The following is a 72,089-nucleotide window of genomic DNA, read 5'->3' on the forward strand; positions in this document are numbered from 1 at the left end:
AAACATTTTAAAATGTTAATGTATTATTGACTGTAATCTCAAAGTAACTGAATTACAAAGGGATGGAAGTGATGTTTTAGCTGTATAAAGTACCGATTTGGAGTGTTTGGGGATAGGCGATAGCCTAGTGCTATTATCATTAGACTATTAATCTTAAGATCCAGGTAATATTCTTGGGACCTGGGTTACAGCCCCACCAGGGCAGACAGTGGAATTTGACTTCACTAATAATCTGGAAATAAGAGTCTAATGATGATCAAGAGACCATTTTCGATTGTTAGGAAAACCCATTTGGTTCACTATCGTCCTTTAGAGAAGAAATCTGCCATCCTTACCTGGTCCAGCCTAATCATGACTCTAACACGACAGCAATGTGGGTTGACTCTGAACCGAGGTCTAAGCAATAAACGCTGATCCAGCCATTGATGCCCATGTCCAATCAATGAATAAAATAAAATGTATTATATTTGGTTACATTTTCTTTAGAGAGGATGCAGTGTAGATTTTCTGAAAAGACATGAACTGAAACAGTTAAATTATAAAGGACACTTTATAATTAAGGACAAGTTGTACAGACTAGACTTTACTCCTATGAAATAAAAAAAATCATGAGTGATGAAGCTTTAGTTGTTTTGGGGGTGATATCAAGAACAACAGGAGCATTGTCTCAAAATTAGGGTCATGCCCATGATGAAAACTGTGGGATTTAGACACTTATTTAATATCGTTAATAGTAAGTTTTGATTTTTGGGTTTTGAGTAAATAACATGTTTTTTATCTGAGAAAGATAAAAGAAAAGGCTTTTGTATAAACAGATGGAATTTATCAGTGCAAAGTCATGACATTGGAACAAAAAATACATGTAAGCAACATTCCAATGTTTAAGAAATAAAGTAATTAATGGACTGTACATTTGTACTATTTGTCAATAATTTTGTTGGTTTTAATCAAACATGGGAAGGAGATTTATATCTTTTGACCAAGTATTTAATCGGACACAGAAAGCCAATTTTGGCTACAAATTTGGCCAAGAATGAATTTATCCAAGATGGCTTCTTTGGAAATTATTGTGGGACCAGGCCAAATAACATCTAGAGAAGGAAAAGTGCAGGTTATTTTGGATTTTCCCATTCCTAAGTTGAAACATTAAATTTTATGTTATGTTGGCACAAATAGATGCATCGTGAATTTTGTTCTGAGCTTCAACACTGTCAGGGCAAATTGAACCAACTTTTGAAAAATAGACTGAAAATTTAAATGGACACAAGACTGTCAAATTGTTCTTGAAAATGAGAAGGCTGTTCTTATAACTTCACTAGCAATGGCCTAGTTGTATTATCACTAGGCTAATAATTCAGAGACCAAGATAATGTTCTGGGTACACAGGTTTGAATCCTGCCATGGCAGATGGTGGAATTTGAATTCAATAAAATAACTGGAATTAAGACTCAAATGATGACGATGACTTCATTGTTGATTGTCAGGAAAACCCAACGAACTCATTCATCTCCTTTAGGGAAGGAAACTGCCCTTGCCAACATGTGAACCCAGACGCACTGCAATGTGGTTGACTCTTAACTGCTCTCTGATCAATTACGGAGGGCAATAAAATGCTACCTAGCCAGTGACACCCTCATCCTGTGAATGAATAAAGGAAACATTTTAGTTATGCAAAAAATGCAAAACCATTCGAACTGACTGTTGATGCTAGTCGCTGTGTGGGCTGTTTCACTGTAAGAGGATGAGGTGGGAATTGAACAGCCTGTCACTTATTTATTGAAGGAACTGATAAATATTGACAAAAATATCCTATCATTTAAAAAGAGACATTGAGTCTTGTACTGGTTTTGCATCATTTTGAAATATACATTAGGAAAAAACATGGAATAAATTGTTATTTATACAGACTACAATCCTTTAAATTTTTTAGAACTGGTTTGTGACAAGAGCTTATGATTATACTGATAGAGCTTAATTTGACAAACATACAGCTTGAGAATAATTTTTGTGCCCGGAAAATAAGATGCTTTATTGGAGTGCACATGTCTGAGGCAGTGTGATATGTAAGAAAGTTTATTATTGAGTAACTTAATGTATAATTAACATTAATATATATTTGTTAGTAGTGACATGTAGAATTATTGGTAAGATAATATTTGATTATGAATGAAAATGCCTTTTCCAGAAACATTTTCATTCCTTTTTAATATAATTTATTGAAAATCTGAGTTTTTAGTTTTTGAGTTGGTAACATGTGGGTTTCTGTGTGCTTGAGTTTAATAATTATCAGGTAAGTATTTCTACAGCCATGGTAATTTGCTTAAAACCACTTATAAGACCTAGCTTTAGATCTAACGTGTTTTTGTGCACTATTAATGGATGTTTGTTTACCTCAGATTGTTTTACAACCTCAAATAAGGAGACCTCAAGGTTGTTAGAGATTTGTAGAATGTGTTTCTTTTGACACTGAAGGGAAATAACCATTTTTCAGAGAGGAATTTTTTTCAGTTTTACTTTGAGTTTTGAGCAGCCTGGCAAAGTCCTTGGATGAAGATGGCTGTGAAAACTAGTGTTCTTAAGAAGGGAAGAATATAGTGAACTAAGTTACCTGAGATTGAAGAGTTAGTGTTAACCCCAGAGAAGAAGTGTTAGGATAAAACCCCTTAAAACTGAACAGATTTAAACATAAGTGTGTGATAGCTCCAGGAAGAAGCTATCTGCAGTTCTAGCCTACATAGCAAAGTCAATAAGAGACAATTCTGTTAAATCCAAAACCAATCAAAATATGATTGATCAATTCAAATTTCAACCTTCTAAATAACATCAGCTGGGAGATCAATGTCATTTGTGAATAATGTCAGAAACCATTTATTTACACAAACAAAGTAGAAATCAGGAACACTGTTTAGATTAGGACAATTGAAAATTTTAGAGTGGAGATTAGTATTTTTTTAGGCAGGGTGATCTAGGATTGTGTAACTGAGCTTGGTAGATAGTGATAAAATATAGATGGCTATGATTTACTTGAATACCAAACAAAGGACTGAGTGCCCATGCCTATTTCTGTGTTCCTGTGAAATGTCCGCATGTATTACATTTAACTGGAGTATTAGAGTTTGGTTCAACAGATGCGAAAAAGTACTGTGAGTTCAACAGACTGAATGTTGAGAATGTTGACTAATAGAATGAGATGCACCAGATTTAACCCTGCTCTCTAACCAGCGTGCGATTGAATACTGATCATCGGGATTGCTTTCTTCTCCAAGTAGTTACTCTGATAGTGTAACTGATTATGATCACATTTACCTTTTTGATAAAATGTTCCTATTGCTTCCATGGAGTTGGTATTTGATGTGTTCATCTGTGTTACACAAAAGCACTGAGCAAACACTTTTAACTACTTCCACTAGCTTTCACAGAAACTAGTTTACATATAATACAGGGAAATGTGTTGCTCTTTCCAAGGTCTTAAAATAATTGCTCCATGCACGATTTTATTGATATCCAAAGAGGTAAAGCACTCACAACATTCAAAAAAAAATTGCAAGTCGATGAAACCCACTCACATACTTTGGTTTCAACCTTACAGTGTTTTACCAATAAAAAAGCACAAAAGGTTAAATTCCTAACTAATCACTTTTAAAAAAATCTCCTAATGGATACACTATGCAACTATCAGTACTGAGATCACGTGTGCAACAATGGTGTCTATTATTATTTTTTGTTTACTAACCAAGAAGCAAGATGAAGCGTCTAGGCCCGAAACGTCAGCTTTTGTGCTCCTGAGATGCTGCTTGGCCTGCTGTGTTCATCCAGCCTCACATTTTATTATCTTGGAATTCTCCAGCATCTGCAGTTCCCATTATCTCTGATGCAATTAGCTTGATCTGAATTCCCAATTCGCTACTAGTATTTAATTTCGAATGTGTTGGACAATACCGCTCTTAGCCTGCTGCAGGTGTGAGATGTACAGACTGTAATAATCTTTATTTGTTCAATTCTAGGAGAAACAAAATGCTTCAATTATCACTGGTTTAGTGGAAGGCTGTTTTATTTTTGGATTTATTAGTTGGAACCCATCTATCAACAACACTGCATACAACAATGCCACATACTTCCACAATTAGAATAACATTATACAGGTGTATACTTATCAACACTGCTGTGCTTCTGTTACTGGTGTTAACTGCCAAGGCATATCTCACCAAATATCTATGCTTGGCAGCTTCTAGCACTTAAGTAAAATTAGTCAGAGCTCATCAACTGAGATGATCAGCATTGTGATTCATCGAACACAGTATTTTCGAAACATATTTTGTGAGTAAATTACTCCTGTTCTAAATTATGTGTTGACCTCTCTAAATTATTTAAATCAAATAGCATTTATTATTCTCAATTTAATATTTCTTCAAAAAGATCTAAGAATTTTACCCTGCCCACAAATCAGATTTGCTCCTGAGTTGATTTCCTGACAAGCCAACACAGCAGGGCATTTTGACTATCATAACTGCCAAGGGATTGTTTAAGTATTGTTGGGTTACATTCCAGCTCAGATTCACTTGAAGAAACAGCCTCCAGCAAGCAACTATTTAGACGGCATTCATTATCCTGATTATAACTTACCGTTTTAAATCAACCTGTTCAGATTTGCTACGACACATCTCCACAGCACATGGGACTTGAACTTTGCCCTGATATAGAGACATTACCACTAAACCACATGAATCATCAGGTTAAATATATTTAATAGACCTAATTGAGAGTGTTATGACACACCTCTGGGGCAGGCGGGTGTGACTTGAACCTGTACTTTCTAATGCAACGATAGATTCTTGTTATCATATCGGTGGATAATTTGGAGGGTCTAATGAGGAGAAAGTGGTGATAAGTAGGAGGGTGAGACAGGGAACTAAGGCCTGGAAAAGCTATGGCTTTTCTTGTAGAACCCAGAAAAGTAATTTTCCTCCTCCTAACCTGTACAATGAAAAGTCTTAGCTTTACTCAATGATCACCTTTTGACCAGCGTAGCCACACTTCTGCCAAATGGGAAAGAGAAAGAGGTTTTTTTCTCCCCTCTAGGCCCTGTTTAAAACTGTAAATTATATCACAAGTACTCTGACCTACATTCAGCTATGAAATTCCTATCTGTTTTGGTAATCATCTGCCTTTAGGACGCTACATGCTAATACTGGCACTGCATGTAATCTGAATGAGGAAGTGATCTAACTCATTTTTTGTTGGTCAGTTGAAGATTAAAATTAACAACAAAATGTGGATTCAGTTAGCAGTTTTGTCTCAAGCTAACTAAACACTTACTTTCATAAAGTAATTTTACTACCTTGCCTCATACTAGTCAAGGTGACATTTAATATATGAGCACTATGATTCAATTGGCAGTGCATCTTAATGAAAGCAAAAAATAATGGACTGGCAATGAAGGATTAGCAATGATGTTCAAAGACCTATAGCTTATGACAATGGAATAAATTCCTCTCGGCAAGTTTTGGACTGAATTTAATGACTGATGTCCTCGTTTATTGGGCCTGGCCAGTGATCATCATCATCGGGATGTTCATATTTGGCTTATGACAATGGTCTCTTTCCCTGCGATTAAGGGTTGGTCCATCGCCATATTAATAGACTTACTGTACACTTATTACCTGGGGGCTACCCTGTAGTCAAGATTCTCGTACCTCCCAGGTCTCCCCACGGTTGGGCAATTTACAGTGTCAATACCAGAGATACGTCTATTCTAACTGAAGAGGGTGGTAAAATAACGCATACACTCCAATAATAGACACATCATAGTGGACTCAGACGGAGCACCCTGCTCGCAGCACCAATCTGTAGGGCGTCTTTTCGAACTCTAAAAGACACACCACGAGGGCGAGAGTTTTGTTTCGGCGGTAGCACTTCTTCATTCAAGCTTGCTATCGATTACAGCAGGGGGAGCTCCAGGACACAGTCTCACAGGACGGTCAGGGAGGCTCTGATTAAACAAGTTAAAACAAACTGCAATTGTACCGCATTTTAGCAAGGCAAGGTCATTACTTAGGTAACCAGTCATACATTAATTGAAGCGGAATGTGGTGAAGATAAGAGTGTACAGATGCTGTGAGCCCTAGCTTTTTGCTATCTGATCTACGTGACTTCTCAGGTTAGGGAAAGGCAGTTTGCAGTTACAGCAATATGTACAGTTTCATAAAGCTGAAGTTTCCTGACTTCATGCTCCTTGTCATGTATTATTTTAACTCATTTCTGCACAGCCTAAATTAGACAGTATCAACATAGAAGTATTCCACAATTTCCTATCCTGTGGTTACTAACCTTCAAGTCCTGGGTCCTGAGTCAGAACGGAGCAGTCTTTAAGTTTTAATCTTCATCTTCCATCCTTCCCCTAGGATAACCTGACCACGTATTTGTGTATAGTGTCATTGGGGTTTGTGGCTGGGTGGTGACAAGGGGGTCCCACACAGCAGATCCTGTCCAACCAGCATGGGCGAGGTGATCTCTGAGTGTAATTGAGTTCATAAAGCTTGATGGGGTCTGTCATGAAGCAGGGGTGTCAATCAGCAGAGTTCGCTGTTGCTGTTGATGTCGCCAATGGATCTGTATGCCATCTGACCAAAGGGACTATCACCCACTCCCACAAGCCCCAAGGTTGGGAGGCCACCTGCTTTTGTTGGGTTGTTCCCACATAACATATAGAGGCCCCAATAATGGCTGGCTTTCTCCCATTGGCAGTGGGATGAGGCACTCATGAGGCACTTTGGGGCAGCACGGTGGCTCAGTGTTTAGCGCTGCTGCCTCACAGCGCTTAGTACCTGGGTTCAATTCTAGCCTCAGGCGACTGTCTGTGTGGAGTTTGCACATTCTCCGGGCGTGAATATGGGTTTCCTCCAGGTGCTCCAGCTTCGTTCCACAGTCCAAAGATGTGCAGGTTAAGTAGATTGGCTGTGCTAAATTGCCCATAGTGTTCAGGGATGTGTAGATTAGGTAGGTAATAGGGGGAATGGGTCTCGGTGGGATGCTCTGAGGTTCGGTGTGGACTTGTTAGGCCAAAGGGCCGGTTTCCATATTGTATGAATTCTATTATCACACGACCATGAATTGACCATTAAAGGGTCTCAATTGGCCTCCAGGAGTGAATGTACATCACATACCATCTCTTTGACTCCTGATTCTATAGTCTTCCTCCCAACTGTACCTCCCTGCCCTCTCCTGAAGGGGAATTAAATTCTCTCCATTGTATCTCAATGTTGAAGCCAAATTTAAGCGACAGGAATATGAATAACATGTAACACAATGATAGGCCATATTGCAACTTTCCCTCGTGTTCTGATAATCTAGTATGTAACACTAACTCGTTATGTGCACCTTAATATCAAGTCTAAAATTTGAACTAACTTTCTCCTCTTAATTTGATGAGTTTTATCAAACCACCTCAGCATAGGCATATGTTAGTCTTCTCTTGCATTCAGTCACAACGTTACTTACTAACAGCATCTCTCATTTTGTTTGCTTGACAAGAATTATGTTTCAGGACACCTATTTCAAAAACTTATGACTCTAGTGCATTTATAACTCTCTGCTATCTCAACATCTATCCAGGCTCCCAACACTTTAAATAGAAAATAAACATTCATCTTGCACAGATTTAAGCACAACTGGTTGAGAAAGTATCCATTATGTGAATTCTTATGCGACTTTGTGAATGATAACATTTGGGGTGGCACGGTGGCTCAGTGGTTAGCACTGCAGCCTCACAGCACCAAGAACCCAGGTTTGATTCCAGCCTTGGGTGACTGTCTGTGTGGAGTTTGCACATTCTCCCTGTGTCTGTGTGGGCTTCCTCCAGGTACTCTGGTTTCCTCCCACAGTCCAAAGATGTGCAGGCTAGGTGGATCGGCCATGCTAAATTGCCCATAGTGTTCAGGGGATGTGTAGGTTATAGGGGAATGGGTCTGGGTGGGGTGCTTCAAGGGGCGGTGTGAACTTGTTGGGCCAAAGGGCTTGTTTCCACACTGTAGGGAATCTAATCGTCTGCTAGCAAAAGCAATTCATTCACCTCCAACTCACAAAGCTGATTCAAAGTTGCTTTGAATTTACCTTTTACATTCTTTTTACCAACAATATCAATCCGGCCTATTCATATCAATCCATAAGCATGCTGAAGGGCGGGGAATAAATTAATCCATGCTTTGGCGGTTTTTATTTTCCCATTTTCATTAAGGTTACTGAACTAGGAGATGTAATTATAATTTTAATGAGATGAAAAGTGTATCAGAACTGGCTGCTGGGAGAACAGCGTAATAAAAAGAAATGTCTTAATTAATCACTCACAATCAGTGTTGAATTCAGGAGTGCAATATGTTATCCTGTACCATTCTTGACTTGTAATATTCTGATAATCATTGTAATTGCAATTCAATACATTAACAAATTTAGATAAGTGGAACAGTATTTGAGAAGTAAAATGATCTGTCTGGGTGTAGATATTACGAAATAACTTACACTGATTACAATTAACCTTACAAATAATTTTGTGAACCTTCTTGCAACGCTTCTAAAATGTGGTGGAGAAACAGAGAACTAGATCATTGCCTCGGGGGTTTCCACTGTTCATGGCACCTCGAACTTGCTCCCTGAACTCAGGCCCTTTTCAGAAGGCTGCCACTAACATGTTTAATTCCAGAGATTGGCTGTCGCTGAACAATAGTTCGGATATCATTATGGTGACTAGAAAATGAAGATGATGGAGTAGAGCTGCAGCTCTAGAAATCCAGATAGGCGGTACAGCCTTTGATTCATAACTGTATCCATGTCTGTTATTATTCTGTAGTGAAGATTTTAGTTCAATTTATTGTTATTCTCACCAAATTAATCCTCAAGAAATTCTGAAATCAGCAGGCATTACAACAGTATCCTTTTCCATGTATCCAAAGTGGATGATGAAAGGCTATTATGATAGATAATTGGCTGGATTATGGGTCCACTGATTGTTTTTGCAATTAGTATTGGCAGGGGGAAGACAGTTAAGCCGGAAGATTGTGTAAAGTGCTGGGCTTTATTTCTGGGAGCTGGTTTCAGTCCTCTCATGGGCTTGTTTAGTAGTTTAGCTAGCAGGCTAAATTTGACAAGTACACTTTGCAGCATGGGGAAAGTATTGATACTTTTATCAATGTACTGTACGGATGTGCAGGTAACTGTGAACAAGGCAGCTAAAAAAAAGAACAAATGAGGGACAGAATTGTCATCCGAATTTCAGTTGAAACTTTATCTGACCGCTTGGATTCAACAAATGATTAAACATTAATAAAGGCAATTCAAATGGGCAGGTGATCTGAGGTCAGGAAGCAAAATCATTTGGTGTTTGGGAGTGACGTGGAAAACAATATCCCAAAAATGCCCAAGTCATTGGAATATGTCAAACGTAAAATTAGAAAGGTCATTGTACCAAAGCAGGAGGCAGACAGAGCAGTCGTCAGCCCAGCTAACTGTCATTTGTGTGGTGGGAAAGGAAAATGGTTGAGAAATGGCTCCACCTGAGAGAGATTTATTTAAGAATGAGTATCACTTCATGGCTGTGCGTAACGTGAAGATGTTGGTTCATAAGAAGCAAAAAGAAGTACCTTCAAAAGGTGACAAGATCCAGAAAATTGAAGATATCAATGATATTGAGATGTGTTTCTTTAGGGCAATCCAGAAGCCAAGCAGAAAGCTATTGACTCCCTGATATCCTGTGAGAAGTAAACAAGAATCTGTATAGGGAGAGAAACTCACTAAAACATTGCATGTGATCCAAAACAAGGAGTTGCTCACGCTTAAGCAGGAAAACCTGTACCAATTTACATTTGAGTTACAGGATGGAGGAACGGGAAAGCAAAGAAGATTCGCAGAAAAGCTTCAGAGCTGAATTTCCCTTGCTGTTCATGGTTCTAGTAAAGCCGAAGACAGCATACCAAATCACTCTATGTTCAGAAATGAAGCCAGAAGACTGAATCTTACCAAAAATCAGCTAGGTGTAATTTCTGACATGTTTGATAGGCGGCTCCTTTCCATGAACCCTAATAGTTTTCTTGTGTTAATCATCCAAACTCACCTCATTCCACTTATTACCTGCTCACCATCAGTGGAAATACTCAGCACTGCCAGGATATCCCAACATCCTTGGCGTCATCTTTAAAGCCCAACTGTGTATACAGTCAAGCATCTACAGACTGAAGTTGCCCTTTATCAAGAACTGAATGTTATAAAGTTTTAGATCAATAGCAACCAAAGCTCTTCCAGCAACTACTCAGCAACGCAGAGGCGTGGAGAGATTTGATGAAAAATGTGCTCTTGTAACAGATTATGAGTCTAACAATGGCGGGCATACATGCCATGCAGTACATTCTCAGTATTATAGAGATAGACGGCACTACAGTGCAGTTCATAACTGATTCATGTATGATGAGAGGTTGACTGTTCTGACACTCCAGTAACCTCAATAGACCCCAACAATTTCTCCAGGGGCATCTGGCTATCACAACATGTTGAGCTAGAGCAAGATATTTAGTTTAGCCGCCCTGTCTTTCAAAATTATTGGAAGAAGCAATATCAATGAATTACTCATGATTCATTAGACAAAAAAAAAGTGTTGGTGTCATTTTCCTTTCCTTACAAATATAGCAATGGCCTAGGATGGATCTGTTTCAATAAGAAGTACTTAATTGTAGTGGAGATTACTCCTGATGGATGGATGTCAAGAAACTGCAGAATCAAATGTTTGAAGCAGCGATTATATTTGTTGAGGGGGATCTTAGCTACATATAGAATCCTTGTAATCTCAGACAATGAGCCATAATTTGCCACTGAGTATTTCAAAGAGTTCACAGCACCATTTGGATTCATGAAGACACCCTCAGGCCAGCAGTGAAATGGCAATGGGTCCAGTGAAATTATTACCAAAGACATGAACTGATATTTATCTTATACTTACTGTTGAACTCCACTCCCAAGAGATTTATTTCCATGTAAACTCCGAATGGAAAGAAGAGAGAAAACTTAACCTTCCTGCTCTCCCACGTATGATCAAGTGCACAAGATGATGACTTAAAAGGAATGAGGGAGAAAGAGGATGAGGATCATCCTAGTCAAAGCTAAATGATACAAAGCATAGTGGAACAGACACTTCATCCATAGATCCATCACATTCAAGCCAAAAATGGTATGGTGTGACAGAGCAGACACTTTACACAGATGAAATATTCTACACAATCAACGTACTCATCCACACAGTCACAAAGACCAGAGATATTCTGTTCATTAAGAGATCAAAGTGACAGTCTAATTGATGAACTGGTATCATCTATCACTTCTTTTCCTGTCCAACAGAGTCTGGGAGAACATGCAGAGGATTCAAGTTCTTAACTTCCTCCAAAACAGTTGAGAACACATTCAAGTGTGTTTGTGGATCTACCACATGGCTGCCTTTGTAAAATCAAACTAAAGTCAACAACTTGGGAGAGATGTAGGGCTGGTTCTTAGTTTTTTGGGTGAAAACAGATTGCCACATAAAGATGTGCAGAGTGATACTTGCAGTGAGATCCACAAGTTTTCTTGCTGTGTCTTACCAAACTTGCTTTATCAAATACCTACCATGCCCCTATGTCATGCCTCCAGTTCAACCCTGACCCCTTTTACTATGTGCCATCCCTGAATAGCTGAGCAGGTAACCCGGAATGCACTGGCATTCTTAGTTCTTTGTCTGATTCTGTCACACATCTTGCCATAGACTAAATCACTCCTACCCTGATGTAATTCCACCTATGAAATCAGGGAGTTATTTTGAGGAATATATGGCATTCAAACTGACAGTTTGATATGGTATTGAACAGCATATAACGTCACAAGAGATGATGCAATGTCACGTGATCTCGCTCACTCTTGCAGTATCATGACAAGATGAAGCCAGAGTAAAAGTTACTTAAATGAAGGTAATCTCAGCAATCTCTATAAATATTTTTTAGCAGCAGAACAAAAACCAAAATATTCTATTTATAGTTAATATGCATGCACAAATGGCACAAATACCACTAAATCAAATTAAAACATGGCAACTGTGTAGGATGAAAATGCTGCTTTGTTGCAGCAAAGAATCTTGATTCCCATATTTCATTATGCTATTCTGCCTAGAAATGTTAGGTAGTGTACTCTGTGCCTTAAAGAGAAAGCAAGCCATTCTACATTTTTTTTCCCTCGATGACAGGTTGTCCTATGATGCCTAAATCATACAGATATGGAGCATTCATATTTACTGATATCATTCATTGTCATGAGTGCCAAAATAAAGAAAAATGCTTTTTTAAAAAAAAATTTGCATGTATCATATATATAAATATCATCTCAGAGTGTTCAAATGTGCTTTATTGCTATTAGGACATCTAAAATCTCATTATTGTTACTGTATGAATTCTGGCAGAGAGTTGCAAACCGCAACCAGCTTGAAAGAGCTTTGAGATCAATGGCCAGATGGTCTATGTGTTTAATGATGATCATTGAAGGATAAACATTGGACTGGACACATGAACTCTCCATCTTTTTTTTGAATAGTGCCTTGGGATTATTTTGCTCCCCCTGAGAAGTCAGGCATTGCTTCAGTTTAATGCTTGCTTCCTCTGAAGGCATTTCTGATATTATGCACTCCATCTGGCCTTCTCTAAAGTGTCAGCCAAAAGAAACTAGAAAATGAATTAAAAGGAGAAGAACTTCACCTTAAGTCAAGGATACAGAGTCTTTAGCATTTCAATGCTGAGAAACAACTGAACTTTCTTCTTCTGAATTTTCAGTCAGTGAAGTCAGAGGGCACAAAGACTCATGTCCTCACTTTAGCCAGGATGCGAACCCATTTAAAGTTAGTCAGTGACCATCTCCAATAAAACAACAAAGAAACAAGTCTCAGAAAAATGTGTATTGATCATTTGTAAAATATGAGTTATAGAATGCCAACTGTGTGGAAGCAGGCCATTTGGCCCAATAATTCCACACTGACTCTTTGAAGAGCATCCAGACCCAACCCCTACCCTATCCCTATAATCCTGCAATCCCATGGCTAATCCACCTAACATGTACATGTTTGAACAATAGGAGGAAACCAGAGCACCTAGAAGAAACCAACACTGACATGGGGAGAACATGCAAACTCCACACAATCAGTGGAATCAAACCTGGATCACAAGCACTCTGAAACAGCAGTGCCAACTACTGAGCTATCGTGCCATGCTGAGATAGTGATAAAATGTCAAGAGGAATTATAATTTTGATTTTAAAGATGAGGTGCTAAAGCTGTCGTAGTGTTCCTGAACCACTAATTCAGAGAGCCAGGCTAACCTTCTGTTGTGGAAGCAAAGAACTGCAGGTGCTAGAGACCTGAAATTCAGAAACACAGCAATTTCTGGAGGAACTCTGTAGGTTTTGCAGCATCATCTGTGGAGTGAAAACAGAGTTAACATTTCAAGTTTGAGAAGAGAAGTTCTGAGGAAGTGTCATTGGACTTGAAATGTTAACTCTTTTTCTCTCCACAGAGGCTGCCAGATCAGTTGAGTTTTTCCAGCAATTTCTGTTTGTACTTGTGTAAGTATCTTTTGAGATGCATTCAAATCCCACCATAACAGTTGGAGGAATTAATATCCAGTTCAGAAAAAATCTGGAATTTGAAGTTAGTCTCAATATTAATGACTATGAAACAATTATCAATTGTTGTAAAAACCGTTTTGTTTCACCAATGTCCTTAGAGAAAGAAAATCTGATTTAACTTATATTTATCTCCAGATCCACATGATAGTTGGTGCTTTGCTCCTGTCAGTAATGACCTACTAAGCTGTTCATTTCTAGAACAATAACAGTAGGCAAGAAATGTTGCCCTAATCAATGATACCCACATCCCATAACAGAATAAAATAAATTCAAGGACCATAGTTTATGATGATGTCGTCCCAAGCTCTGAATGAATCTCCTGCCTTGTAATAATTCTAGATACTCAATACCCATTAAATTACAATACTCTGACAATGATTAAAACTCAGATTTAACCTTGGAGGAGGAAAATTCTCACACAAACCAAATGAAGCATCTTGGCTGGCATTAATGTCAGCCATCCACAGAAAATCATTCCCCTTATGGCAGTAGGCATTTAATGGTGAGGAATAACAGTGATGTACATTACTTTAGGATGAGAACATTTGAAATTTTTGCTGTTCAATTGACAATAAGACTGACAAGATTCGCTTTAACGTAATCACAAATATCTGTTTACTGTAGAACTTCAGATTGATGCATAGCATTGTTGCTGTTCTTAAGTTAAATGAATATGAATCTGAAAATGAGGCTGACTTTTCATTTGCCACTACATTAGGAAAGGTTGGCAATGTTTTTCCTTTGTACAAATTGTAAATTCAGAATTAATGCACAAGACACAGGTCTATAGGTTTTCTTTTCCTTTGTTATGGCAGTAATTTTTAACTTTTTAGGACTGCTGACGTTATTTGGTGTAAGCTAATGTAGCTGCTACTTTGTGCCAAAAGAAATATTTCATACTCTTTCCACAATACACTGTTGATTGATGCTCTCCAGAGCACAATGTTTGGCATGGGAACTTTGAAATAATACTGTTTTGCCAAAGCAGGTCCAGCAATGACTGACAGGCATTACAAATTAGTTATGAGATTCCTGCAGGCAGAAAACCTAAATGTCAGCATTGAGTCTTTATTCACAGGCCTCCAAACGCATTAACTGTGAAGTCAAATAAATGACAAATAATCCCAAATGGGAAATGGAGCTCAGGTGTTCAACAGACTGTTGAATCGAGCACTAAGAACCTGAAATAGAATGGGGTAAACAGCAATCTAAACTGCCCATTCAAACATAGCAATCCTGAATGAAATAGAATTCTGCCCTAAATACTTTCTGTTAACAAGTCGTGTATCATCTTGGAAGAAGAAAGAGAGGCAGCTCATCGTGGTAAGTAGTTTGTCTTTCAGCAGTACATTGCATTAACATTGTTTTCGATCTCGTCAAGCCCTGAAGGCTGAAATCATTTTTCATCCAAATCCTTCAAGGTTTGGGTAGACATTTTCATGTCTCATCGAAGGAATAGGGTCAGAGAGAAAAGAGAAAACCTAAGTCTAAAACAAGGAGTTAAGGTGGCAAAACTGTTCACATATTTGAAGATGAATGACATTTGATCCAAATTATTGATGTTTAGAAATTCTGAGTTGCTCCTCTAAAACACTTGTGTTGAATATAGACATACATGATTTAAGACCAGCAACACTACAGCACACTGACATTGATGAAATTTACCCAGATTGGTTTATGATATTAATATATGTGCATGTGTATATAATTTATGCAGGTATCATATTTGCATAATGTCAACTGAATGTTAGATTACTCTAATGGGTCATTTTAGCAATTCCACTCCAAGGTTAATTTTGGTATTGCTTCAGTTACTTGTTGAAGAGAATAAACCAACAGATTTGGAAATTAAAGGAGGTAGTCATTCATTTTCAGTGTAGTTCAGGTGACATGAACTCAACACAGCTGCTACTCAGACTGCAAGAATCTGAAAGATGGAGTATGATATAAACAGGTGTATAAAGCTAACAATTGTTCTTGGCAAATTTTACATAATGATTCAACCTTTTAAAATAACATTTTTTAAAACCATCAAATTCATTCTTTAACTCAATTTTGGCTACATAGGAAAACCAAGAGAAAATACTTAGCAGGTTACACGGATTCTAAAAGCTGTTCGATTTTTTTAAGCCCAAGAAACAGTAAATGGAAGAGCCCATTGAATCTCAATAATTTGTCAGTCAGGTACATGACTAGTAAAAATATTAAATTCAAAGGTTGATGGCTCCATATTCATTGAGGTTAAAGGAATTTTGTGTGACTCTGTTAAGCTCATGCATTGATCGTGATAGATCTTCATGACCTATGTTCCGGCCAATGTCCCACTTTCCATCTTCCACAAACTTCATCTCCTCTAAAATGTTACCTCACTTATCCTGTTCTACGCTAACCTATGCTCACTCATCACCCTTGTTAATCAACATGTGCTCCCAATGCTTCAACACCTTCATATTTGCAATTCGCACCCTCCCACTTGCATTCCTAGATGTTCTCACCCTTATAATGGGACATCTGTCAAATTGCTGGAAGGGCTTGTTGAAAACAAATGAGAGCATTGAAATGTTATTGGCTAGATCTTGCTGGAACAGTATCTGCCAGGCCCTTCAAGTGGAATCTTTCGAACATAGGACAGACAGAACCTTGTCAAGATGGTGGCAGAGGAGGGCTCCTGCACCAAGACTCAACAGCTGTGACCACTTTTTTGTTTATTTTTTTCCTTTTCCTGTTTTTTGTTTCTTTACTTACTTTACTTTCTGGTTTTCCTTTACTTATCTTTTGTCCTGAGCTCTGATGGCATTGGTAGCGATGAGGAATCCTGGCATGGTCTCGAGTGGGTCCAGCGCATACCTAGTGGTAGTGGCATGTGAGCCCCAACTTAGTTTTCTGGGGTGAGCATGGGGCTGGGTAATACAATTGACGGAGGCGACTTCAGCGAGATAGTCTCGGTGATGAAAGGTGGTGCCTGAGGACCAGTGACTGGGTTGTTGGCTGGGTCCAACACTGGCAGCAGCAGAGCAGTGGCAGGAGTGCATCAAAATGACATCGATGAGGTGTGCCCAGCAGCGAGAGATGCTACTCTGATGTTGGTGAGTCTGGCACAGTCAGAGGTGAGACGGTGAATGAGCAGAATCGGCCTGCTGGAGAAGGATGGTGCCTGAAGTTGGTGACTTCAATATTGGTTGGGTCTGGTGTAGACATCGGTGAGGAGTTGAAGGAGGGATGGTTACACTTGTGTTATTGATGCTGAGCTGGATCAGGGCTGATGGCCTGTCTTTAAGCTAGACCTTTCTATTTTTTCTTATTCATAAAACTATTCAAAATGGCACTGGATTGAGACAACAGTGGAAAAAATTTTCATTGTATTTTACTGTTTTTCACACTCTAAAATAAAATTGATAATAAAATCATTCATTCATTTTTGCTCACTACCTTTCCGGGGAGGGAAGGCTGGTTACAATCCCATCAGGCTGACGGACCATTCTGGGCCTGCGTGAATGATGGAACGACAATCTGTCTCCTGAAACAGAGAATAAATAACCAAGAAGAACAATACAGCACAGGAACAGGACCTTTGGCCCACCAAGACTGCATTGACACATGATGATTTTCTAAACCGAAAGCCTTTTGCCTCTGTGCAATCTGTATCCTCTAATCTCTGCCTTTCCATATATCTGCCAAGATGTCTCTGAAATATTGCTTATTGTATCTGCCCCCACCATCTCCTCTGACAGCACATGAGACATGCATGGAAAGTTCTTTAAGCAGAGGGTGGTGGGTACCTGGAACGAGTCGCCAGTGGAGGTGGTAGAGGCGGGCACGATTGTGTCTTTAAGATGTATCGAGACAGAATGGGCAGGGAGCTGAGGGATACAGACAGGCAACAGGCTTAGATAGAGGATCTGGATCAGCGCGGGCTTGGAGGGCTGAAGGGCCTGTTCCTGTGCTGTAATTTTCTTTGCTCTTTGTTCTTTATTCCAGGCACTTACCTCTGTGTGTAAAAAAAACCCTGTTTCTCACATCTCCGTTAAACCCACCCCATTTTACTTTAAACATATGCCCACTTGCAATTGATATTTCTACCCTCTGAAAAGGACTCTGACTTTCATTCTATCCATGCCTCTCATAATTGTGTGATTTTCTATCAGGTTGTCCCTCATCCTATGACGTTAAAGTGAAAACAAACCAAGTTTGCCGACCTCTCCTCCTGGCTAATACACTTTAAACCAGGCAACACCCTGGCGAACTGTTTCAGTACCCTGTCCAAAACTTCCACATCCTTCTTGCTGTGTGTGGTGACCAGAACCATGCACAATATTCCAAATGTGGCTTAACTAAAGTTCTATAGAGCTGCAACATGACTTGCCAATTTTTATACCCCGAGTGATGAATGCAAATGTGCCATATCCTTATTTACCAGCTTATCCTCTTGTGCTGCCACTTTCCGAGTACTATGGACCTGTACACCTAGATATCTCAGTGTGTTGATGTTACTAAGGGTTCTACCATTGACTATATACTTCTCTCCTGCATTAGAGCTCTCAAAATGGACCTCACATTTGCCAGGTTTAAACTCCATCCTCCATTTCTCTGCCCAAACCACCAGCCTATCTATGTCTTGCTGCATTCTCTGGCAATCCTCCTTACTATCTAGAGCTCCCCCACTTCTGTGTCTTCCGCAAACGTATTAATCAGAACAGCGACATTCTCTACCAAATCATTTACATATATTACAAACAACAGGGTTGACAGCTCTGATCCCTGTGGAACACCACTAGTCCAATCTGAAAAACACCCTTGCACTGCTACTGTCTGTCTTCTATGACTAAGCCAGCTCTGCATCCATTTTACCAGCTCACGTTTTGTATCAGCCTGCCATGTGGAACCTTGTAAAAGCCCAAGTAGGCAACATCTACCACCCTGCCCTCATCAATCACTTTTGTCACTTCCACAAAAAATTCAATCAAGTTTGTGAGACATGACCTTCTCTGCACAAAGCCATTTCACCTATTACTGATAAGTCTATACTTTCCCAAGTATGAATAAATCCTATCACTAAATTCTTCTCCTATAATTCCCCTACTGCTGATCTAAGGCTCACCAGCTTGCAGTTTCCCAGATTGTACTCATTGCCCCCTTAAGCAAAGTAACAATGTAGGTTATTCTCCAGTCTTCTAGGATGTCTTCTATAACTGAAGAGAGTACAAATAATTCATACAAGGCCCCAACAATTTCCTCACCTGCCTTCCTCAGTATTCTGGCATAGATCCCATAGGTGCAGGGGACTTGTCTACCTTAATGCTTCTCAAAACACTCAACACCACCTTCCTTTTTATGTTGACATACCCCAGCATATCAACATACCTTTCCTGGAACTCACTGCCCACCAACTTTGTGAATATTGATGCAAAGCATTTGTTACAGACCTCACCCATTTCCTCTGGCTCCACATATACATTTCTCCTTTGTCTTTGAATAAGCTACCCTTTTGCTCCTTACAAATGGATAAAAAGCTTTGGGATTTTCCCTAATCCTGTTTACCAAAGAATTTCATGACTCCTTTTAACTTTCCTAATTCCTTCTTTGAGTTCTTTCCTGCTAACTTTGTATTCTTCAAGAGCTGACTTCAGTTTCCCAAACCTGATATTCCTTTTACTTTTTGCGTATGCTCATTTTTTTTTGTCATGCATGGTTTCTGAATCTTGCCATCCTTATTCTTCACTTTCATAATAACATGCAGGTCCTGAACTGTACTGAAATAGCATTTGGAAGGTTCCAACATACTAGATGTGAATTTACCTTTAAACAGTATCCCCCCATTCCCCAATTCCTGCCTAAAATTGTGATAGTGAGCCATCCCTCAATTTATTACTTTCACCCAAGGACTACTCTTATCCTGACCATAAGTGACTTAAAACTTACAGAATTATGGCTGCTGTTCCCAAAATGCTCCCTACTGAAAATTTGATCACCTGGCCAGGCTCATTTCCCAATACCAGTTCTACAATAGCCCCTTCCCTAATCAAGCTACTTATATATTTTTTCAGCAAAACATCCTGGACACACCTAATAAATTCCTCACATGTAAGCCCCTGGTGCTAAGTGAGTCCTGGTTAATAGAGAGGTAGATTTAAATCACTCAAAACAACAACCCTGGTGTTTTTACATTATTCCATAATCTGTCCACATATCCACTCTGCTATCCCATCAAAGTGATTGCCCCCTTACTATTCCTGAGCTCTACCTGTAAGGGCTTGCTGGATGAGCCCTCCAAGGTGGTCTTCCTCAGAACAGCAGTCATATTCTCCCTTATAGGTAACACAGCTTCCCTATCTCTTTTTATAACCCTCATTAGCTTGACTGAAACATCTAAATCCTGGAATTTAAGCTGCCAGTCTTGCCCCTCACTCAAACAAGACTCTGTGATAGCTACAACATCATAGTTTGACTGAAACATCTAAATCCTGGAATTTAAGCTGCCAGTCTTGCCCCTCACTCAAACAAGACTCTGTGATAGCCACAACATCATAGTTTTATATATATTAGTCCAAGATCTAATTTCATCCGGTTTACCTCTCATACTCCTTTCATAAAAAAACCTCTCAGACTGCCAGTTCTGCTGTGTTCTGTAACCACTCCTTGTCTGTTCTTTCTCTGAGCCTTACAGGCCTTAATCTATGACTCCTCCCCGTGTATTTCACTTGCTGAGCTACGGCTGTGGTTCCTGACCCCCTGCTATTAGTTCAACACTTTTGAGTTACAAGCAAATCTCGCTGACAGGAGATGCCCCTGCAGTTTAGGTACAACATGTCCTTCTTGAACAGGTATCCCACAGTCAACATTCTGGGGTTTATCATTGACCAAAAACTCAACTGGACTCACCACATAAACACAGTGGCTACAGGAGCAGGCCAGAAGTTAGGAATACCGAGACGAGTAACTCACCTCCTGACTCCTCAAAGCCTGTTCATCATTTACAAGGCACAAGTCAGGAGTGTGCATTGGAATACTCCCCACTTGCCTGGATGACTGCAGCCCCAACAAGACTCAAGAAGCTTGGCACCATCCAGGACAAAGCAGCCCGCTTGATTGGCACTACATCCACAAACATCCACTCCCTCCACCACCGACGCTCAGTAGCAGCAGTGTGCACTATCTACAAAATGCACTGCAGAAATTCACCAAACATCCTCAGACAGCACCTTCCAAACCCACAATCATCTCCATCTAGAAGGACTAGGGCAGCAGATAAATAGTAACACCACCACTTTCAAGATACCCTCCTTCCCTGCCACCCCAATCACTCACCAACCTGACATGGAAATATATTGCCTTTCCTTCGCTATCACTGGGTAAAAATCCCAGAATTCCCTCCCTAATGGCAATGTGGGTCAACCTACAGCAGGTGGACTGCAACAGTTCAGGAAGGCAGCTCACCACCACCTTCTTGAGGACAACTCGGGATGGGAAATAAATGCTGGCCAGACAGCAACGTTCACATCCCACAAATGAATAAATGAAAGAAGACCTGCTTTGAAAGACATCCTAATGATCCATACACCTGAAGCCTTCACTTCTATACCAACTCTTTAGCTACATATTTAATTGTATTATCTTCCTATTCCTAGCCTCCCTGGCACATGGCATAGGACATAATCACAACATTACAAGCCAGAGATCCTGTTTTTCAACTTCTTTCCTAACCCCCTGAGCTCCCTTTGCGGGGCGTCAGAGAGTCATAGAGCACAGGAACAGACTCTTTGATCAAACTTGTCTGCATGCACCAGTCAACCAAATCCCACCTAATGCCATCTGCCAACATTTGACCCACATCGCTCTAAGCCCTTCACATTCATACACCCATCCAGATACCTTTTAAATGTTGTAATTCTACCCGCCTCAACCACTTCCTCTGGCAGCTCAATCCATTCACGCACCACACTCTGTGTGAAAAAGTTACAAGTCAGTTCCTTTTAAATCTTTCCCTTCTCACCTTAAACCTATGCCCTTTAGTTTTGGACTCGCTTACCCTGAGAAACAAAAACCTTGGCTATTTATCCTATCCATACTCCTTATGATTTTATGAACCTCTATAATGTCACCCCTCAGCCTCTGATGCTCCAGGGAAACATGCCCTGGAATACTCATCATGTCTCTGTAAGTCAAACCATCCAACCCCAGCAACAACTTTGTAAATCTTTTCTGTACCCTCTCAAGTTTAACAACATCCATCCCATAGAAGGGCAACCAAAATTGTACACAATATTCTAAAAGTGGCCCCACCAATATCCTGTACAATCATATCATGATGTCCCAATTCTGGTACTCAATATTCTAACCAATGAAGGCAACCATGCAAAACACCTTCTTCACCATCCTGTCTATCTACAACTCCATTGTCAAGAAACTTTGCACCTGCACTCCTAGGTCTCGGTGTTCGGCAACACTCTCTAGGACCTTAACATTAAGTGTATATAAGTCTTGCCCTGGGTTTACCTTTACAAAATGCAACATCTCACATTTATGTAAATTGAACTCCATCTGTTTCTAACTGGCCCATCTGATCAAGATCCTGTCATCTCTCTTTCTGCCTATGCCATTAGTACCAATGTGGACCACAACTCTACCTGCTCATTCTCCCCCTTCAGAATATCCTGTACATGCTCAGTGATATTCTTGACTCTGGCACCAGTGAAGTGACACACCATTCTGGAGTCTCCCTTATGACCACAGAAACATCTAACTGAGCCCCTAACTATAAGTCTTCCACTACTACTGCTTGGCTACACTTGACCCTCCCTGCTGTACAACAGAGCCAATCACCATATTACTGATCTGGCTGTTGCTACTTTCCCTGAGAGGCCATTCACCCCAGTATCAAAAATGGTGTACCTATTAGAGAGGAATGGCTATAAGGCACTCCTGCACAGGCTGCCTATGCTTATTTTTTTTTCCTGGTTGTCATTGAATCCCTACAGTGTACAAACAGGCCCTTTGGCCCAAAAAGTTCACACCAAGCCTCAGAGCATCCCACCCCGCTATAACCAAACTCATCTATTCATCTCTTGACACTAGGGGCAATTTAGCATGGCCAGTCCACCTACCCTGTACATCTTTGGACTGTGGAAAGAAACAGGGCCACCCGTAGGAAACCCACACAGACATAGGGAGAATATACAAACTCCACACAGACAGTCACCTGAGGGTGGAATCAAATCCAGATTTCTGGCGCTGTGAGGCAGCAGTGCTAACCCCTGATCCACTGTGCCACCTTTGTCACTCAGCTCTTCTGTGTTGGCTTTACTGGTGATGTGGCCCAGTCACTAAATGCGCTATTCACAACATTCTCAACCTCACGGAAGCTCCATAGTGTATCATCCCACAGCTCCTACCACTCCATGTGGAAAAACAGGAGCTGGGATGTAGCGGAACACACTTCCTGCACATGTAGATGGCAGGGACACTGGAAGAGTGGAAGAAGAGCTTATGGATCGAGAAAGAAACAGAGCAAAAGATGGAAGGAAAAGATAAAGAAATTAAAAATGACAGCAGAAAATGTTCCTTCTTAAATTTTTAATTTCTGATACTTCCAACCACAATTTGTTTCATTTAGGAATGAGAATCACCAGTTTAAACTATTCCTGTGAAATATTTTATTTATTCACCTCTCTTCCCCTTCACACCATCAGACTTTCCCTTTTGTTCCTCCCACCCCTCCCTCATCTTCATATCTTAAAAGCTTTTAGATCTTCATCTTTCTTCAGTTCTGAGGAAGGGTCATTGACTTAAACAGTTAACAGTTTCTCTCCACAGATGCTGCTGACCTACTCAGTTTTTCCAGCATGACTTTTTAAATTTGAAATTACTCCTGCTCTGGGCTGGAGAGATTGATTGGCCTAGTTTGCATTAACAATTAACACATCGTTAAACAGGCACGTGCATTATTAATTATGAGTCCAAATTTTCTGCAGTGTGTTTAATGGGAAATTAATGGGAAAATCCAGCAGATTCCTAAAAATAGCTGTGGGCTTTGTGGGGTGTGTCTTCTAAGGGGTAAGAACATATTTGAAGCAACGAACAAAGCAGCATGAATAAACCAGAACATTTTGGAGATCTGCAAATTATTCTGTTCCCTTAATCCTTCTGAACTGGTTGCACATTAATAAGAGTAAGCTTTATCTAACACATCATAATTTTTAGATTTAGACCGTTTAATCCAACCCAATATCCTTCATTGGATTCCTGCAGGCTAATACTTAGACAACCACTGCCCAAGTGAAATGTGTTCAAGATCTTAGGACTGGTCCCCTCATTAGGACATCTGTAGCATTCATTAGAATTGGGTGTGTTCTAGAATGAATTGAGTTGGCCACAATTACAGCCAGAAAAGTTGAATTCAAAGTTTGTTGACATTTTGCTCAGATTTCTTGCGAAATGAGGCAGGGAACACAGTACCTGAAAAGTAAAAGACTCCCTCAATTTAATGGTATTGAATTCAGACTCTCATACAGTCACAGAGTCATACAGTATGGGAACAGACCTTTCGGTCCAACCAGTTACACTGACCATGTTCCCAAGCTAAACTAGTCCTACCTATCTGCGTTTGGTCCCTATCCCTCCAAACCCTTCCTATTCATATCCAAATGTCTATTAAATATTGTAACTGTACCTGCAAACATCACATCTTCTGGTAGTTCATTCCATACAAGAGCCACTCTCTGTGTTTAAAAAAAAAGCACCTCATGTCCTTTTTAAATCTTTCTCCTCTCACCTTAAAAATATGCCCCTAGTTTTGAACTCCCCCACCCTAGGGAATTGACCCACGTCAATCACCTTATCTGAGCCCTTCATGATTTTATAAACCTCAATTAGGGTTACTCTGCAAACCCTAGTGAGTAAAATATTGTTTGTTTAAGTAATGAATATATAGGTCATTAAACATTCAAACATGAAATCTAAAGTTAAAAAAGTCTCTGTACTCTATGCATCATTGCTTTTAATTCACTGTGCAATCTGTTTGTATGTCATAATAAGAGCTGCTGATATGGGTTGAAACCTTTTTGAAAGATTTGGGTAGCATCAAACAAATTGCTATTGAATAAAAACACTTGATCATAGAAAGCTATGTTAATACCGCTGAAAATATAACATTTTGTTGATTGTTGCTATAAATATTCTGCCTTAAAATTGTACAAAAATAGCAAGATTACTCTTATATTCAATGAAAAATCTGTGCTGCAATAAAAAAGTGCACATTATTAATGGACAAGGAATTTTCTTTGCTCTTTCATGTGATGCAGGCATTTGTTGTTCATACCAAACTGTCTTTGAAGAAGCAGAAGCAAGCAGCTGTCTTGAGCTGATGCAGGCCATGTAGTGTGCATACATTCATCATACTACTAGGCAAGATGTTCTAAGATTCTGATTCAGCAACAGTGAAAGAATCTGGGATTATGTGGGGCTTGGAGGGGAACTTGTCAGTGCCCCTGTCCACATGCATCTGTTGTCCTTATACTTGCCCTTCCAAGTGACAAAAGTCATTGGTTTGGAAGGTGCTGTCAAACAACCCTTGAATGAATTGTTGCAGTGAATTTTATGACTGGTACACACTGTGCATCAGTAGTAGAGGCAGGGAATTTTCAGGTTTATGAATGTGGCGCCGAACAATTGGGTTGCTTTGTCTGGATATGGTCAACATGCTTGAGTGTTGTTGGTGCTACATTCATCCAGGCATGTGGGAGCATTTGTCACACTTCTGACTGAAGGTTTGTGAGGAGACAGGAGATCTGTTGCTCAGTACAGAGTTCCCACTAACTTTGTTTATATTTATAGGGCTGGCCTAGACCAATATCTTTTCAATGGTAACCCCTGCTCTGTTGTTGGTGATGATTAAACACTGCTATTGCCGTTGAGTGTCGAGAGGAATTATTTTCTCTGTTATTGAACAGAGTATTGTCAGGCACTCATATGGGTGAGAATGTCACTTGCCACTTACCAGCCTAAGCTTGGCTGTTGTCCAGGCTTTGTTGTACATGAACTCGACTACTCGAGTACCTGAGGTGGGAGTTCTGAAACTTGAGTTCATGACATTTATTGAGATCAAAGGATGGCTATTGGAGCTGTGAGCTCTGAGGCAGCAGTGTTGTCTGTGGAGTGGAAATTCAGATTGGGTAGCCCTGGGATCAGCAATGAAGCCCCTTTGAAGGTGCTTTTTTTTGCCTGTGGCCATGGCTTAATCCTTGTAGTCCTGACAACAGATTGCTGATAACAACACAGCCTGCAAAAAAGGTCAGCGTCTTTCACTTCTGCATGCAAGTTGTTCTGTGCAGAAATGGACCTTTTTTTCTGAGGATTTCCAACTGATTGGATTTATGGGCCATTTCTGAGGGTATCATAAAGATTCCCAGGTCAAGATGGCAGCAGAGGAGAGATCCTGAGCCAGAGCTTGTCTGCTCTGAACACTTTTCTTGTCCTCTTTTTTCTTCCCCCCCTTTATTTTCCTTCTTTCGTTTACTTACCCGAGCTTAGATGTTATCAACAGTGGCAACAGCGTGGGCACAGTGCGGACCATGAGCAGGCCCATCGTGAAAGAAAGAGGGCTTGTTCTGGGTCTTAAGCGAGCCCAGCATGGAGGAGAGTGGGCCCAGTGTGGACTTGAGTCAGCCCTTACTTACTATGTGTGACAAGCTCAGGGCTGGGCTTCGGAATCTGTGCCAGATTGCGGTGACATTGCAAAAGCTTCTTATTGTATTTTACTGTTTTGCTCACTGTAAAATACATGTGACAATAAAATCATTCATTAATTCATTTGGGTCTGGAGTCGCATCTAAGAAAGCCAGATAATGACAGCAGCTTCCTTTCCTGAAGAAGAAAGTTAACCTGACGTGCTTTCAGCAAAATTGATAGTTTCCAGGCACCATTTACTGAGGCCAGCTTTCAATTTGAGATATTTTATGAATTAATTGATTTTAGTTATTGGCTACATTTACGTTCCACCAGCTGTGATGGTAGGATGTCAACCTATATCCTGGGGACATTAGCCGAGATCCTGCATTTACAAACATTGTCACTATGCCCCTGTGTTACAATACAGTATTAGTTAACAAACCTGCTTATACAGCTTGCCCTTAATTTTGCCAATAAAATGAAGATGCTGGAGTTTTCTTCATTGAAAATGTAAGATTAAACGTGAAGTCACTTCACCTGATGAAGGTGATTTGTAATTTCAAATAAACCTGTAGGACTATAACCTGATGTCATGTGACTTCTGACTTTGGGAATCTTTAAAGCTTTATGATACACCTTAACATGAGTTATCATGTCCATATTCCCCTGTACAATTCAGGCAGCGTACCAACATGTAAACCATATGCTGACAACACTAAGTGTTAGAGAGAATGAAAATTATTACACCCTGGAAGGATGGTCCAGTCAATAGATACAAATAAAAGTCCTCAGCTTAATACATACATATAGTCTAACATTCACCATCCTTTCCATCCTTTGATAAGTTTTTTTTTATAAAAATACAAGCCCTTCATTCAGGAATATCTATTCTGTGAGCAACTGCAAAACTGTCTTCACAACACGTTAAGATTTTTCCAGCTTGCCCACTTTCATTGGCAGTGAGGCAGCAGCTGGTGTCTGGAAGGAATATATTTAGAAACCCGTGTAGTGCAACACAAAAGAATCAGATTTAAATAACAAACTGAAAGCTGTATATTTTCAAGTTTCATTCTTACTGTTCACTATCCTACCAACTCTATCATGAAAAACACACCTTACTTCACCTTTAATGTTTAATCCCCATTAGTAGAGCATAAAAGGGCACAATAGAGCAGTGATTGCAGTGTAGCAATTCAAAATCTCTTATACTATACAATGTTATAAACAGCTAAAATATACTGTCAGAGACAAGAACACCAAATAAAAGAGTAAGAAACAAAAATGTCAAAAATACAGAACTAGTTCAGCAACATCTCATAATTAAAATCTTGGTTGACAGTTTGGTTAGAAAACTTTCATTGAAATAGTTCTATCAAGGACTCTAACAAACATACTGAAAATGTTTAGGGCGGCACGGTGGCTCAGTGGTCAGCACTGCAGCCTCACAGCGCCAGGGACCTGGGTGCAATTCCAGCCTCGCGTAACTGTCTGTGTGGAATTTGCACATTCTCCCCGTGTCTGTGTGGGTTTCCTCCAGGTGCTCTGGTTTCCTCCCACAGCTCAAAGATGTGCAGGCTGGGTGGATCAGCCATGCTAAATTGCCCATAGTGTTCAGGGGTGCGTGGGTTATAGGGGAATGGGCCTGGGTGGGATGCTTCAAGAGGGGGGGGGGGTGTGGATTTGTTGGGCCAAAGGGCCTGTTTCCACACTGTAGGGAATATAATCATTACCACAGTCTTTTCAGATGCTGGTAAATTTTAAATTTATAAAAAGGCAGATTACTACCTGAGTGACTGTAAATTGGGAGTGTGCAGTGGGTCCTGGCTATCCTTGTGCACCCATTGCTGAAGGTAAGTATGCAAATGTAACAGGTGATAAAGAAGGCAAATGGTATGTTGGCCTTCATTGTGAGAGGTTTTGAATACAAGAGTAGGGATATGTTGCTGCAGTAATGCAGGGCCTCGGTGAGGTCACACCTAGATATTGTATGCAGTTTTGGTCTTCTTTTCTGAGAAAGGATGCGTTTGCTCTTGAGGGCATGCAGTAAAGATTTACCAGGCTCATTCCGGGGTGGTGGGTCTGACATATGAGGAGAGAGTAACTGGGTTTGGATTGTTTTTGCTAGAGTTCAGAGGAATGGGGAGGGTCTCATAGAGACTTATAAAATTCTAACAGGACTGGACAGGGTAGGTGTAGGGAGGATGTTCCTGATGGTGGGTCTGTCTAGGACCCGGGGTCACAGTCTAAGGACAGAGATGAGAAGACATTTTTTCACCCAATGAGTGGTGAACCTGTGGAATTCATTAGTGGAGGAAGTAGTTGCTGTCAAAACATTGGATGTTTTCAAGAGATGTCTAGGTAAAGCAATTGAGGCAAATGGGATCAAAGGTTATGAGGAGAAAGCAGGATTAGGCTATTGAGTTGGACAATCAGCCATGATCATGATGAATGGCAGAACAGGCTCAAAGGGTCGAATGGCCTCCTCCTGCTCCTATCTGTTATGCTTCCATGTTTCTATGTCGATATGTTCAAATCATTTCAGAGTTTCATCATCTGCATTTTTATTTTATTTTTACCTCCATCAAATTATGGGCTTCAGAGACTTTTGTGAATAATGTATGATATGCCAGCACATTCCTTAATTCAACTGCTGTCTTGCATGCAACATTATTACCTACTAATTACCCTGTTTGTAATAGATTGGCCCATATTTTGTAGTAAGTGATGAATAAATGGTACCAGTCAATCATTATATGTTAAACTGGCTCACATATTTTTAATGGAATTCTGAATTGGAGCTTGTGCTGATAAGAAAGTTGCTTTGCTAGAGCAACATGTACAGATAGTCTGTGATCTGTGCAAGCAGGGAAAACATCTGTATGTTTCCTCAATTAAACAGATTGAAGAATTCTTATTGAGGTGCACAGTTTGAACCAGGAAGTGCAAATTGGAATATTTAAATCAATGCTAAAGCACATAGACAAAACAAATGAAAAATCTGAAAAGAAACTCTGGATGCCAAGAAGGAGGTAATATTGTTTTTTTTTTTCATTAGTTTACAATTTCAGACAGTAATGAAAATTTTGAATGAATGTTTTCCACATTTGTAAATTTTCATTTCCAGAAATGATGTATGACAGTAAATAAGCCTATCATGTCGTTAAAAATGTAATTAGAATTAAATCTAATCATTCAGGAATGTACACGCCTAAATTTTGTGGTGAATTTAGTGGAAATCCAGCAGATAATTATTACAAAAATCACGCCATGCCATGCATTAGTGTAGTAAGTTGGTTGGTAAACTGTTGTTATACTGATACCTTCTGTCCAACATAATATGTCCATTGATGAGTTTTCAGTACCGTTCACAACTCCCTGCTTCCTGATATGATCTGTATCCATATGAAACAAGACCTGGACAATGTTCAGGTTTGGACTGATGAGTGATAAGTAACATTTGTATCACTCAAGGCCCAGGTAATGAAGAGAGAATCTAACCATCTCCTGTTGACATTGAAAACTTGCCTATCATCCACCAGTTAGGAGATGATGGAAAGCACTGCGGTGTTTGGATGAGTACAGTTCCAATATGACTTGAACTTGCTGATCAACAACCCATCCATCACTTTAAACATTCATTACCTTCATGTCTGAGGTACAATGTCAGCAGTCGACATTATCTGAAAGATGTTTTTGTTTGCATGGCTGGAGAAGCAATTCCAGTTTGATGTCAACGTTAACAATCCAGTCAATGGCTTCAGCTAATTTTGTGTGATGTTTATGATGCCACTAGGGATAGTTCATTCAGGGTGAAGGTTCAGCACAGGGGTGATGGTGTGACATGGTTGGCCACTGTTAAATTACTGCTACTCCTCAAAGGTCCACTTATGAAGCAAGCAGATATATTTTTCCCTTTCCAATCTTCAAATGTTTGAGGGTTGTTCAGATTTTCTGTGCAAGATTGAAAGCTGAGACTTCATCATTCAAAACAGTTCTCAGAATGTAGCTGGTGATGTTCACAATCATCCAGAAGATGTGCTGTCAAGTGGTATTGTCTGTTTGTAGCATGTGGAGTGTGTTTCAGTGAGGACCACAGGATTTCAAGCGATTTCAGATGTGAGACTCTCGTTATTGAGCAATGGGAGCATTTATTTCACTGCCAGCTGGTAGTTTCTTTAAATGGGTTGTTTTCTCTGCAGTCTTCGGAAGGTTTCATGTGTGCCGACATAGGAACCACTTCAAACGTGTTGGTCGCAATATCCCAGAAATATATTCCATAAAATCCCGAGGCAGCCAGCTGTCACATTTGTCTGGAGGGAGACAACAACCTTCATGCAGTCTTCTAAGTTCTGCAAGCTGAAAACCTGTGAATTAATGCTCGCTTCTAGGCAATGAAATCCCAGCCACTGTGAGTCTGTTTCAAGTAGTAAAAACACTTGGAATAGCTACAAAGAGCACTGCAGCAACTCATCAAGGCATCTGTACCAGCACTTAAAAACAATGCTGCCAATGCCCATCAGAAATGACATGGAGGGCTGTATCACTTTACCCACACACTTTCCCAAAGTTCTGTTATTCTACTTGTCAGACTCATGACCAGCTGAATGATGTGTCTGCCTCTCATGATTCAAGATGTTATTTTGGAAGGCAATTTCTATATCTACTAAGCATGTCGCAGTGGCAAAAATATGGGTACAGAAGACAGTTTGTGTACAACTGCATCATGGCAACGGCAGGATTCTCTGTTTGGATATGTAGAAATTTTGTTTTTGCCTGTAATTACATTCCAGCTACACATTTACGGAATGATATCCCCTTCTGTTGATGTAACTTAGCTTTTACTGGTATTCTTATAGCATTATTAAAATGGCACACAAACCATTGTCCCTTGGGTAGCTGGCTGCCTTTAAAAAAAATCCTTTAACTTTCAGATAATGCATGCGTCTGCAATGTGAAGCACTACAAGCTCATGTGAACACTCCTTCAGTCACCTGTTTGAAGCAACAGTGCCCTGTCAACAGTGAAATATTGCTGTGCTCCATGCAGAAGACTGCAAGAAACAAACAATAGCATTCCTTAATGATTAGATTGAATTTATGACATTGCATAGATCATGGAGCACATCTTTGAACGAGAAATACTTCCTCATGCACTATGCTACAGACAACTCAAGGCAAGGGGTTCACATTCAGTATAGTCTGGTGCCTTATTTTCTTCAGAGTCTACTGCATTAGCTGCCTATTCTCTCCTCCTATCATCTCTCCAGCTTGTCCTCAACAATAAGTGAAGTCAGAAGAGCTATAAAACTATTGTCCTGAGGAAATTTCCTTGATATGTACTGTGAACCCTTTGGATAAAAGTTACCCCCTTGTAAACCTAGCTACTGGCTCTGGACAGGATTCTTCAGATTGACAAGTTTGACAAGCCCCTGCTTCCACATGATTGAGAATGACACAATCTTTAGAATGCTGAAAGTTTGTTTGAAGAGGCCTGACAGTGCTCTGCAAGGTGCTGCAGCTTATGTGTTGAATACAATCATGGCTTCATTTTGTTTCTGTAAATTATAGTAAATAAATTAAACTTTGGTTCATTTTGGGAAGGACCTTTTGAAGTTGTCGGAAATTGCTTGTGGAAAAGATCACATTCATGCGTGTTACATAGATCTGACTTTATATCTACCATCCAGATTCTCCAATCTTACTAATCACATTGACCCCAAACCAACATCCACAAAACGTCCCAACATACACCATCAGGGCAACTGACCAGAAAGTCTACTCTTAACTCATTTTTATCACGTAAATACTGTCATAAAACTATTACCTTGCATCCATAATTAAATGCTGAAGTGTCAATTTGTAAAATAGAACCATTATAAATCCATCAGCAGAATAAAATATTGAATACATTTCTTCTCTCCTCACCAGCACACTATGTCATGAAGCAATCTATTTGGTATGAGAGCATCTAAAATTGGAAGATAAGTTAAAGCAGGTAAATTCAATGTCTATTTCTAGCTTAGAAAGCTTCAGTTACATTTAAGAAGCTGTATAATTTATTATGCTTCCTGTATTTTGATGAGTTGACATTGGCTTTACTCTGTCTTTTAGCGTTATCATAAAATGTACTTTTGTTTTTCTGCAATGCAATATAATTCACAGGGCCTTCAAACCCATTTCTCCACTTCAAGATAAAATATTCATTGTTCTATCATTGTTGGTCAACTAAGTAACTGTAAGTGAATGACATTTTATTATGGATGCACTCCAAACATTGCAGAATGACCACTGAATCAGCACTTCTTCACAGGCTTACTGTGTCTCAGCTGATAGTCTTCAAAATAAGGGATCTGTGCTCTAAAAGGTGTAAAACTAGCTGTTCAAGCAATATTTAAGTGAGCAGTTTACATCATACATTCATCTTTATCATGCTGAAGGCATTTATTTTCTTATTTGTGTTTTATTCTTAACATAGAATGGTAATAATTGCCGTATAACACTCTTTATTCATGATACCATTAATTGTGTTATGCTGTATTGTATCTAATTCTGTGGGACTGGTATTTGAATGCACCATTTTATGTTTAACTGGGCTCAGAAGTATTATTTTGGTGGTTAATTGCTTTAATTTTATGTTTATCTTTTCTCAAAATGTGCGTTTGTGAAGGTTACAGGTACTACCAGTTTGCTTACGGAGATCAATGCTGTTCGAATGGCAATTAAATGTATCCAGTGACCCCCAATTACCAAAAAACACTACTCAATGTTTGCCTGTTTATTGACTGTCAGTCACAATGAAAATAAACTACGTTGTCAGAAACAGAATTAAAAGCCACAGAAACAGAAATATGGTGTGAAACTCTGTTTTAGAATCTCAGCACACAACGAATGAGTTTGCTTACTTGGCACTGTGGAGAAACAAGAACTGGAACAGCAGAAAAATGAAGAAGGCCGTCTGTGATTTGTTCTCACATGTGCAGTGCACTTCAGAAGATGGTTTAGAGGTAGTTTCGGCAGACAGCAAGACACTGGTCCCAGAGGTCAAGATTAAGAAGGGGCTCTGTTGCAGAGGAGCTAGGTGAGAACTTCAAAATACAACCTGTAGAAAAAGGCTAACAACACAGTGTGGAGCTGGAGGAACACAGCAGGCCAGGCAGCATAGAGGAGCAGGAAAGTTGACGTCTTGGGATGGGACCCTTCTTCAGAAATGGGGAAGGAGAAGGGAGCTGGGAAAAAATTAGAGAGAGGAGGAGTAAGGCTGGGGAAGGTAGGTGGGATGGTGATAGGTGACTGCAGGTAGGGGATTGGTCAGTGAGATGGGTGGGGTGGAAAGGTGGGAGAGAAGTTGGACAGGTTGTGTCAGGCTAAGGAGACGGGGATGAAGGGGAGGGTGGGACATGGGATGAGGCCAGCGGTGGTGAGATTTAAAACTGGGGAATTCCATGTTTAGGCCATTAGGCTGTAGGCTCCTGAGGCAGAATACGAGGTGTTGTTCGTCCAGTTTGTGGGTGGTATCATTGTGACACTGAAGAAGGCCCAGGATGGAGCAGGTGAAAGTGAGTGAAGAATGGAAATTAGAATCCAAACAGACAAAATTTTCCAACTCTGGATGACAGCAAGGAGCAGCTCCAAAGATTATCATCGATATTTCAGCAAAGAGAGTGCAAGTGGAAATGGAGTAAAGAATATTTTATATGCTCTGCAAAGAAACAGGCATTACAGGTACCCATGCGGCTATCATGGCCACATTTTGACTTGGACAAAATGAGGTGAATTAAAGGGGTAATTGTTCAAAGTAAGAACAAGCTTAGCTGGGCAAAGGAGGGTAAAGGCAGATGAAGACTGCTCAGGCTTCTTTACAAGGAAGAAGCGGAGAGCCTTCAAACCATCCTGATGTGGAATGAACAAGTAGAGGCTTTGCTCATCCGTGTTGAAGAGGGGGCAGTAAACATCAGAAAAGTGGAAATCGTAGAACCAATGTAAAGCATCAGAATGATCACAAATATAAGTGGGAGCAGTGGATGCCAATAGTCCCATTGCAACAGAAGACTGTGGGCCAATGTTACCATACCCTTCCCACTTGTTATCCCAGCTCTGCAGTGGTAAGTGTGGTTCCATTGTGACTGCTGAGCACCAGTCTACAGTCCACCTCCACAGTTTACGAATTCCCTTCAGCCATGGTACCAGTATGAAGGATCGAACAATATAGGAAATTTGGTTACTTTCACAGTAACATCAGAATTTCTTCCATACTGGTAGATGTAGTGTTCCCTTGGCAATGAAAACTGCTTTATACAAATACTTCTGGGCTCTCCTCTTTTAGGGTTCATATTGCTACATTGCACATTTACTGATGAAGATTGCAAGGCTATAAAAATTGTTACTTGATATTTGCTTTTTTTTTGACAATTTAAACTCTTGTCCTTCCTTTATACATCTAGTTGGCGTGACTGAGACTGGCTGGAATCGAATGAGAAGTTGTTGAGGGTGACGACTCGCTTCCAACACAAGTCCTCCTCCTGGAACCATCCCCGCAGACCTCCCATTGACTGAGAACGAACGGTCAGTCCTAAGCAAGGGGCTCACCTTTGTCCTCCTCCACCCACACAGCAACGAATACCAGTCACGTTTGGACATTGAGCAGTTTTTCCGCCGCCTTCGCCTCCACGCTTACTTCTTTAAGCGGGAGCCTAACCCTCCCTCCACTGACCCCTTCACTCACCTCCAACACAAGTCCTCCTCCTGGACACCTCCCCCAGGCCTCCTACCCTCCCTTGACCTCTTCATCTCCAACTGCCATCGAGACATTAACCGCCTCAACCTCTCCACCCCTCTCACCCACTCCAACCTCTCCCCTGCAGAACAGGCAGCTCTCCGCTCCCTCCGCTCCAACCCCAACCTCACCATCAAACCCACAGACAAGTGTGGCGCAGTGGTAGTATGGCGCACTGACCTCTACATCGCCGAGGCCAAACGCCAACTCTCCGACACCACCTCCTACCGCCCCCTTGATCATGACCCCAAAGCACCAAACCATCATCTCCAACACCATCCATGACCCCATCACCTCAGGGGACCTCCCACCCACAGCCTCCAACCTTATTATTCCCCAACCCCGCACGGCCCGTTTCTATCTCCTTCCCAAAATCCACAAACCTGCCTGCCCTGGTCGACCCATTGTCTCAGCCTGTTCCTGCCCCACCGAACTCATCTCCACCTATCTGGACTCCATTTTCTCCCCTTTGGTCCAGGAACTCCCCACCTACGTCCGTGACACCACCCACACCCTCCACCTCCTCCAGGACTTTCAATTCCCCAGCCCCCAACACCTCATTTTCACCATGGACGTCCAGTCCCTATACACCTGTATTCCTCATGCAGATGGCCTCAAGGCCTTCCGCTTCTTCCTGTCCCGTAGGCCCGCTCAATCCCCCTCCACCGACACCCTCATCCGCCTAGCCGAATTCGTCCTCACCCTCAACAACTTCTCTTTCGATTCCTCCCACTTACAGAGGACAAAGGGTGTGGCCATGGGTACCCGCATGGGCCCAAGCTATGCCTGTCTCTTTGTAGGTTACGTGGAACAGTCCCTCTTCCGCACCTACACAGGCCCCAAACCCCACCTCTTCCTCCGTTACATTGATGACTGTATCGGTGCCGCCACTTGCTCCCCAGAGGAGCTCCAACAATTCATCCACTTTACCAACACCTTCCACCCCAACCTTCAGTTCACCTAGGCTATCTCCAACACATCCCTCACCTTCCTGGACCTCTCAGTCTCCATCTCAGGTAACCAGCTAGAAACTGATGTCCATTTCAATCCCACCGACTCCCACAGTTACCTATAATACACCTCCTCCCACCCACCCTCCTGCAAACATTCCATCCCCTAATCCCAATTCCTCCGCCTCTGCCACATCTGCTCCCAGGATGAAGCATTCCACTGCCACACATCCCAGATATCCACGTTCTTCCAGGACCGCAACTTTCCCCCGCAGTGGTCGAGAAAGCCCTTGACCGCGTCTCCCGCATTTCCCGCAACACATCCCTCACACCCCACCCCCGCCACAACCGCCCCCAGAGGATCCCCCTCGTCCTCAGATACCACCCCACCAAACTCCGGATACAACGTCATCCTCTGACACTTCCACCATCTACAATCCGACCACACCACCCAAGACATTTTTCCATCCCCACCCTTGTCTGCCTTCCGGAGAGACTACTCTCTCCGCGACTCCCTTGTCCGCTCCACATTCCCCTCCAACCCCACCACACCCGGCACCTTCCCCTGCAACTGCAGGAAGTGCTACACTTGCCCCCACACCTCCTCCGTCACCCCCATCCCAGGCCCCAGGATGACCTTCCATATCAAGCAGATGTTCACCTGCACATCTGCCAATGTGGTATATTGTATCCATTGCACCCGGTGTGGCTTCTTCTACATTGGGGAAACCAAGCGGAGGCTTGGGGACCACTTTGCAGAACACCTCCGCTTGATTCGCAACAAACAACTGCACCTTCCCGTCGCGAACCATTTCAATTCCCCCTCCCATTCCTCAGACGACATGTCCATCATGGGCCTCCTGCAGTGCCACAATGATGCCACCCGAATGTTGCAGGAACAGCAACTCATATTCCACTTGGGAACCCTGCAGCCCAATGGTATCAATGTGGACTTCACAAGCTTCAAAATCTCCACTTCCCCTACTGCATCCCAAAACCGGCCCAACTCTTCCCCTCCTCCCACTGCATCACAAAACCAGCCCAGCCTGTCTCTGCTTCCCTAACCTGTTCTTCCTCTCACCCAACCCTTCCTCCCACCTCAAGCTGCACCTCCATTTCCTACCTACCACCTCATCCCGCCTCCTTGACCTGTCCATCTTCCCTGGGCTGACCTATCCCCTCCCTACCTCCCCACCTATACTCTCCTCTCCACCCATCTTGTTTTCTTTCCATCTTCGGTCCGCCTCCCCCTTTCTCCCTATTTATTCCAGTTCCCTCTCCCCATCCCCCTCTCTGATGAAGGGTCTAGGCCTGAAACATCAGCTTTTGTGCTCCTGAGGTGCTGCTTGGCCTGCTGTGTTCATCCAGTTTCACACTTTGTTATCCTGATGTTGAGAGACCAGCTGCAGGAGGTACATAAGAAGCATGGATTCGAATTAGGTTTTACGGGGATACATGAATCCAGTGAAAATTGTACAAAGTTGCTATTAGCTGGCACCATCGTAGGTACAAAGATAACTAGACACAAGATCTCAGGTATAAAGTAGAAAAATAAGAAAAAAAGTTAAAAGTTCAATATTACAGTCCTTCTTGAGGGAAGCTTAACCCTGGGCCTAGATCTGGGCTCTTCCATCCCGACACTGAGATCAACACCAGCATGAAGCAGTTGATCAGCCTGGAGTCTCTTTGACAGACTGCAGAATCATGTTGCCATTCTCCTGTGCCATCTTTTCTCTCCTGATCAAATTGTCACTGTGAGCCTGCGCTGGGCCAATCTTGGCAATGAGGTCCACCGAAGCTGCTGGTCCTGTACCAGGCACTGGGTCCAAACTCACCTCCCTCGTCAACTACCAGGAACACACTCTCGCCTTCCTCTGCTGCTGCAGCCGGGAGCACAAACCTGCATCAGATTCCTTGAAGCTGTTCGAGCTTCCACAGAAGGTAAGTAAGGGGAAAGGATGGAAACAAAGCAGGGAAAGAAGAAAAAGGGTAAATGCGGATGGAGCAGATGAGCTCAGCACGCTGCACTGCTACTTTGCTGCCATCTACCAGACTCAAGTGGCACAAAGGTCTTGAAGGTTGTCGGAGATTACAAGGATATGACATAACACCCTTTTTCTGGTTTTAATATCCATGTATTCATTCGCAGGTTGTGTTGTTGGTAAGGCCAGCAGTTGTTAATCTCTCATTTCCCTGGAGAAGATGGTGATGAGCTCGCTCTTTTGATTAAAACTGAGTGGCTTGACGGGCCAATTCAGGAAGCAATTAAACTCAACAACATTGCCACGAGCTGGAAGTAACATTTGTGCCAGATTGGGTAAGGACAGCAGATTTGAATTCTTAAAGAACATTAATGAACCAAATTAATTTTAAAAACAGTTTGTTAGGTTCATGGGCACAATTACGGATAGGAACATTTTATTTGAGTTTACTTAATAAACTGAAATTAAATTCCCTTGTTACCATGGTAAGATTTGAACTCCTTGTGCATATGTTCATGCAAATATAACCCATCCACCTGCACAAAGATAAAATCTGGCCCCATTTCCTAAATTACAAGTCCAGTAATATAAGCACAATGCTGAAACCCATTCTTTTTGTAATGCATTACTCTGGAACCTAAAACCTGGGTGAATGAAAACAGAAAGTGCTGGAAGTACTCTTGAAAGTTAACCTTTTGAGTGACTCTTTTAGAACCAGAACATTGCTATTAGGAAAAGTAATTTCATTACTTGAACTGTGTATAAAGATTGGAAAGAGAGAGGGCATGTAACATTTTATGTGCAGAAATGCTAAAATATTTTACTGAGTTCAACCTATTGTAATGTGCAGCATAGGTGGCCCAGAAGCATTGAAGAATGGGTCACGATGTTGTTGTCAGCAATCAATGGAATGAGTAACTTTAGTGATATTTGCAGCACAGGGAAGGTAATGATATTACAGATTATATACAGATTTTGTTTTGGATTTCTAACAGCTGCAGCAATTTAGGTTTGCAGGTTATGTGACTGTGACCTTTTGTTGCTGCAGCAATTGATTTCTGAAGTTTCGTCCTTGCATTCTTCATAAACATATGTAGGACACCATGGGAGGAAAAAAAGGACTGCTCAAAGTCATTGTTAAGCATCTTTGGAATTTTCAGCACACAGCAAATGTATTATCAAATTTTTAGCCATTCTTTTTAGTAAAGTGGTTCTTTGGCTTTTTAATAAGTGGGAAAATGTTGTGTGAGTGTGCCAGTTACAACTATCCTCTTCAAGTGTAGGAATCATAGGGCCTCCATGGCCTACTGTGGTTGAGGAACAACACTTCCTGGACCATCAAGAAGACTTTGTTGTAACTAACAAGATACAGGTTATTGAATGTTAGCAACTAGTTATGGATTATATTGATATAATAAACATTGTTACAGAGATTTTGTCATGGAGCCCTGGTTGTGGAGTAATGGTGTCTCTACGTCTGAGCCAAGAGTGTTGGGTTAAAGTCCCACATGTTCGAGACATGTGTAATAACATCTCTGGCTAGGTCTGCCCCTTTCCCTGCTTTGTCTTTTTTTGTTCTTCCTTTTTCCCATTCATTCACACTCTCTCCACTGGGCTTCTCTGCCAATCCATCTGACTAGGTATTCAGCAGTTGCATCCTTGGTCCCATTCCACTTCCTGCTTCTTAAGCCATCATCAGAGTCTTCCACTCACAAGTCTAAGCCCTCTTGTTTCTTCGTCCCTTGCTCCATGGCTTCTGGGTTCCCTGTAACCCCAAAGTTTGCCAAAGACACTGGGGCCCAGAAGAACTGATGTTCCCTTCCCCAACATTGCCACCCCTTGTCAAAGTCTACCTTACACATTTTTTCCCAAAAGCAAGAGGAAAATACAGCTTTTATACTTGTATTGAATGAGAAACATTGAACATGAGGTAGGTAGCCATATTACTTTGGGTCAATAACATTATGCCACATCTTAGCCATTAACTCTTTGGTCACTTCATTGCCATTAATGTAGCCAGTACTTTATTGTAGCTAGAACAAATATTATACATTATATATTTAACGCCATGGATGAATCTCAAAATGTGTCTTTCTATATGAGCTGCTTGAATTGTATCTGAGGATCCAATAAATGAGTAAATCATTTCACCAGATTTTAATGGAGTGCATTTACTACTTCTTAATCAGTTCTTTGATCAATGAACAAACTTTCCTCCAGTTTTTAATCAAAAAGATAAAGCATCTGAAGCAAATGCAACCTAGATGAAGACGAAATAAAAATTGAAATAAAACTGGAATAGGCAACTGATAGCAAATGCCAGGAGCGAGATTCAGTTAATAATTCAGGAGGGAATTGAAAAAAAATGTTAATATGAAAGGCAAGGGAGGTTAAAAGAATAGATTGACAGGCAACATTAAATTGGATCCTAAAACATTTAATGAAGGCTGAAACCTTATTCACGTAGCATGGTTTTGAACAGAGCTATGGAGTCCAACTGATACTTCTGAGAGAAGAAGCATACTGCTGACCACTTCCAAAGTGTAGTACGGCAGTAATGCAGGAGAAAGACACATGGTGGTGAGGCCTGGAGTATGCTGGAAGACTTGAAGTGGATACTATTCTGATGCCATGCAGTGACAACATCTCTTGCACTGCCAACACTGGCTACCTGCACTAGCTCATCACTCAACAGAGCTCATGTACCATTGCCAATTGAAACCTAAGCAGCGATCCCAAGAGTTTTGTTCCAACTTCCACTGCAGCTGTGTCACATTAGTAGATTTCTGCCGGTCCAACAATGGGTATTGAGAGAGTGGCCTCAGAAAAACCAATGTTACAATGATCTGTCAGTGGTGCCACAAGATTGGCCACTGTTCTATGTTGGAGTGAATGTGCTCCAAGCTGTGCATGATACCCTTTGCCCACTGCAGCGGCATCAACTGTGCAACAGGAACTGTGCGACAGGTCCGTCTTACTACATACATTCATCGGCATTTTCCTGTAAGTTACCTTGTCAAAGTCCTCGACTGCATCAAAAATTGAATCAGAACTCTATAGAAATTGACTGCAACAGCACCCTCTAGAGGGCTAGCTGACGAGCTGTCCTTTCTTCAGAATTTGGTTACAGCCAGCTGCCGACCCAAAACATCAACTTTCCTGCTCCTCTGATGCTGCCTGGCCTGCTGTGTTCATTCAGCTCTACACCGTGTTACCTCTGACTCCAGCATCTACAATTCTTACTGACTCTGAGTGATTCATGGGCCTGATGTTTGACTGCAGCTCCCAGTCTATAATAGCCTCTAAAGTATCTGAACTCATAACTGGAAGCTTCCTTGACGTTTTGAGGTTATATATCCTTTGCCTCCTGTCTGAGCCTGTCCAAGTGGAAAACTACGTGTATCTGAATGTAAATGCATGCAGAATTGGAGGTTAAGCATGAGAAATGAGTGGTTGGAGATGGCATGTAAACTGAGGCTGGATTCACTTACTTTGACTGCCTGCTTGAGATCATTGTACTTTTTTTCTCCATTGTTGCAATATCCTGAAACCCAGACTCTAGGCATTGAATTCCCAGGCACTGTGATTCCACTCCCATCCCATGGCTCCTGTGTATGTATGTGGGTATTCCCTGTCACCTGGGAAAACACAGCTTCCTTCTTGGGCTCCACCTCTGCTAATGAAGTATCCCTGGCAATGTTGCCAAACCTGGGATTGTCGTCTATTGTTTGCTTTGACTTTGTGGTTTTTGGAAGCTTCCAAGTTAATGTTCCAGTAGCTGGCCCTTCCAGTGTGTGGGCTCCATTCTTAAACAGGAGCTTGTGGTTAAGAAGAGCAGGCTGGCGGAAAACATTATCGTACGACCATGATGCCTTGCCATCCTGCAGAGCACAGAGGCAGTTTTGAGCAGACAGAAGAAGCATGGGGGTCACTAGTGGCCCTACAGATTCAAATTGCTTTTAATGTATCAACTATCTCTGTCTTCTGTTTGTCAATGAGATGGCATAGTCCCTTTTCAAACTTTAGGCCAATTTTTAAACTGCTGACCCTAAACCTCTTACTCCATCAGCTACAATTTTATTAGCCAGACTTCTAAGTGATATTTCATGGAAGATATCCTTAAAATCCACAATGTACACAACAAGCGTATTCTCCTATTAACCTGCTAGTCCCTTTCCAAACCCTTAAATCTTCTGCATTTGTTAGTGACTGACTGCAGGGGGGCATTGATGACTTTTAAAATAAAAGCAACATTCAGAGTTATGAAACAGAGGGCCAAAGAATGGCAATCACAATTCTGTGAGCAGGGAATATGAGGGTCCAGCAGATTCTTTCAGGTGAGGACTTGATAAATCCAAGACAAATCCTTTCTACCCTCCTTCTGGATCCAGAATATTTGCCTGATGATCTCCTACAATCAGTCACATTCCACACCCATCATAATTTCTCGTACCCCACAGTCCTCAACAGGCTCCATTCCACTCAACGCTGCCTTTGATATCCTCCCTCACAAACACGGCATCAGTCCTCTGATTTCTCCCGGTTAATGTCTGATCCCAAAAAAAGAAACCCAGACTTCTAATCTCCTTGGAGGTTTACAATGCCCCCTCCCCCAGGTTTCTGATTCCTCCTGCCCGGGTTTTAATCAGCTGTGTAAAGCTGATAGTTCCCCAGCACAGGCCCATCATATCACACTCAGTCCCTAAGTTCACTATCCCCAAAAACCTCCAATACAATTCCTGAATTTCCCTGCCCACGAGGCTCCTCAATGGCGACTACCCACCTCCAACCTCCATCTGACAGCCTTCGTTAGCACTCGACATAATCCATCTACCGCACATTCTCTTTCTGGATCAACTCCTATGTTGACTCTCACCAATGCCAACACACACACACACACACACACACACACACACACACACACACACACACACAGACAATTTCTAGAACTCCTAACACTAAATGTCAGTTGGTTTAATATCAATGACAGCAAAGTCGTTAGAAATACGATTCAGAGAAGGAAAATCAACAGCCACTTGGACAGGTTTGTGTCAATTAAAGAGAACCAGCCCAGGTTTATATGTGGCAGGAACCTGACAGATTTTTTTTCACAAAGTAGTTTATTAAGAGAATACAGTTGTAGCACACATTGTGGATATTAAGAAATCTTTGATGAAACATCACTTAAAAGTTTGGTTAGCAAAATTGTGACTGATGGAATAAGAGGCTCAGTGTCAGTTGTTTAAAAATTGGCTTAAGGACAGCAAACAGTGAGACATGGTAACTTCATGTTCTTCAGAGTGGAGGATGCTAGGCAATGATGAGCCATCTGAGTCGGTTCTAATACCATTCTTTTTTAATATTTATAAACAACTTGTGTTTTGAAATCGAATAAAACTTCAAAATTCATGGTTACCAAACTTGGGGAATTGGCAAACAATGAGAGTGATACCATTCAACTGTAACAGAACATAGGTTAGCAAACTGGACAGATGGATGTTTATATTGATAAGTGTGAGATGATGCATTTTGCCATTTGGGATATGAAGCAGTATATAGATTGAGTAACAGTTGTAAAGAATATACAGGGGCAGAGAGGCCTGGGGTGCATGTGACCAGATATTTTAATATGACAGGACAAATTGTGCAAACATAACAAAGCATATGAAGTAATGCTGAAACTTTATAAAGATATGTTTAGCCCACAACCAACACATCCAGTTTGGTCACCAGATTTTAGGAAGAATGAGAGGGTGCAGCGAAGATTGACAAGAATGGTTCAAGGAATGGAGAATATGATCTGCGAGGTTAGGTTTGAAAAGCTGGGATAATTTTTCTAGGACCAAAGGAATTCGAGGGAAGATTTGATAGAGGTGTACAATACTATAGCCAGGTTGAATCAACTATATGAGGAAAAATTGTTCTTTATAGCACAAAGTCTAAGGGGAACAGATTTAAGATTTTGGGCAAGAGATATGGGGGGATGTGGGGAAAAGCCTTTTGCCCAGCAAGTGGCAATGAGCTGGATGCGAAGGTGAGAGGTGCAAGTGACAATGCTCATTGATTTCAAAGGGAAGCCTGAAGGAATGAACCTGCAGGATAACAGGGATAGCACAAGGGAATGTGAATGACTGGATTGCTTTAGGTAAAATTAACATGTCTCAAAAGACCAAATACCTCATTCTCTGCCATAAATGGCTCCATGATTTCAGTTATTAAAAACTGTTAGAATTGTGAATTTTCTCTGTACTCAGGAGGTGACCTTTCGCAATGCTGAAAGGGTTTGATAAAGTAAACGAAGGAAAGTAATTTCTTGTCATGAATGGTTTAATAACCAGAAATCATTCACAAATTTTTTAGTGGAGGGGTGCATTCACTCAGAGTTGTTGCAGTCTGGAACTCTGTACCTGAAGCGGTGGATCAATTCATAGATTGAAAGCGAGCTGGACATGTACTTGAGAATGAGGAATTTACAGACATCTAGGCAAAAAGTGAGGATGTGGGGATAGGCATGGCTATACTCTCAGCACAGGTAAAATGGATTGAATGATCTTTTCACATGCTGTAAGTGTCTATAGTTCTTTGTGAGAAGTAAAAGTAAACCTTATCAGAGTTTTTTCTTATTAATATTAGTTTGTCACAAAACAGGTTCACAGATGGTCTATTTTAAGACATTTGACAATACCATACAAAGTCCTCTTGATTCTAGCTATCAAGTCATAGCTGGGGAAAGAGCCTGTGTGCTCAAAAATATCTCCTATTGGAAACAGTTTCAATCACTTCTGGGCACGTTCTTCTGAACACAGTCCAGATTTTTATGCAAAGATGGTTAAAAATCCCTGACATAAGCAAGCAGTTTAATTTTGCAGTTAGTTGGTTGCTGCTGTAAGGCAATAATTTTGCTAATATTTTAATGAGCTTATGTCTTTTGTTTGAGCTCTGTTCTAGCAAATGGTTCGTAAATACAATAAGACAGAGGGCAGCGAGGCACATGTATAGGTTTTGTACTTGCCACGGGCATTTTGTTCAACTGTAGCTACGGGTTTGCGTCAGTGAAAAGAATTACTCCAGCTTGTTAAGGTCATCACAAGTGTACCAACGTTCCTGCTCTTTTCTCAGGCCTATAATAAAGAGCAAAGGTTTTTGTTTGCTTTCTAATTTCTTCTTCAGATCAATATTGCAGGACGTATGATTTTGCAGAACATGTTAAAATGAGTTCTGACAACCTCTCACATGCATGTGAAGGGTCCCATAACACTGTCTTAAGTGGGACAGATGATTCATCTTCATCAACATTTAACCTTCGAAACAAAAAAAAAGTCATTTCATCTCCTCCTTGGACAGCCCCTTGAGTGTGAGGATGGCCTCCTTCTACTTTGGAGCTGTGGTTGCTGAGATGAATAAATAGTTCCAAACAGGATCAACGTACATTGTCATCGGTGGGGCAGATTTCCACATGCTTCTGTTGTTGTTTGCACTTTGTCTCCACCTGGGCCTGGCGGAGATGCTCAAAATGGTTAGTACCTTTGCAGATGCTTCCTCTCTAGTTTGGGTGGTCTTGAGTCTGAAATTCTCATTGGTTAGTGAGGATGTTGCATTCTTTTTCCCCTGAGTCCTTGAGGGTATCCTTGAAGTGATTCCTTTGTCCTCATGGTGTCTGCTTACTGTGGCCTAAAGGAGAGCTTTTTGGAATTCTTGTGTCAGGCATTCAGATGACGTAACCTGAACAGTACAGCTGAATGGTTGTAACAAAAGCCTCAGTGCTGGAGGAATTGGCGTCAGAGAGGTCATTGGTTATAGAGCACCAATCCAGCCCTTGAATTTAATTCACAGGACTTTGTGGAACCATTGCTGGAGATATTTCCCCAAGGATTTGAATTGTATGCTGCATGTTGTTGTGTCTCCAACATACACAAGAATACAGCTGACACTGCAGCCCTGTAAACAATGGGCTGGGTGTATTTTTCCACATCTCTGACACATATCGCGGCATAGGTAACACTCAGGCCCTATAAACCATGAACTCAGTGCTAACTCTGTAGTCTTTGTCATCAAACATACATTTCTTCAGATGCTGAAGGCTGTACTACATGCGAGAGGCTATGGTGAAAATCATCATCAAGTTCTACCCTTGGTGAGACGATACTCTTTAAGAAGTGAATAACAATCAGCATGTTTTCCTTCTTGTTGTGCTGACTGTGAAAATGCTTCAGTGTGATTGGCTGCTTACTCTGCATGATGACACCATTGCTGCATGATGATATCACTGCTGCTGGATGCATGGAGATTGGCCTGCCTCTGTGCTAGGTTCACACAAACATTGCGAAAGAGGAAATCCATACCAGAGAGGATGCAAGATCTTTATAGGCAGTTTTCTTTGAGGCCAACGGTACTTACAAATCAAACAGATCAATTACATTGGATGGTATACAATGCAAATTCAACAGAAGAGTGGTAAATGGCCAGGGAAAGTTTGTAGAGCAGGTTTATATTTCATTGAATTTGAGGGAAGAAGGATAATCTCTGTCAAGTGATTAAATGATTTTATAAATGGGGTGCACAGGAAGAAACTATTCCCTCAAAAGAGACACATTGTTTAAAAGGCTGAAAAATATCTGAATTTTTGTCTGGCCTTTTCATAGGTTAATCAGGAATGTCTTTTCACAAGAAAGTTTGTCAAAATATGGAACTCTCTCCTCAAAATGTTATGCATACAAAACTGATATTTTCAAGATTGAGATTGATAACTATTTTATAAAATTGTATTATCACAGGATATGAGGAAACGGGGGTGATTGGTTTTGAGGTACATATTATGTACTTGAATGGCAGAATAGGTTCAAATGGCTGAATGATTTACTCCTCTGCCTGTAGGATTACTTTAACCAGGTGATGTTTCAAAATGGCTAAAAGTGATGATTTCAATGGAAAATAACATCAAGCATGTTATATGATGAGCAATTAATTTAATACCATTCATTTATACTATAATTCAAAGTTGCAACACTGTTTTCTGTCCTGCTAAATTCATTATTGGTGTTCTTTTTTAAAAAATACAATTTAATGCAAGTCCTATGCAGTCAATCATTAACTATTGTTGTAAAATGTCTTATCGGATGCATCTAATAGTTGTCTCTAAGGGTGGAGTAATTGGTGATGATGGTAAATTTTGTATGAAGCTGAGTTTGAAGACGTATTATTGTCTACCAGAGGTTTCATTTATCTTCTTTGAAACTGTATTCCACAGTATTTTTAACACACAATATTTTTAACACACAGTTGACTTTTGCCTGCACCATTTCAGCGCAGTTGTAACATAATTCTACCAATCTAATGTTTCCAACAACAGTTTATTCTGCATTTTTTTCTCAAAATATAGCAACTGTTGTTGTGGTGAGCTGGGTTGTCTTGTTAGGAGATCAGCTGAAAAGCCCAGTAACATCGACATTTTATAGATACTGGGTACATAATTCATTATAAATTAGAAAATGATGAATGTCCATATGATTCTGTACAAGAATAAGTTGAAATACCTATGACAGGCATTGTTAATGGGAAAATTTATTTTAGAAATGTCAGCATTTACCTGCAATAACTTACAGTTATAAGCAACATTGAGATTCGCTATTATAATATTTAAAAACAAAGTTACTTAATGTTAGCTCATAGAGGAACTGAATTTTCATTCTCAGTACTGACATGGATGAAAGTATGCAACTCCATCTCAGATCCACCATGTGGCAGCATAGAACAATGTAGGATATAAAAATCAGTCTTAATGGGTCAGCAGTTGGTCAAGGTCCTTGTCCTGAACCCAAGGGAGAACAGACACCAAAATGTCTTTTAGGTTCAATGCCAATCTTGCACTTTAGATTTCTGCCGTATTCTCCTCCAAAAGGAATTGGAAACTGGCTGATTTAAGAGAACACTAACTACTGAACTAATACATTAATCGACTGGTCACATGAGACCATTTGATGTGCACTAGAGATTCACTTTCTGTGATTTACTGCTCACCAGCACAGTACCGTTTCAAAATCCTTCACCCTGCATGCCCATTTTGGCGAGATCCAAAATCCAAATTTGAGCCCATCCTGAAGGAATGACAACCACAGAATTCTTTTCGCCCCTAATAGGATAAATAGGGACCTGGGTAAAAGAATTTTTGCTCATTGTACATTGTGACTAGTATCAGAATAGATAGATGAAAAGTTTTTTTTCTTCCTCTGGAAAAAAATGTAGGATTATGGGGAAGAGAGAAGTGACGGAGAAAATCCAGCTCATAGCATCTATTTTGTTCCCTCCCTCAAGGGAGTACTGAGTACCTGAAAAGGATCATTCAAGGCACTCTACCTCATCCATCAATGCCCAGAATTGTGGCCTATGCCTCTCAGATAAATTATTCCTGCATTTGTACACTCCCTCAGTAAAGCTTTTTCTGTTCTCATCTTTTTTCCCTTGTCCCATCATCCTCCTTTCTCCAACTCTTTTTCCTTCTAACCATCTTCTCTCCCCTCTGCTTCTCTGTAATTCTTCCTCTTTCGCCTCGGTTTCTCCCAACATTTCCATCTTTTTTTATTTAACCTATTTTTCCAATCAACACACTCAGAGATGTTATTACATATTGCTGACATAGGTGGGACTTGAACCCAGGCCTCCTGGTTCTGGAGTTCTACCTCTTAAACCCCACCAGCTGCCAGTTAAAGGCACTATCCAAACAGCACTCATTCTTCTTTGCAGGCAGTGCCAACATGCTCACTATTTAGAAGAACCACTTTGTGTTTCTGTTTAAAACATAGAGTGTGGTTCCTTCAAGATGAATCTGCGTCACCCCTGCGTGGCATCCTGAGTTTGCGATATCCTGGAGGAAGTAATTAATGCTTGATGGATAGTAAACATATGAAGCCAGTCATTGCATTATATGGATTGTGGCTTCTTCTAACATTCACTGATCAAGATGGTATTACTGGACACTAGAATCATGCATTTTCTGTTCCAGACCAAGATAGGGCAGGCTCTGGCTATTACTCTGCTTATACAGTACATCCTAGAATAGATTAATTGGGTGATATTTTGAGCATGAGAAGCAAATTGGTCCAATGATGTGTTGGAATCATTTGAATAAAAACTCTATTAAGTAAGGGCATGTAATTACAACATAACACATAATTTTAAAATAATGACAGTTACACATGAATAAATTAACAACAAAGTCTGAGTTACGTTGAGAAATGGCACTTTGCGTCCCTCTGTTTTTTAAAAGTTTGGATTCAGTGCCAGCCATTTCAGTTCAATTTTTTAATACCTCTCTCTGGGTATTGTAATAATAAATCATAGGTATATTGCCTATTATACAAGACATTGTCATCCATTTTGAGCTGTAGTTTTCCATTCTTGAGGCATGCATAATGCTGTTCCTATAAACTCCTTGACTGATCACACACATTCACTATTCAACTCATCTTTGCCCGAGGAGACTCTAGTTTATCATTTACAGAAATCTTTATCGAACTGAGATCATCTGTTTTTGAACCTGCCTTGTTTGAAATGATTGAAAACAGTGAAGAATTCTTTCTGGCGTTTGCAGTACAACATTTCTTTATTTAAGGAAGAAGTCAATTTTGTTGAGAGCCCTTTGGTTAAAAGAAAGAATCAAAATTTTTATGCCTAATTGATCTCCACTGTAATTACACAGAAACAAACAGGACTCCTAAAATGATGTTTCAGAGATAGTAGGAACTGCAGATGTTGGACAATCGGCGATAACAAGGTGTAGAGCTGGATGAACACAGCAGGCCAAGCAGCATCAGAGGAGCAGGAAAGCTGATGTTTCGGGCCTAGCCCCTTCTTCAGACATGGTCTGCCATTCCATTCACTTCTCTGGATATATATTTTAAATTTTGAAAACATCTGACTTTGATTTTGCCGATCACTGATTAAGCATTTTTACTAATATTGGCACTTAATTCTTGAATTGCCTCTGTAACAGTCTGAGATTAAGCTACCTTGGTACCACCTGGAGACAGGAGGGACTGCAGATGCTGGAAACTAGAGTCAGTAAATGTGGAGCTGGAAATGCACAGCAGGTCAGACCTCCTTGGATACCTTCGAATCACGTTTGACCTTGAGATGAGCTCTTATCCTTATATTTGTGCCATTGCAAGGACCATTTGATTTCACTGTGACGTTTTCCATCTTCACCCCATCTCAGGCCAGTTGTTGCTGAAATCCTTCAATGTCTCTGTTACCTCTAGGCTTTTTTATTCCAATGTAATCTGGTTGAGCACTCACTTTTTACCATCTATAAATTTGAAACCATACAAAACTTCTTGATGTTCCCCTATTATTCTTGCACCTACTGACTTTCATTTCTTCCTGGTCAATCAATGTCTTCACCAACAAACAGCTAGATTAACAAGCAGACAAATATGACAATTAGTTGATCAGAAAGTGCAATCAAGGAAATGTAATATTACCTCACATTTGTTGGAGATCACTCATCTCAGCTCCAGGACATCTGTGCAGGAATTCCTCAGAGTAGTGTCCAAGGCCCTTTCAGCTTCATTAATGTTACTTCATCAATGACCTTCCCTCCATTATAAGATTAGAAGTGGGGATGTTCATTGATGATTTCACAATGTTCAGCACCGTTTGTGACTCCTCAGATACTAAAGCAGCCCATGTTCAAGTGATACAAGGCCTGGACAATATTCAGGCTTGGGTTGACAAGTGGCAATTAATATTTGCATCTCACGAATACCAGGCTATGATCATCATGAATAAAAGTCAATCTAACCACCACCCCTTGGCATTCAACGGTGTTACTATCACCGAATCTCTCACCATCAACATCCTGGGAGTTATCATTGACCAGAAACTCAACTGGAATTACCACATTAACACAGTGGCTATAATAGCAGGCCAGAAGCTAGGAATACTGCTGCGAGTAACTCACCTCCTGACTCCTCAAAGCCTGTTCACCATCTACAAGACACAGGTCAGGAGTGCAATAGATTACTCCCCACTTGCCTGGATGAGTGCAGCACCAACAACAATCAAGAAACTTGACACGATTCAGGACAAGCTAATAAAGTGTGAAGCTGGATGAACACAGCAGGACCAGCAGCATCCCAGGAGCACAAAAGCTGACGTTTTGGGGCTAGACCCTTCATCAGAGAGGGGGGTGGGGTGAGGGTTCTGGAATAAATAGGGAGAGAGGGGGAGGCGGACCGAAGATGGAGAGAAAAGAAGATAGGTGGAGAGGAGAGTAGAGGTGGGAAGGTAGGGAGGGGATAGGTCAGTCCAAGGAAGACGGACAGGTCAAGGAGGTGGGATGAGGTTAGTAGGTAGGAAATGGAGGTGCGGCTTGGGGTGGGAGGAAGGGATGGGTGAGAGGAAGAACCGGTTAGGGAGGCAGAGACAGGTTGGACTGGTTTTGGGATGCAGTGGGTGGAGGGAAAGAGCTGGGCTGGTTGTGTGGTGCAGTGGGGGGAGGGGACATACGGGTCTGGTTTTGGGATGTGGTGGGGGAAGGGGAGATTTTGAAGCTGGTGAAGTCTACATTGATACCATTGGGCTGCAGGGTTCCCAAGCGGAATATGAGTTGCTGTTGCAGCAACCTTCGGGTGGCATCATTGTGGCACTGCAGGAGGCCCATGATGGACATGTCATCTAAAGAATGGGAAAGGGAGTGGAAATGGTTTGCGACTGGGAGGTGCAGTTGTTTATTGCGAACTGAGCGGAGGTGTTCTGCAATGCAGTCCCCAAGCCTCCGCTTGGTTTCCCCAATGTAGAGGAAGCCACACCAGGTACAGCGGATGCAGTATACCACATTGGCAGATGTGCAGGTGAACCTCTGCTTAATATGGAAAGTCATCTTGGGGCCTGGGATAGGAGTGAGGGAGGAGGTGTGGGGGCAAGTGTAGCATTTCCTGCGGTTGCAGGGGAAGGTGGCGGGTGTGGTGGGTTTGGAGGGCAGTGTGGAGCGAACAAGGGAGTCACCGAGAGAGTGGTCTCTCCGGAAAGCAGACAAGGGTGGGGATGGAAAAATGTCTTGGGTGGTGGGGTCGGATTATAGATGGCGGAAGTGTCGGAGGATGACGCGTTGTATCCGGAGGTTGGTGGGGTGGTGTGTGAGAACGAGGGGATTCCTCTTTGGGCTGTTGTGGCAGGGGCGGGGTGTGAGGGATGTGTTGCGGGAAATGCGGGAGACGCGGTCAAGGGCATTCTCGACCACTGTGGGGGGGAAGTTGCGGTCCTTGAAGAACTTGGACATCTGGGATGTGCGGGAGTGGAATGCCTCATCGTGGGAGCGGATGCGGCGGAGGCAGAGGAATTGGGAATAGGGGATGGAATTTTTGCAGGAGGGTGGGTGGGAGGAGGTGTATTCTAGGTAGCTGTGAGAGTCGGTGGGCTTGAAATGGACATCAGTAACAAGCTGGTTGCCTGAGATGGAGACTGAGAGGTCCAGGAAGGTGAGTGATGTGCTGGAGATGGCCCAGGTGAACTGAAGGTTGGGGTGGAAGGTGTTGGTGAAGTGGATGAACTGTTCGAGCTCCTCTGGGGAGCAAGAGGCGGCGCCGATACATTCATCAATGTAACGGAGGAAGAGGTGGGGTTTGGGGCCTGTGTAGGTGCGGAAGAGGGACTGTTTCACGTAACCTACAAAGAGGCAGGCATAGCTGGGGCCCATGCGGATGCCCATGGCCACCCCCTTAGTCTGTAGGAAGTGGGAGGCGCCGATACAGTCATCAATGTAACGGAGGAAGAGGTGGGGTTTGGGGCCTGTGTGGGTGCGGAAGTGGGACTTTCACGTAACCTACAAAGAGGCAGGCATAGCTGGGGCTCATGCGGGTGCCCATGGCCACCCCCTTAGTCTGTAGGAAGTGGGCCAGATAGGTAGATGTCCATCATGGGCCTCCTGCAGTGCCACAATGATGCCACCGAAGGTTGCAGGAACAGCAACTCATATTCCACTTGGGAACCCTGCAGCCCAATGGTATCAATGTGGACTTCACCAGCTTCAAAATTTCCCCTTCCCCCACCGCATCCCAAAACCAGACCAGTTCTTCCCCTCCCCCCACTGCACCACACAACCAGCCCAGCTCTTCCCCTCCACCCACTGTATCCCAAACCAGTCCAACCTGCCTCTGCCTCCCTAACCTGTTCTTCCTCTCACCCATCCCTTCCTCCCACCCCAAGCCGCACCTCCATTTCCTACCTACTAACCTTATCCCACCTCCTTGACCTGTCCGTCTTCCCTGGACTGACCTATCCCCTCCCTACCTCCCCACCTGTACTCTCCTCTCCACCTATCTTCTTTTCTCTCTATCTTCGGTCCGCCTCCCCCTCTCTCCCTATTTATTCCAGTTCCCTCACCCCATCCCCCTCTCTGATGAAGGGTCTAGGCCCGAAACGTCAGCTTTTGTGCTCTTGGGATGCTGCTGGGCCTGTTGTGTTCATCCAGCCTCACATTTTATTATCTTGGATTCTCCAGCATCTGCAGTTCCCATTATCACCATCCAGGACAAATCAGCCCACTTGATTGGCACTAGATCCGCAAGCATTCACTTCCTCCACCACTGACGCTCAGTAGCAGTAGTGTGTACTATCTACAAGATGCACTGTAGAAATTCACCAAAGATCCTTAGACAGCACCTTCCGAGCCCATGACGACTTCCATCTACAAGAACAAGGGCAGCAGATGTATGGGAATACCACCAGCTGCAAGTTCCTCTCCAAGCCACTCACCATCCTGATTTGGAAATATATAGCCGTTCCTTGACCGTCACTGGTCAAAATCCTGGAATTCACTCCCTAATGGTATTTGTGGGTCAACCCACGGCAGGTGGACTGCAGAGCTTCAGGAAGGCAGTTCACCATGACCAAGGGCAACAAGGGACAGGAATAAATGCTGGCCAGCCAGCAATGTCCACATCCCTCAAATGAATAATAAAAATAACTTTGTCAGATTTCCAGTACCCGTTCATGAATTCTACATGACAGCAGTGTAGAAAGTGCCTTCGCTGCTGGAAAATTCCAACTGGCATTGATTGCAATGTGGGTTGAGCTGTCATAATTACTTCTCAACTGTATTCATCAAAGGCACTAGTGGGCAAATGGAGTGGAATAATTAAAGGTGTAAACAACTTCAAATTTCCCTCCATCTTTTGCAACCATTCAATAGTCCCTGTGTTGTACAGGCCTCATTACAATGGTAGAAGTCCATAGGAAAGTCAAGGCAATATCTGTTTCCTTGTAATAGGTTGCAATCCAGTACTTTTCTTTTCATCTGCCTTTGTTGATTTATCACACCTACTAGCTATGCTGCTGACGGGGGAAATCAGAAAAACTAGGGAAATCAATGTGGAGTCAATAATTATTTCATGCATTCATTTGACTAATTTAGAATTCACTGTCTATTAGGGGTTTGCAATTTTGGAAATAAAGTTAAGTATAAGTTAAAAAAATACATTTTGGGTAACAGAGGGAGTTGAAATTCATTGGATAGATTTTCAGGGTGTTGTTGAGTCTATAGATGAAATACTACATACAATTTTGGTCTCCTTACCTAAGAAATAATATGTTTTCCCCAGAAGGACTCAAATAGAGTTTCACCAGACTGGCCCATGGGAAAAAGGGAGTTTTCCTATGAGGAGTGACAAAGGGAGCTGGGCCAATTACTTCAAGTTTAAAAGAATGTTGGATGATTTGTTTGGTACACACCATTTTTAAGGGGCTTGTGAGGTAGATGCTGAGACAATCTTTTTGTGGCTAAAGAATAAAAAAACACAATGATATATCTTTGAACAAAAAGTCAGCCATTTATGACTGAATTGACAGGATGAGGAGAACATTTGCATATTTTAAAGGTGTTGTTAATCTTTGAAATTCATTAGCCCCAGAGAGGTATGGATGTTCAGTAGTTGAGTATATTCAAGGTATAGATTTTTGAGAACTGAGGGATTTAAGCAATTAATATGGGAAGTCAAATTCAGACGTAAGACCATCCATTATCTTCTTGAATGGCAGAGCAGATTGGAGGATCAAATTCACAATTCCTGCTTATATTTTTTATGTCTTATCTTTGTAATTTTCAAAGAACTGGTAGAGACACAATGGGTCAAACATCCTAATTCTATGTTGCAAGATTTTATGAATCCACAAATTTTATTTATCTGTCTCATTCATTCTGTATGTCTCATACTTCCTCTTGCTGTCACTTTTGTATTTTTCAGGTTGCAATAATTCTATTTCTCAATCTTCCTTTGTACAAACATGAACATTAATCATGTACTTTGTGCAAACCAATCAGATCTGTAACACATGATGGATAACTATAGGCAAAATCCTCTGTAATATTCTTAAGGAATTATGTTAACCTTATTTGTTTGGGGTCAATTAAAATTGACCATAAAATGCAAACATATTCCACGTCTACCCTTCAAGCTGTGATTTTAGTAGGTTCATCTACATAGACAAAAATAATATCAGTGGAATGGTTACTGATCAGGCTTTGATGATTGTGACAGTTTAGCCAGTGATCTGACAGAGGAACCAAAAGTAACTTTCTCAGCAGGCCTAGCTATTCAACTGGAATTCAACTGGAAACAAGGTCAAAACAGTATAGCCCTGTTCATTAAATCAGGCAAGTTTGAGTGAAGTTTGAGGACTAATTTTAGCCCATGATCTGTTATTAATCCAGTGCTGTACATCTAGAACTACCATCATGCCTCAATGGGAACTGCCAAGTGAGTGAGTGCCCAAAGCCCACATGTTTGAAATTGTACCTTTCTTTTTTAATCCTCAGGGCTAAAGTGAATAAACATAGCCTTCTCTTTTTCACTCGAGAAAGTCTTGTATTTGACTTATGACTGCTAGAATAGAAATTGTTTTAATTCGAGAGAGGTATAGCCTTGATCTAAAAATGTCAATCTCTGTTGCAGCAAACTGGAGAGACTGAAAACAGGCAGGCCAATTCACCTCTCCTTGCCTGATTATAATAAAGTATCAGTAATGTTCAAATATTCAAAAATACAGATTTGGATCATTTACTGTTGTGGTATCCTTAAATGTCACTTTAAAATATGATTTTTAGATGGCTTGTTGTGTGGAAAATTTAATTAACTGTGCTGTTGATTTTCTGATGGGATTTGCATTTGGTTAAAGGTCAGAGGTTAGCTTTGAACCATCTGGAATGCAATATCTATCTATGCACCAGTGGACTTTATGGTCAGAAGGATAGCCTTAATAATGTTTGAATATGTTTCGCTGAACAAGCACGGGGCAATCCAAGGTGGACGGGTTATGCTGAACAAGCTGAATTAGCTTAGGTCACAGCCACATTGAAGTTTGATAATGCAGTCCAAGGTGGGACACTATGTCAAGTTTGGTATAGTGCTGAGTAAAAGCTTGCTATAGTTCCTTGCTGTGATTTTTTTTATTCACTCATGTTATGTAGGCGTTGCTAGCTGGGCCAGCATTTATTGCCCATTCCCAATTGCCCTTGAGAAGGTAGTAGTGAGACCTCTTCTTGAATGACTGCAGTCCTTGTGCTGTAGGTAGACCCACAATGCTGTTAGGGAGGGAATCCTAGGATTTTGTCCCAGTGACACTGAAGGAACAGTGATGAATTTCCAAACAACAATGGAAAGCAGTTTGGAGGATTATTTATCTTTTGTATTCTGACGTTGTATTGCAGCAGTGCAGGAAAGCCTTGTTGCACAGATGCATTCTAGGAAATTGCCACAAACGGTTAAATTGCAGACTGGCCAGCATGATTTATAATAGGTGTTAATGGGTTAAGTTCCATCCAAACAAATTTTTGTTACCTAAAGAACAAATGAAATTTTTTTTATTAAATATATAGATTTCCCTGTGGACAAATTGTTCAATAAGTTAAGGAAGATGGAAAATATGTGACTGACAATTAATATAATGCAAAGTTAGTGGATAATAAGTTATTGCACTGCACAACATTGTCGGCCGCACGTACAATATGGAAGCTGATGTATTCACATAATACAGGCCGAGAAAGCTTGTATGTCATTAATGCATCTCGTCATAAGGACTTCCTCAGGACATTGAAAACTTCTTTTTAAATGTATTTTTATGACTATATTTTTATGGCTATATTTGCCTTCCAGAGCCACAGATAAATGGACATCAAGGCTACCATAAGCAAATGGTGTACGGAATGAAAAGCACAGCTAACTGAATTTATGATGGACACACAACAGATAAAAATCAATAGACAAAATTATGCTACTCTTGGGTTTGAAACAAAAGGAAAGCCGACACCCATTCCAAGTCAGTTATCAGTTCATTACAGTGTTTAAATTTCTATCTCATTTCATATTAGAGATTAACTAGCAATTGCTTCAGTTAATATACAACAGAGACCAATTGAACCAAAATATCTGCTAATATTATTGTTCATCTTGTGCACAAACTGTTCACCATCAGCTTATTAGCAAATATGTAGCTGGGAAACATATCCATTTGGGAAGAAAAGAATTAATGGCTTGTATGCTGTGAAAGGGGGCAACGTGGAACAAAGCACTTGGTTGGCCACATTGAAACAAAAGTAAAATCAATGGTATGCCAGTTCACAAAAGCTGTAAAACACCGTAAGTATTATGCAGGAATGTTGTGTGTGTTAATTCATATTTATTGTTCCTGTTATTCTGTGCTGTGATGTACTTTGGCGCACATATGGTATTTTATAGCAAATAACTTGCATTCAGTGCTTAATTGAGGCTAGCTTGTCATAGGTAATTAACCAATCTCAAGAAGTCATGTCTGTCGATTTATGCATGAGATAACTTGTTTTAAACTGTATAGCTTTACATGTCAAAATTTCACTGATCAATGCAAGAATGCTGACTGTGAATTCTTGTTTGTCAGAATATTTTCCGTGTAGTATTTAAAATGGTGTCCGTACAATTGTCTAAAAAAGAAAAACAATGGGGAATAAGCAGCAGTAAAACATGAAAAGTTTATTACAAATTCTTATAGTAATGAACTCTGGCTCCAAAATTAAATGGTTAGAGCAGATTTTTTATAACAATTTACTCATTATAACTGACCTTAGGTATTGATTTAGCTAAATGGAAAGCTCTGTTCATGTTTGGCTTTGTCTGTGCAGATTTGAAAGTTTATTCTGTTTGTACTTGGTGCAGACTATCCAGCTCTGTCAGCCACAAACAGAGTGGTCTAGCTGTTGTCAAGGTGCTGGGTCTTGGAAGAAGTTATATCTTGGCCAAGGATCTAGGGAGATTGCTCTGTTTAGGCTGTTGTTAAGATTATGTTTTTATTTTAACATTCTGCCAGCTGTTTACACCATTAAGCTTAGCACAACGTCGTAAACAGAATCATTTCTCTCCACAAGCTTCTGTCGTGTGATCTGTTACCTCACTATTGATATAACCGAATAAATTAAGAGCAGAAAAAGGTAATTCAGCCCCGTGAGCCTAACCCACCACTCAATAAAATCACAGCTGATCTGCTTGTGTTTTGAATTCCATGTTCCCTCTGACCTTAATAACTTCTGATTCCTTTACCTCTCAAGAATTTGTCTAGCTTTGCTGAAGTATATTCAATGGTCTTGCCTTCACCACCTTGTGAAGCAGAGTTGTAAAGACACACAATCCAGAGAGGAAACATTTCTCCTCAAGTCTGTGCTAAAAGAAATACCCTTACTTTTTAAAATATTGCCTCCTTGTTCTGAACTCACCCACAAGAGAAAGCACTTCAAGTTATGCCATCGCATTTAATTTTGAAAAAAAAACACAAGTATGCTTGTGTTTACTGGATTTATTTGGTCTTTACACACCAATGACACAGTTCCTTAATGTTTAGGGGTTGCTTTCACATCTCCCTTTCTCAAGCACTTTGTCTTCGAAGATAACAAGCGGATTATTTTGTTAACACAAGCAAAGATTTATTGTGGATCAAGTTGGTAACCCATTGAGTTAATAACATCCAAACATTTCCTTAAATTTAAAATAAACAAACTTTTGTAATGTCCAAAATATACATTATGTGCCTACAGGCTTCTGCGCTTAACAACGATGACTGTTTATTATAAATAAGTAGGTTCTAACTGGAAAGAAACAAATATAAACCATCAATATTTCACTAAAACTTATAAACACCCGCTCTACACACACACATGCAGAGAAAGAGAGAAAGAATACATATTCTGAGTGGAAAAAAGTTTATTCCCCACTTCTCCCTTTCTACTCCCTGACTCCATTCCACTCCTCCTTCTTCCCTCTCCCCTCTGCTGTCTCTTCCATTCCTCTACCTTTTCCACTCCTCTCCCACCTTTCATTGTCTCTGCTCACATCTCTCTACCCCACCTTCTCTGCAATATCCACCTCCATACCACTCCCAACCCATCCCCCAGCTACCCAAACCCTTTCTCGCCTTCCTCCCCCATGTTTGCTTTCCACTTTTGCCACCCCTATCTCCTCTAATCTGTGGGGCTCTCTGGAAGGGTGGCTGAGTTCTCCCACTGATGGCTGGTTCTGCTATTGTGGCCTAGTTTTGAGCTTGAATATGACAGAAGGTATTTCAGATATTAAGTTTTTTCTGGATTCTGGGTGGATATGTCCCACAAAACTCATTGACTCTGCCTTCACACTGCGAGAACCAACATGCAGGTGAGAAAATCATTATGTCAGACACTCCTCCAACTGTCTTTGCCCAAGTTTCTATGTTATGCGCTATCTTTTCACTTGAAAAGGACAGGAGAAAGAATTTCAGGTGAAATGACACCAAGCCTGCTGATCAAGACACATCTCTCTGACAAGTCATGGTGCCTCCTTGGTTGCCTTTCAACTTCAAATTCTATGCCACTTGTTACTTGTTGCCTAGTTTTACTCAAGACTCTTAAAACACTCTCGACATCTGCACTGTGTCAGCTCGGTAGTTCATTTGCCTGCCAGCCTATTCCTTCCCATCACTGCAGTGCGGAGATGTTTATTGACCTTTCATCAAATATACCTGTGGGCTCTACACCATCCTCTACAACCTCCATATTGGCTTCCGTGGTAAGGTGGTGGTGGTGCTGGTCGTTGTGGTGGGAGTGGGGGTGGAGGGTGGGTAGTTAGGTGAGGGTCCCTGAACTGGTTAGTAGGGAAGAGCACCTCATTCCATTCCAGAACAGCCAAAAGGAAAGTCTGCGGTGTACCTTATTGGTTACATATTGCCTGCACTGGGTCATTTGTCCACAAAGAAAGGCTAAGGTTGTGACATGTCCATCATGGGCCTCCTGCAGTGCCACAATGATGCCACCCGAAGGTTGCAGGAACAGCAACTCATATTCCGCTTGGGAACCCTGCAGCCTAATGGTATCAATGTGGACTTCACAAGATTCAAAATCTCCCCTTCCCCCACCGCATCCCAAAACCAGCCCAGTTCGTCCCCTCCCCCCAATGCACCACACAACCAGCCCAGCTCTTCCCCTCCACCCACTGCATCCCAAAACCAGTCCAACCTGTCTCTGCCTCCCTAACCTGTTCTTCCCCTCACCCATCCCTTCCTCCCACCCCAAGCCGCACCCCCATCTCCTACCTAATAACCTCATCCCACCTCCTTGACCTGTCCGTCTTTCCTGGACTGACCTATCCCCTCCCTACCTCCCCACCTATACTCTCTCCACCTATCTTCTTTACTCTCCATCTTCGGTCCGCCTCCCCCTCTCTCCCTATTTATTCCAGAACCCTCACCCCATCCCCCTCTCTGATGAAGGGTCTAGGCCCGAAACGTCAGCTTTTGTGCTCCTGAGATGCTGCTTGGCCTGCTGTGTTCATCCAGCCTCACATTTTATTATCTTGGATTCTCCAGCATCTGCAGTTCCCATTTTCTCTAAGGTTGAGTGACATTGCTAGGGTCTCTTTTTACCTCACATTTGTGTATCTCATGAACTGGTTATCATGTGCTTATTGTTCTTGCTATGTTTCACACTTCAGAGCTTATTGTCAGGATCTGCACCAATCCTACCATCTATTCTGCGAGCATTCACATACTCTGTAAATTTTGGAGAAAATCTTGCATGTCTTCAAGGGCTTAGGTGCCTAAATGGCTAAATAAATTGTACTAATGCACCAAACACTGCTAATCTTATATCAAACTTTTGAAGTAGATGCAGAAAGTTTGGGAGCCATCTGACACTAATCCAAGCCATAGATGCTAGGGGCTTCTGTAATACATGAATAACCAATATCTTAATGGAAGAATGTACTATCTTAAGACATTAATTATTAAAATTATTTAAAAAATAATGTGTGTTTTTTTTACATTTAGGGTGCTTGTGTTCATTTGCGCAAGTCAGTCAGCAACCTACAAATTTGGATCCCTTTTTATAAACATACCAAAAGCCTGAACTTCAGTGTTGAATGCCATTTAAACAAAATGAGTTACATTTAATTGAAACAGGTTCAGTTCTGGAGGACCTCTCTCAGTCCCACCATTGTGGTGTTATTAATTTTTTTGGAATATGCCCTAACTAGCATGGGCAGATATATGAAAGTCAGGACAAGGCATTTCATAAATTGGGGGATTGAATTTCTTTCCTGATGTGTGATAGATCCTTAACACAATTACATTAGTTAAATTTACCACCTTCCCCTTTCATATTAAAGGTCTAAAGACAATGAACAGTCCTGCGTATTAGAGGAAAACCACTTGACAGTAACAACAAAAGACTTTTGTTTTAAACATGATATAGATTGTCACGTGATAGTAATCATGAAGAATAAGTTACATTGATACAATAAGATGTTATTATTAAGACCATGAAGGACACTTAGCGAATGGTTATATCTTCTTAGAAATCTAAGGCTCATCATCAATATGAGTCCCTAAGCCATCATCAAATGGGATGGCGCTTGATACTCTCCCCAGCATTAACCCTCGGAAATTATGCAATAATCCCTCCTAAGGTTTCCCTCCATTATTAATATTCATACATTCATACGTTTTATCATATCTATATGGTCCATCGCCCCCCCATATCTCTGAATTCAGAAATTTAGGCAGTTTGCTGGTTTTAGAACTCTACCAGAACATGTTTTCACAGATTTGGAAGATTATAATTTAAGGTTGGTAAAATTATTTTAAGCAGAAAGATCTTCTACGTTTTGAATGTCCTTTACAGAGGACACATTTCCTGCTGAAACATGAAAATAATTAATTCTTCTTCAGAGGAAGGGCTTTCATTTCATGAATTCCCTTCACAAAAAAAAGGCTGTCCCGTCGAAACTGACATTTTTTTTGCAGTATTCAAATCTCAGCGAGACAATTTTTTTTATCTGTAATTTAACTTTGTAGATATAGTCACTTCAGTTTAGTGGAGTTTTCCCTAATTAACTACAGAATTCCTACAGTACGGAAACAGACCATTCAGCTCCACACCAACTCTCTGAAGAACAACCCACCCAGAATCACCCCCCTACCCTATCCCTTGTAACCTTACTACCATGGCTAATCCATCTAACCTATACATCCCTGGACACTATGGGCAACTTAGCACAGCCAATCCACCTAGCCTGCACATCTTTGGACAGTGGGAGGAAACCAGAGCGCCCGGAGGAAACCCAGGCAGACACAGGGAGAATGCACAAACTCCACACAGACAGTCACCCGAGGGTGGAATTGAATCCAGGTCCCTGTGAGCATTCGAGCTGACACAGTGCAGATGTCTGGAGTATTTTAAGAGTCTTGAGTAAAACTAGGCAACAAGTAACAAGTGGCATAGAATTTGAAGTTGACAGGCAACCCAGGAGGCACCATGACTTGTCAGAGAGATGTGACTTGATCAGCATGTTTGGTGTCCTTTCACCTGCTGTGAGGCAGCACTTCTAACCACTGAGCCACCACACTGTCCCTAGAATAGGACTTCAACTCCAATTTATGTGAACGTGTGTGATACAAAGGATGATAGCAACAGTGGCAATCACTAGAAACAGTGACGAGAATAGGATTTGAATCCATACGTACAGAGCACAATGGATTATCAGTCCATCACCTTAACTTCTCCACCAGTTCATCATGTGTAATATTTGGCTAATTTCTGGCATGATTCAATCTTTAGCCTTTGTCTGGCATACTTTGAATAGGCATTTTGTATGTCTCCTTATGGTTTTTGTGCTTTAAGAACTGAATAGATTCTGCTTATCATTTGTGTTCCTGTCCTCTTTGGTTTGATTTATGCTGTTTCTGGGCATCTGCTTAACTCACCACCTGAATGGCTTTCCCCAAATTTGAATCGTCTTTGATCTGTGAAAAATCTGAAAAGATTCATGAGAACATTATACAATGAAATCTCATCACGGGGAATGTGGGGAAGGATTTCACAGGTAGATTTGTTGTGACCATCCTTCAAAATATTGCCTCATATTAATTCTGATTTCATAGCTCTACAGCTACATTTTCCCATGAACTTGCAGAGATCACTAATAAAATCATGGATTCCAGGGATTCTGAACGCTTCTGTTAAATCTTGCTCTCAGGTCTAGCTGTCTTCAATCACTATAAATTCTTCCTAGCTTTATTATTTCAAATCTAGTTTACAATATACTTTAATGCAAGCTTGTTTTAGAATTAGTTCCGTCACCACTGATTTTCCTTACTATATTGTTCACTTATGGCAACTATAGCTGTGTCTTGTGGTGCTGGCAATGCTCACTCTGAACTGTAAGTATTCTGCTTACTTCTAGCTTTCTTAGGTTATAGCTGCACATTATTTCAAAAGTTTATCCTTGCCCACCAAGAACCTTAACATCTATGCACTCTCCAGCTGAAGACCCAACTTTAAAGTGCTCCTAAAGTTCATTGACATCAGATGCAATCCAAGGGTCACTAAAGTTCCAGCTCCATGCAGCTTTTAGCTCAATGTTCATCTCTTACCAAGTCTCAAATAGTTTTTACCATTCGGTGTGGATTTTACCTTGTTGAATCTTACCACACGTTGCTTTTCCACTAACTTTCTGAGTGTTTAGTTTTCCCAGCTCATCACAGTGTGCTTGAGTTTTCTTCTTAAAGTTGTGTCTGGAGATTTCTTCAAAGCTCATTGGGATCCATGAACTTGCCCACCAGATTATATAATGAGCTCTGATCACAGTGATCTCATAGAAGGATATATTAGAGAGACTTGCTGTCACCATCCTCCTTTTAGGTTGAGATCTGAAGGTCTCTCTGGCCTGGTGTGTTGGAGCAAGCCCAATTGGTGGTCTCATGAGAACTGGCTCTCATCTTAAAGAAGATGTCATTTATTGCATGATGGCAATCAGGTGCAGGTTTCATTCGAATGAGAGACAATAGTTTTATTTGCTTCAAGATCCAAAAGTTGTTCTTCCACCCAAGTCCCATTGGGTAGTGCTTGATGCTCTCCATAGCATTAACCATTTGAGATGGTAGTTTCAAGCAGGTATGCTTGGTGCCTGAAAATGAATGTTGGATACTTTCACTTAGCAATTTTTAGGGCACAGCTTTTTATGTAGACATTGTCATTTTTGGTGGCTTCAAACATTCGTGTTTCTATGGAGAGAAGAATACTGCTCACTTCTGGTAATTTTGGAAACAATGAGTTCAATAGTTTGTCAGCCTGATTTACAACTTCCCTGGTGATTTATTGAATGATTTATTCACTTGTGTACCTAGGGCTTAAATTACTTTAAAATCGAAAGTTTTAACCATGCACTGTCTCTTCATCACCGCACCATGTTGAAGTTTCAAATTTATCTGAGATACATGTAATGAGTTGAACATTAAATAAAACTTGAAATGATATTATACAGTTTCTAATTCAAGACTCATCTGAGTACTTACTTTCACAGTCCTGCTCAGTGATCCGATTTAAAGGCTGTAAAATTTCACACTTTTTGAAATGAACATGTTGAGTTCAAGGTACTGATATTAGCTATTATCACCCTACAGTAATAATACCAACATAAGCTGTTAAAATACAGGCTTGCAGAAAGCCTGTAATTCTCCTAGAATTCACACTTTGGTAGACTTAATGAGTAGATGCATAAAAGTTTCACTTGTGGAACATGATTCCTATATACTTTAGATTGTGAACCCTTCCACTGTGGTATGCTTCTAATTCTCTGCTCCCACTTTCACCATTGTCTTAATTTGGATAATATATCATTCAGGAGATCAACTGAGGTCAGTTCATTTTACTTGAAGGATATGTGCAAAAAATTGATGCTGGAAAGATACTAACAGTAACTTGGGTTTACCTTCAGCAATGATAATCTTTTTTTCTATGTGATGGGCGCTGGAGGGCTGAGCAGTGCCTACAGAAAGCTAGAACATTTGTTTATACAGGTTCTTTCACAGTCTCAGCATGTACCTGAGCACGTTGCAAATTTTTCAATTGCCACGGTTGAAATGTCGAGAAGCAGCCAATCTGCACACAAATATTGACTCCCACCAACAACAATGCAGTAATGTGATATTCTGTTCCAGTGATATTGTTTGAGGAATAAATATTGGTCAGAACAAAAAGGGAGTACGCTTCTTCAAAATGTTAGTGTCATAGATTTTATGTTCCCTGCAGATAAGTACCTCAGTTTAACCTCTTATTTGAAAGAGGGCATCTTTTTCAAGGCAGCAAGTCATCATTAGTGTGTTTGAATTTCGTTGGAGCTATTTCTGCTAAGTTGCTGGAGTACAACTTGAAACCAGAACCTTCTAATTCAGGAATGAGTATACTATCAACTAAATCACAAGCCATACAACTGAAAGGGAAACTTGGAAATAAGAATGAAGTTTAATGAACTCCAATTGTAATTGGTTATAACAGAGACGACTAATCTTAAGCAGAAAAAAAGAACTATGGATGCTAGAAATCAGAAACAAAACCAGAAATTGCTGGTAAAACTCAGGAGGTCTGGCAACATCTTTGATCTATATGTCAACCTTTACCAAGCTGCAATCAGTCCTGAAGCAGAGTCACTGGAACTGAAATGTTGACTCTGCTTTCTCTCCACAGACGCTGCCAGGCCTGGTGAGTCTTCCCAGCAATTTCTATTTTTGTACCACTAATCCTACATTTCGCTTTTTTTGGTTTAATGAGAAGCCAAAATATTTGCAGAGAAAAATGTAAAATTCAGATTCTTTAAAATTAGAACGTGGCACACAGATGTTTGGCCCACTTTTTGATGTCTCCCTCTCTGTCAGTTTTGTAATAATATCAGCCCAGACATTTTCATTGCTCTGTCAATGAACATCCTTTCGATCATAAAGGTCAGAAAGGGAATGGTCACTGATGATTTCAGTGTTCAGATATGTGTGCAACTCCTCAGAAAATGAAAAACAGTCTCCGCTTGCATATAAAGCCTGAACAACACTCAACCTTACACTGGTAAGTAACAAATAACCTTCATAGAATGGGTACAAGACAGAAAGAGACTATGTGGCCAATCACATTCATGCTGGACCTTTGCAAGAGAAATTCACCTTGTGCCACTCCACTGACTCCTCCCAGTAGCCCAGCAAGTTTATCTTTTCCTGATAATGATCCAAATCCCTTTTGAATGCCATGATTAGATATATTTTCACCACAGTCTTAGGCATTGCATTCCAAATCCTGACCAATTTTTAGACAAGAAATAAATCCCCATGGCATCATTACATTTTTTTGCCAACCTGTGCTCTCTGTTTCTTTAACCTTAATGGAAACAGGTTCTATCCAGACATCTCATCTTAAAGACCTCTATCATATTTCTTCTCATTTTTCTCTTCTTGAAAGAGAACAGCACCACTTTCTCCAATTTATCCAAATAGCTGATGTTCCTTATTCTTGAATCAATTTTGCAAAGCTTTTCTGAATTCTCTATGAATGTTTTTACATTCTTCCCAAAAACATGGTACCGAGAATTAGACACAGTATTCCAGTTGGGGACTTACTTTTGTACACCACTATCTATTTGTAAAGCTCGGATGCTGAGATCTTTATTCGCACACCAGTGCCAGACAATGACCATCCTCTAATAAGGCAATTAACTACCTTCACATGCACATAGAGAAACAGAAGGAGCTGATAGCTATGTAGGAAGCTATGCCGATAAGCTGCAGTAGTGTAGCATCTCATGTAACTGTCTCCTACCTCTATGGACAGACTGGCAGCTGCCATGAACAGCCAGGCTGAGCATCCTCAGGGGCTGCTGGAACAGTGAACAGACCTGAACTTCATTTCCCAGTCAATGGTCCTCTGAACTGAAGGCGTGGTGGCAATGAGATGGACAACGTGACATACACACCAGGTGCCCCGTCCTTACATCGAGACAGGACAGTGCCAGGAGGCACCAGCCTGAGAAGGAACTATATCCTCAGAAATCTCCTGCGAGGATCCTCCACCTCCAAGCTGCCCGACCCCCTCTGAACTTTGGAAGTTGAAGCGGAGAAGGATTCACTTTCCAGACTCTCAACGTGTCTGGGCCATCCAGACACAAACATGAATATTCATCTGACCAATCCTCCTGGGCCATGTCTTAGGTCTTCAAAGCAGGTGGGCTTTTGCTCACATCAAGGATCCATTTACTCAGCCCGAATATGCGGAGATAAAGGAAGTTCCCCAGCTCCCAAATCCCATTTCTGGAATGCAATGGTTATAACTGTTTTCTGGAAAGGATATAAATCATGCTATGCAAATTATCAAGGAGCTTCGCCGTTACCCTTAACAGGGGTTATAATCTCCTTAATCACTTGCTTTCTGTTGTTGAGGAAGTACTGCCATAAACACTGTGATTTAGATCTTCAAAACAAACATTATTACCAAATAAATGCTTGAAAAATGTGGAGAACAACACCAGAGACTCTTTATTGAATCCATGGCCCGACTAAAGCTTTTGACTAAGTAAATCATGTGGTTTGGATTGTTACAATTAGTGACTTTTTACTGAAATGCACATAGTAGTCAGCATGAAATAAATAAATTAAAGCCACAAATAGAGGTCAGCAGGTATATTCATTACAGTGGCAAAGGGATCAAAGCTGGGAATTAAGTATTCAAGTGTATGTGAGTTTTTAAAGGTCAGGTAGGAAGGAAAGGGTGGAATAAATGAGGTGGTGAGAAATATCTCGGATCAGAAGATGTAGAATGCATGTGGACAGAAGTAAGACATAACAAGGGAAGGAGGATACTAGTGGGAGTAGTCAGTAGGCCTCTAACTGTAGCTATACTGTTGGATGGAGAATGAATAAAAAGACAATGAGGTATGTTAAAATGGCAATACATTAATCAATGGTGACTTTCACCTTCATGTAAATTGGAAAAATCAAATTGGCTGAAGTGGCCACCAGAATGAATTCATGAAATACATCTAGATCGGTTTCCTTGAACAATATGCTGTGAATCAAACTAAGGATAAGATTATTTTGCAGTAGTTAATGTTTAGCAGAATGAAAAGCAACATTATTGAAATATTTAAAACTCTTAAAAGACTGGAAAGGGTAGCTACTAGGAGGTCATTGATCTTTATGAGAGTAAGGGATCACTCATTTAAGATGGAGATGAGGGAGTATTTCTTCTCTCAGATTGTAGTAAATTCTTTACCGCAGAAGGGTGTAAAGCATGGGTCCTTGAGTATATTCAAGGCATAGAAAGACAGGTGAGGGAATCAAGTGTTTTGGGAAAAAGATAGGAACGGGGAGCTGAGGACAATCAGAACAGACATAACCTCTCTGAATGATAACGCAGAATTTATGGCCTGAATGGCTCATGTCCCTACATCTTATGGTTATGTCAAGAGGTCCAATAACCAATCACAATCCTGCGACTGTTTCAAAATGATATGGCTGCAACTGCCTTGGGTGGGAGGTCAGAAAATTTCAGCTTCAAAATCTTGACTGGCTTCAAGCAAGACTATGTCATATCTTCATATCACTTACAGCCTACACCTCAAAGATCAAGTGTCCTCTGGTATAAGTACTAAATGCCATCTAGATAGAGAACACTTTCATCTCAGTTGCCTTTATGCCAAAGTTAAACTGGCCACCATTGATATAAATAACCTATAGTTTTGCAGATGATTGTAGTCTCATTCTGCACTAACTTTGCAAGCCACTCTCAATGTTTTAAATCCTGAAAGCAAGATACTCAGCCAATATTTGAATGTTGCCGAAACAAAACTCAAGTCAACCCAGATCAGGCCTTATCTCGGCAGCTGCCTCTTTCAAAAGGCCATCGCTGAAAAGGAAATCCAAAAGCAGATCAGGTGCACTAACTTAGCATTCTATAAAATACAGCAGCGTGTGTTTGACAAAAAGACCTCTGGGAAGCCAAACAAAAGTCTTTGTGTAGAGAACAGTTATCATCACCACCTTCTTTTACTGTAGAGAAATCTAGACTGTGTATCAGCAACAACTTAAGGGCACTGGAGAAATTCTACCAGCAATGCCTTTGCCGCATCTTGGGAATTAAATGGAAGTTTCCTGAAACAAGTGCAATGGCCTTCTTGAAGCCAGGTCCACAAACATTCAGGCAAAGTTCCAACATAATCAGCAATGGCAGACTGGGCACTGTGTCTGTATCTCTGACATAGGATATGTCAGATCCCCTAGGAAGCCTATTTCCTCAACCCTCAAATTGGCAGTGTTCCTAGAAAGGACAAAGACATCATACCAGAGATACTGGAGCTATTCTTGAAGAATGGAACCAGCATACCACTGATTGGACTGCCAACAGTTTGTCCATGAAAGGCATGATTTTGCATCCTACTGTCTTAATGATGAGACAAAGCAGCACGAAGAAGGAAAGAAAAACACACAAAACTTGCACAAGAGAATGTTTTCAAATTAAAAAAACTCAGAAAGATAACAATGTGAAAGGAAGAACTTTTTTAATGAAATAAGGATGTTTCCTGATGTGGGTGAATCCACAAGCAGGGGGCACAGTTTGAAAATTAGGGGGCCAGCTTTTTAAGGCCGAAGGCTTGTGCAATTTTGAATTTTCTGCCTTAGAAGGCAATGGAAACAGGGTCATTGAATATTTTTAAGTCAAATGTTGTTTCCTGTGAGGCGAGAAATTCAAAGAACAACAATAATGTGTGGAAAGGTGATATTTGAACGTCAAACTTGTCAGCATGATCTTATTGGGTAGCAGAGCAGCCTCGAGAGACTGAATGGCTCATATCTGCTCCTATTTCAAACTCTCCTCAGTACTCTGGATCTGACTACCTTGTGGGAAATCTTGCCCTATGCGCCCAACGATCTGCAGGTCAAGAATCAGCCTGATCAGTCACATAGACGGCCATAGCAGAAAAATACAACTCTGAATAGATGTCATCCAGGAATCAAGGGATAGTCATTGACTAGGGGGAGGAAATCAAAGATGATCAAAATATTTGTCCATTATGTAGAATTTGAGAGCAAACTAAATTGATTTCCAGAACAAAAATGTCAAAGAATTGACTGATAGAATTCAAGTTTCAAAAATGTAATAAATCAAACCAGATAAAGGGACATTTTGTACAAAATATGTTCAAGGAAGTGGAATTGGAACTGAAAATTGAAATTGAAAAACCCAGAAAGAAAATTTTGCATTCAATTTTTTTTTATGAATTGACAACACTACAATCTGATACTTGGGGTAAATTTAAAACTGAAATGAGATGATATTTCTTCAGCCAGAGAATGGTGGGCTTGTGGAATTCATTGCCGCAGAGTGCAGTGGAGGCCGGGACGTTGGATGACTTCAAGGCAGAGATCGACAAATTCTTGGTCTCAAAAGGAATCAAGGGCTATGGGGAGAGTGCAGGGAAGTGGTGTTGAAATGCCCATCAGCCATGATTTAAATGGTGGAGTGGACTTGATGGGCCGAATGGCCTTACTTCCACTCCTATGTCTTATGGTCTTATGGTCTTATACTTACAGCTGGGAATCTTAACTCTAATAAAATATTCAAAAGGCAATTCCCAATTATAAAAGGGACGTATTTGTAATTTTTTATGGAAAAGTATACAAAGTAAATTTCTGAAGTTAGTAACTTTTCCAAAAGTATGTACACCAATGGAATAATTTCAATGCACAATTCAAGCTTAGCTCACGTCTTTTCCTCTACTTCTTCTATTTATAGAGTAAAACATCAAACTGAACCAAGTGCCTTAACTGCACTACGAGAAATGACATGACCTCTTACAACAATCTAGAACTGTCAGGCCATGCTGCCTTTCTGTAGCTTTCATTACAAGTGGTGCCAGTCACACAGTGAATAAGGTTTGAATTAGACTCAATTGTGACAGGAAAAGATCGCTTGCTGTCAAGTTCCACGCACCCTGCCACATTATATGTACATTCTGTAAACAGTCAATTTTCTGCTTTCTTTACACAACAATGTAACAATTTGTCCAAGTGGAATAAATTAAGTGTAAGTACATCTACAACAATTCCGCTTCTTTAATTTTCGGAAATGCAACAAGATATATGCAATAATTCTCTGGGTTTAATACTGTTGCACTTAATTGATATTTGACCTTCAGTGATGTTTTTTCTGCTTATTAACCAGCCTGAGACATTTGAGCGCAGTGACACGTAAGAAACCTATCACAACTATCAATGTTATAAGCAAAATGGAAGCATGTGTTGAAAGCATTCAAAATGGTTTTGATTTGTTTGGGTTTTCTGGCATTCGGGTGATGTGAGCTTGTTTCTTTTCCCAACAATTTTCCTCCTGGACTATTTATATTTTGTTCTAGTATTTGAATTAATATGCTTAGACAACAGACTTTTGTACTCAATATCAAGATAAAGAGAAGTCAAATCAAAGAAGCAAATAAAGTAAACAAAAGCTACCCTGTTACGAAAGCAACCGTTGGGAATCTGAAATTAAAATAAAACTAAAAGTGCTTGAAATACTCAGCAGGACAGTCACCATCTATGAAGAGGAACAATGTTAATGTTTAAGGGTTATCACCTTTCAGCAGATTCAAAGGAATAGAGAAATGCAAGCATTTTGAAGACAGTTTTTTTTTAAGAGGGAGTGGTAGAAGAACAAAAAGGGAAGGCCAGTGATAGAATGGAGATCCAAAGA

At 40.9% G+C, this 72,089-nt stretch overlaps 1 long non-coding RNA gene across 1 annotated transcript; it reads left to right on the forward strand.

Annotated features, from left to right (window-relative positions):
- The first annotated feature begins 14,877 nt into the window (after positions 1 to 14,877).
- LOC125453754 (uncharacterized) lies at positions 14,878 to 38,373 on the forward strand. Its single transcript, XR_007247846.2, has 4 exons — positions 14,878 to 15,000; positions 32,268 to 32,334; positions 34,781 to 34,901; positions 38,212 to 38,373. It is a non-coding gene; the product is annotated as an uncharacterized LOC125453754 (long non-coding RNA).
- Positions 38,374 to 72,089: the final 33,716 nt, after the last annotated feature.

The sequence above is a fragment of the Stegostoma tigrinum genome, chromosome 7 (assembly GCF_030684315.1).
Source record: "Stegostoma tigrinum isolate sSteTig4 chromosome 7, sSteTig4.hap1, whole genome shotgun sequence".
Classification (NCBI taxonomy): Eukaryota; Metazoa; Chordata; class Chondrichthyes; order Orectolobiformes; family Stegostomatidae; genus Stegostoma; species Stegostoma tigrinum.